General features: G+C 40.0%; 1 protein-coding gene and 1 pseudogene across 1 annotated transcript; both read right to left on the bottom strand.

Moving 5' to 3' along the window:
• Positions 1-52,390: 52,390 nt before the first annotated feature.
• On the bottom strand, positions 52,391-52,862 carry LOC138902865 (NADH dehydrogenase [ubiquinone] flavoprotein 1, mitochondrial-like). Its single transcript, XM_070190766.1, has 2 exons — positions 52,681-52,862; positions 52,391-52,577 (listed from the first exon to the last, which is right to left on the bottom strand). The coding sequence occupies exons 1-2, from the start codon at positions 52,860-52,862 to the stop codon at positions 52,391-52,393; spliced, it is 369 nt and encodes a 122-aa protein (XP_070046867.1).
• LOC104108507 (NADH dehydrogenase [ubiquinone] flavoprotein 1, mitochondrial-like) lies at positions 52,856-53,817 on the bottom strand (annotated as a pseudogene).
• Between the last annotated feature and the right edge of the window lie 18,272 nt (positions 53,818-72,089).

The following is a 72,089-nucleotide window of genomic DNA, read 5'->3' as shown; positions in this document are numbered from 1 at the left end:
GCATTTGCGAGCAACTCATCGCATTTACGAAGAGTAGCTGGGGCACCTCAAGTTCGCATTTGTGTACAAAACTTCGCAATTGCGAAGTGGTCAAGGGGGTATAATGATCGCAATAGCGATCAAATGGTCACAATTTCGGAAGGCCGAAGTTCGCATTTGCGAACAAACCATCGCAAATGCGATGTTAGCAGATATGGGGGAGCCTTCGCATTTGCGAAGCAATTCTCGCATTTGCGGGGTTCGCAATTGCGAACCCCAGGTCGCAAATGCGACATCTGCAACTGATCAAAATGGGACTTAGACAGGATTTTGGTTCATTCTCTCAAACTTTCAAAACAAGAAACCCTAGAGGCGATTTTTCAAAGAACCTTTCTTCCCCAAATCAATGGTAAGTGATTTTAAACTAGTTTCTTTCAATCTTTCACTACATTTCCTAAGATTTCAACCATAAATCTTGTGTTTTCATGGTGGAAATTAGGGGTTTTGGGTAGAATTAGGGATTTTTGTAAAATGAGGATTTATACCTCAAATTGAGGTTGGATTCCAAAATAAATTACATAACCGGGCTCGGGGTGAATGTGTAATCGGGTTTTGGTCCGAATTTTGGGTTTGGAACAAGCGGGCCCGGGAGTTAACTTTTGTTCACTTTATCAATAATGACCTAAATTGAATTCTTTGCAATCGTGGGTAGTTCCTAAGACTTAATTTGAATCGTTTGGTTGGTAATTTGCTAATTGTTCGGAGGCTTGTTTGAAAGACAAAGCTGTGATTGAGGTTTGAGTGGACCTTTGGAGCAAGGTAATTGTCGTGGTTAACCTTGACTTGAGGTATTAGGACTTGTTTGTCTATTTGCTACATGTTTAGATGTTGGGTATAACGTATATGTGAGGTGACAAGTACTTATGCGTTGTTGTCGGGTTAAAGCATGCGGGTGGGGACTTGTTCCTTGTAGTTTATTGCTTACTTTGATCTTGTTATCCATGCTTAGACTAGTTACTTATTAAATTGATCGTTCTTATCGTGTTTACGGGCTTTTGTGATAATTTAGTATTGATTCCAAAGTTGAGATTGGTATTGTGGAACCATTGTTGAAGTAAGGCCTGTTCTTGTTGATTCTATCTCCCTGCTATTTCTTGTTCATTGTTATGTGGTAAGGGAGAGTGTTAATGCACAAAGGGTGATTCCGTGCCATATTGTGAGGGTTAATGCACGAAGGGTGATGCCGTGCCATATTGTGAGTGTTAATGTATAAAGGGTGATGATGTGCCATATTGTGAGTATTAATGCACAAAGGGTGATGTTGTGCCATAGTATGAGAGTTAATGTACGAAGGGTGATGCCGTGCCATAGTATGAGAGTTAATGCACGAAGGGTGATGCCGTGCCGTTTCTATTGATTTATATTGAGAGTGAGAGTAAAAGCACGAAGGGTGATGCCGTGCAGTATCATTGTTTCATTGTGAGGTTGAGAGTAAAAACACGAAGGGTGATGCCATGCAATTTTCTTCATTGTGTTTAGTTGTTTTCACTGGTTAAAAGCATGTTGACTGTTCTGGTTATCATTTCTGTTGTATCTCTTATATCTTGTGCCCTTTAGCATGTCCCCCTCCCAATAGTACATGTTTAAATGTTATTATTGTTTTCTTGTACATATACTGTTGTCTGCATATGTTTATTATGTGGGTGTCTTGTCATAGCCTCGTCACTACTTCATCAAGGTTATGCTCGACACTTACGAGTACATGGGGTCGGTTGTACTTATATTACACTCTACACTTCTTGTGCAGATTTTGGTATTGGCCCTAGCTGATCGTGAGACTCGGCAGTCCGGACTTGATTATCAAAGACTCAAGGTAGATCTGCTGGCGTCTGCAGACCTTGGAGTCCCTTCCTAGTTTCCTTATTTTACTATTTCTTTTCATTCAGAACAGTTGTATTTTCTTTCAGACTCTGTTTGTAGTAAATTTTAGAAGCTCGTGAGTTGTGACTCTAGATCCGTATTGTATCAAACATGATGGGCTTTATGTTATTCCGCATTTAAGTTTTAGCATCTATTTAGCTTAATTGATTCTGCTATTGAAATTGACTAAAAATTGGTTTAAAGAATCCTCTAACGTTGGCTTGCCTAGCAAGTGAAATGTTAGGCGCCATCACGGTCCAGAAGGTGGGAATTCGGGGTCGTGACATTATGGGTTACCTGACGGACTGAGGGGTATTTTTAAAATTTTGATGATGGTAGGGGTAAATTTGGCTGTATAGTATAACGGTAGGGGCAAATTTGTCCGGATAGTATAACGGAGGTTAAATGTAGACAATATCCAAAAATAGAGAGATATATTTGACCTTTTTCCCTTGATTTATTTATTTCATATCTTAATAGGATTTGTAGTTAGAATTAATATAGGAATAGACTTTCATGTTTCTAGTTGAAATAGATTTCGTATTATTATAAATAGGAGTATTAGTAACTTTATAGGGAAAAATACGACATGGCACGTGGCCGCTTAATGTAAGGACACATAGAATACAAGATGGGGATGGCCACCGAACATAGCTATTACGCTTGTCACTGGAAGGAATAACGATCATAAAAGGAGTATTAAATGCTTTGCGCCCGGTAACATTTAATACAAAATATTTTGCAGCATTAAGGATGATGGCCCGTGACAAGGAATTTGGCATTTATGTCTAACGTTACATCTTCATCAATTGCCCTCATAATTGACATTAAAGAAGGGCATATTCCTAGGACTTCCTTCCCTAGACATAGCTATAAATAGAGAGCTCAGTTATCATTGTAAAGGACATGAATTATCTGGCTAACTTACACTACATTCTATACAGCATATTAATACAATTTTATTTTCCCGCTTTTGATCTCATCATTGTTGTGCCCGGAAACCCTGTTCCCGGACTCATCAGCTATGTCATTCCATCTATATTCTAAGGCTAAGTATTTTATATTTCATCAGTTATTTCATTATCTTTTAGATCAAATGAATTCACTTGTCTAGAAACCATGAACAAATTTACTTGTACCGTTTTACGGGTAAATAGTTTGGCGCCCACCGTGGGGCCTAGACAGCCGTGCGATTAAATTGATCCTTGCCTTTTTTACTAACGTGTTTGATTATTTTGTCTTAGCAAAAATCACAAAAGAAATGACAGGTAACACTGTTAACGACACACACAACCCTGAGATTCAAGGGGAGCAGCCTCATTTCGAGGATTCAATCAGTGACACTCGCAATGAGGGGAATGACGCCACACCAGTGCATGACGGGCGATACCCTCGACAGGTTCGGGAGACGACTCCTGATAATGCTGATGAGGAGCATGTAGCGGATGCAGTGAAGGTCCTGCACGAGAAGCAAGCAATCATTCTAGGCCATCTCACACGACAGGATCAAGTTATGATGGAACAAAAGCAAGCGCTATCAGGTGCTTCAAATAATACGAACAGGCGAGATCTAATTCCTCCCGATGTTCCCGCAAACCAAACGATGTAGAGTCGACAATGACACTCCCAGGGACGAAGTTGGCTCCGACGGGGCCGGGGGGAGTAGATCCGACCTCAACAACAGTAACGATCCGTTCAAGGAGGAACTTTTGCAGTTCATGAAGGAAGTAAACGACCGCATGGATCAAATCCCGGGTGCGCCACCAGTATTGAAAGGCCAAACTCGAAGAAGTATATTTAATTACTGTACAAACCGAGTGCGGCCCCAGAATTAATCCCGAAGCGGTTCAAAATGCCTGAAGTGCCGAAGTATGATGGTACATCAGATCAACAGGAGCACATTACCACCTACACAACAACAGAGAAAGGAAATGATTTGGCTCCTCACGAAATTGAGTCCGTGTTGCTGAAAATATTTGGTGAGACTCTCACGAGGGGAGCTTTAACGTGGTATTAATTATTTCCCGAGCATTCCATAGATTCCTTTGAGATGCTCGCGGATTCTTTCTTCAAATCTCATGTCAGTGTCAGAAAGGTACAAGCCCGAAAGGCCGACATATTCAGGATCACGCAGGGAGAATCCGAATTATTACGAGAGTTCGTTACCCGGTTCCTGAAGGAAAGTATGTTACTACCGCCAGTCCTGGATGAATGGGCGGCTAAAGCGTTCACCAAAGGTTTAAATCTGAGAAGTTCGGACGCTTCCCGGAAGTTGAAGGAAAGTCTGCTCGAGTTTCAAGTGACGACTTGGGCGGATGTCCACAACCGGTACGAGTAGAAAATAAGGATCGAAGACGATCAGGTTGGCTTTCCATTGTCGACCAAAGGACGGGAGAAGAATAGAGAAAATACAAAAGATGATATTGACACAGATAGATGGACTTCGAGGGGTCAGTTTTTTCCCTACGAGCGGACAGAAGGTCATGGCAGGAGCTTCCAGACAACAAACAAGTTCACCATTGATAGAAGGACTAATCGTGGCCAGAACAACAGATCGCTACAGGATAGAGAAATCTCGGGGTCGCGAGATTCTTCTTACCTAAAGTTGTCGGAATATAACTTCAATGTCAGTGTTGTGGAGTTGGTATCAGTCATGAGAAATATCAAAGAGGCACAATTCCCAAGACATATAAAATCTGATCCCAGCCAGAGGGATCCCTATTTATGGTGTGAATACCATGGCACTAACGGCCACCGGACTGGGGGCTGCTGACACTTCCGGGAAGAAGTGGCAACACTGTTAAAGAATGGTCACCTCAGAGAATTCTTTAGTGCCGAGCTAAAACCAATTATGGTCGGCACAGGGGCGACGCAGAAACCTCGAAAGCAGGAGAAGAACCCCCACGCCAAACGATCAACATGATCTTAGGAGGAAATAAAATTAATGGGGTCACCTTTTCGGCAGCGAAGAAGACAAAAGTATCGATAACTCATAGTAAAAGGCTCCGGGAAGACGATATCACATTTATAGACAAAGATGCAGACTGATTACTGCTACCACACAATGACGCACTGGTAATTTCTTTAAATGTGTTAGATTTTAAAATTAAACATGTTTTAGTGGATCCAGGAAGTTTAGCTAATATCGTATAATGGAGAGTATTGGAGCAAGCTAAACTCACTGGAAGTATTATCCCCATAACGAAACTCGTCACCGGATTCAACCTCGCAAGCATGACAACCCGGGGAGAAATTTTTCTACTCACGAACGCTGAGGGAGTAATGAAGACAACTCTCTTCGAAGTGGTAGATATAGACATGGGGTATAACATCATCTTGGGAAGACCATGGCTGCACGAGATGAAAGTTGTGCCTTCAACATATCACCAAATGTTAAAGTTTCCGACACCCGATGGGATCAAACAGATAAGGGGTGATCAACCGGCAGCAAGGGAGATGAATGCAATTTCGGTCTCCAGTAGCAAAGGAAAGGAACATGCGGCATAGCAATTACCGAAACTAGCACCTTCCCCCAAACTAGATGAAGTTAGCTTAGGGACAGAAGAGTCGAAACAATACCAGGTACCAAGGTATTTTCAAGTACCAGAAGAGACGGACGTGACGAAGTCCACGGCAGAATAACTGGAGCAAGTTGCGTTGTTCGAAGAATTCCTAGAAAGGAAATTCCATTTGGGAACAGGACTGCACCCGGAACTCAGGTCTGCTTTTATCGAATTCCTTAAAATTAACGCTGATTAGTTTGCATGGTCGCACGAGGATATGACAGGAATCCTGACGGAGAGAGCCGCACAAAAGTTAAGCTTGGATCCCAACATACCTCCGGTAAGGCAGAAGAAGCGCCCTATTGCCGAAGCAAGGAATAAATTCATCAAAGAAGAGGTAACCTGTTTGCTTAAGATTGGTTCAATCCGAGAGGTAAGATATCCGGACTGGCTAGCCAATGTAGTAGTAGTTTCTAAGAAAAATAATAAATTTTGCATGTGCGTAGATTATAAGGATCTTAATAAGTTGTGCCTGAAAGACTCATTCCCATTGCCAAATATCGATCATATGATTGATGCCACAGCCGGGCACAAGTTAATGAGTTTCCTTGATGCTTATTCTGGGTACAATCAAATCAAGATGAACCCAGAAGATCAGGAAAAGACTTCATTTATAATGAATTTTGGCATATATTGTTACAATGTGATGCCCTCTGGGTTAAAGAACGTCGGAGCCACTTATCAACGGCTCGTGAATAATATGTTCGAAAAACAAATAGGAAAGAATATGGAAGTATACATAGATGATATGCTCGTTAAGTCTTTGAATGCAAGTGATCAACTGAAGCATTTGCAAGAAACATTCGACATCCTAAGGGAGAACAATATGAAACTTAACCCTAAAAAGTGTGCGTTCGGAGTCAGTTCGGGTAAGTTCCTAGGATTCCTAGTCTCACAAAGGGGAATTGAGGTAAGTCCCGACAAAATCAAGGCCATAGAGGACATCCCAGATCAATTGTCTAACGTAAAAGAAGTCCAGAGGCTCACATGGAGATTGGCAGCTTTGAACAGGTTCATTTCCTATTCATCAGAAAAATGTCATCGCTTCTTCGCACTACTCAAAAAGAAAAACAATTTTGAATGGACACCGGAGTGTCAGCAAGCCTTGAAGGAGTTGAAGAAATATTTGTCAAGCCCTCCGTTGCTCTCAAAGTCAAAAGAAGGTGAAATGTTGCTAGTCTACCTCGCGGTTTCAGAAGTTACGATAAGTGTAGTTTTAGTCCGGGAGGAGGAAGGTACGCAATCTCCCATTTATTATGTTAGTAAAATTTTAACGAGAGTAGAAACTCGCTACCCACATCTGAAAAAGCTGGACTTAGCTCTCGTAGTCGCTACTCGGAAGCTGAGGCCCTACTTCCAATGCCACCCGATAGCTGTGGTGACTACTTTTCCTCTGAGGAATATCCTCCATAAACCCGAGCTCTCGGGTAGATTGGTCAAATGGGCCGTCTAAATGAGCCAGTTCGATATAGAATATAAACAAATGACTGCAATTAAGTCGCAAGTCTTGGCTGACTTCGTGGCCGATTTCAGTCCGGGACTATTGCCTCTGGTGGCCAAGGAGGCAATAATGGTTACCCGATCGTTCATGATCATAAACCACTAGAGGACTATTAGGTATTCTTTCGCTCGATAACATGGGTTCCTAAGGGGAAACAAGATATGTTGCCGAGTGAAGGATTACCTAGCGATTCATTGGTGGAATCTTTGAAGATACAAGATTTCCAGTGTTCCAATTCGCATTCTTCGCATTCGAACACTAGGGGAGGAATGATATGAGAATACGGCAACATTAAATGCCACATTAACCGGGGAACAAAAAATCCGGGAACAGAATACATCATCGGGACCAGGGACTGCACAACCAGTCCCGTAGATTCAAGTTGTACAAGATAGCCACAAGTCATGGAAATTTCTTTTCTGCATAGCGAAATGCTTATGTACCTTCGAAAATAGAAGGAATTAAATTAAAAGAATTCCTTTTGTTTTTATCTTGTTTCTTGTCTGAATGATGAGTTAATTTTGCCATTTGAAAGTTAAACAATTACTTAAAATGTTAGTGCCGTAATGAACAGGAGACGTCCTCTTCAAGAGCACCATAAACATAAGAGGGCCCTCTCTTATAAAAACCCTCTCGTTAAAGGGTTGGTTTCGGAAGAATCAATGCTCGGAATCTAGAATGCCATCGGGAAAAAACATACCCGAAGCCGCATACGAAAAAGACGCAAAAAGCAAACTTGCGCAAATACTCGTGGAAACCCTCACGAAAAAGGGATAATATTCGGAACCAAGATGCTTCGAAGAAAAAGCATCTGAGATTACATATAATAAAGCGCGAACAAAACAACATGCACAGAATACTTGAGCAAGTACGAAAGTTAAAGACTTTCATGAATATTCAAACGAAAGTAAGACTCAAACGATACTTGAGCAAAAAATATGTTTTTATTTACAAGGACATGTCAAAATGATAAAGGTACAAATTAGAAAAAGAAACAAAAAGCTAAACTGCAGCGTCTCCGGAATCAGGAGGAAGAGAAGTATCCGCATCCCCGGGAGTAGTAGATGGTTCCACCGATGGCTTAACATTTTGCCTAGCTTGGTCTTTGTCATCATCGCCTTCTGATCCTTCTTCAGTTTCCAAACTCAGAACCAGAATCAGAAGAACCTGGAGCATCAGACTGCGCCGGGGGTCCATTTTTTGCAGCCAACTCAAGCTCTCGGGTTTTTTGTCCTCATGCTACCAGTCTTGGCCTCTTCCAAGGTTTTTCTCCTCATGCTAATAAATGTTTTCAACAATGAGGAAAGCCGCTCAGTGCTTGAGTTCTTCTTTGAGTTGAGTAACTTCGGTGGAAAGGTTTTCCCGGGCGGACCTAGTAGGTTTGAGACTGACATCGAGCTCACGGACAGTTGAACTAAAGAGCCTATTATACTCGATAGTTTTCCTGTACTTCTCTTCGAGCTGGGCATGCTTCGCCACCACATCAGCAAGCTCTCCACTTTTGGAGTTTAAGGATGCTTCCAAATTAATCACTCTTTCAGCGGAGGTAGCCTCACGATCGGTTGCAGCAAGAACGACGTTATGGACTTCTGCCCATTTAGCTTTGGCTTCATCAAATCTAATCCTCATCGGCCCAATTTCTTGGCTAAGGGTTACCACTTCTTACTCGCTCTGCTGCAAACGGGCCTCCAAACACAACGGCCTCAGTAGCCTTGGTTTCTAGTTCCGAGAGGTGGAGAACAGTCTGGTCCCGCTCCGCCAAAAGCTGATCCCGTTCAGAAGTAAGTTCTTCCTTCTCACGAATCAGCCTTTGAAGGCCCTCATAAGCAAGAAAGTTGTCCTATAAAACAAGAGAAGGCATTTCCTAGTCTTTTTCTGAAGCCAAAGGCTTCGGGTAATTAGCAAGCTCCACCGACCGAGATAGCAGGTTGCACCCAGTAGAGACCGAAAGAGTATTATTCCTCCTCCTTTATGGATCTTCAGAAGGGACAACATAATTTTGCCCCAAATGCCCATGAACCAGGGACTGTGGAGGAGGAATACCTTCTTCATGGTCAGGTGCGGTCGATGGAGATGATGTAGCAACCGCTGTTGGAAGAGTGGATGAAGATGGAAATGATGTAGCAGTTGCTGGTGGTGGTGAAGGTGGAGATGAAGCTGATGGAGTTAAAGAGTGAGAAGCAGCTGCATCAAATGCAGTGCTGGTTGTTTGATGCTCATCAACCAAAGATGGCACGGACCCGATACTTAGCCCCGCGGTACCGATTACAGCAATTGGGGCTCAGAAGCGGGAGTTAGCATATTCAACTAAATCAGATTCTCCCCAAAGTGTTGAGACGTCATCGTCAGTTGGTGCAGTTGTCTCAACATGTCGAGCATCCTGTTGAGATGATGAGGATCGTATCCTTCTATGTAAAGAATCTCCCTCATAACTAACTTAACTTCTTCATCATCATCGATCATCACAGTGTCTATGATCGGCCCGGAAGGAGGACCAGTCGTCATCGTCGCCGGAGATGACTCAGGGGCATCAACCTTTGCCCTCTTATTCTTTTCCCCGGCTGCAGAGGAACGTCTTCTCTTTGGTTGCTTGTTCTCTAACCGGGGACTCCATGAAGAAATGTTTGCGCCCGAAGCAAGCCCGGAGATGCCTGTTTGAATAAGTGCCTCCTGGAGCAGCCTCGCCACATCAGCAGGGTCAGCCAAAACATCCTCCTCGGGGACATCAACTGAGCCCGCAGGTAGACCTAATTTCATGAACAAGTCAGAAGGGTTCAACCAAGTTCTTCATATACAAAAAGTTGAAACAAGGTAAAATAAAGTTACCATGATTTTTGGCCTTCCACCCGTATTTAAGGGACAACTCTTTCCACAAACGAGTTTCGGTCGTTGTGATGTCCAAGATCTTCTGAACCCATCGGTCCAAGCCTTCTATCGCCAGTGGGGTCCATCGAGTCACTGTAACATACAAAGGTTGAAGGATCAATAAATGCATGAAAGAATATTTAGTAAGAGAAAGTGTATTAAAAGGGAACTTACGAGAACGGTTCCAAGCAACCGGAAAAGATGAAGCCGTTGTTGGAATAATGTCACTGGTGGCAACTGCAATGAACCTTTCCATCCACCCACGGTCGTTGTCATCATCCATGCTAGTCAACAAATCATGGTGGCCATGTTTACAGAGATTTATCATACCTCCCCGAAAAATCTTGGGGGAATAAAGGTTCATCATACGTGCTAATGATAGATCTTCCCTAGTTTCCTAACACAGGCGTCGAAGGCAGGCAACCGTCCTCCATATTGAAGGGCTCACCTATGCCAAGCACACTTGGTAGCGAAGGCAAAATTCCACAATCATGGGATCGAGCTATGCGCTCAAAGAAAATGCACCCAAAGTAAAGGGATACGTGAAAAAATATGTAAAACTTTCCTTGGGAAGGGTCACTCACTCCGATAAATCAGGAGAAATAATATCTCACTCAGGGCAGCGACAGTCCTCCTTCACAACAAGAATACTTGAAGGACGAATAGAAGACGGATACCTACTAACAACCCATGTGCGAGGGTTAGCAGTAGGAAATTTCTTTTCAAAATTCTTCGAAGTACTAAGCCTTCGTGGGATGATGGAACCCATTGTTGGAGGAACGAAATCCTCGGTTTTGTTCTTGCCCTTTGAAGAACTAGCACGTTTTGAAGATGAGGCCATTGGAATAGAAGGAAAGAAAATTTCTGGTTAGAAGAAGATCAGAGAAAAGTTGGGAAATAGAGATGCCAGTTAGAAGTTTGAGAAATTATGAAGTACATAAGAAGAGGATGATGCGTATAAGTAAAAGTTTGACAGCTAAATTCATGGCCATGATTACCTCGATAATCGGCAAAACCTGTGCTGAATCGTGGGATGACGCGTGTTCAGGACATTAAATGCGGAGAGACGTGTGTCTAATCAATTGTCAGAAAACTTCAAAGGGAGTTATAGTAATTCCCGCCAAAAAGGTGCTTTCTACCAACTTCCCGGTAACTCAAGATTGTATCATCGGAAAGCAGGGGGACTATCTGTATAGGAAAAAATACGACATGACACTTGGCCGCTTAAAGGAAGGACACGTGGAACACAAGTTGGGGATGGCCACCGAACATAGCTATTCCGCTTGTCACCGGAAGGAACAACTATCATAAAAGGAGTATTAAGTGCTTTGCGCCCGGTAATATTTAATACAGAATATTTTGCAGCATTAAGGATGATGGCCCGTTACAAGGAATTTGACATTTATGTCTAACGTTACATCTTCATCAATGGCCCTCACAATTGACATTAAAGAAGGGCATGATCCTAGTACTTCCTTCCCTAGACATAGCTATAAATAGAGAGCTCAGTTATCATTGTAAATGACATAAAATGTTTGGCTAACTTACACTACATTCTATACAACATTTTAATACAATTTTATTTTCTCGCTTTTGATCTCATCATTGTTGTTTCGGGAAACCCTGTTCCCGGACTCAGCAACTTTGTCATTCCATCTACATTCTAAGGCTAAGTATTTTATATTTCATCAGTTATTTCATTATCTTTTGGATCAAATTAATTCACTTGTCTAGAAACTACGAACAAATTCAACTGTATCGTTTTATGGGTAAACAGTAAATTATTTTATGTGTGGAGATTTGTGATAGTTGTAGAGAGCTTTCAAAGATTAATAATAATATATTTTCCTTCATTGTTGATGGGGAAGACCTTTAATGTATTCTTCTTCTACTTGTTTTTGGATTCTTTGGTCTTAGAAAACAGTCTTCCCTTGATCAGATTGGGTTCTGGTACTGTCTTGAGGTTTGTTCTTATCATCAATTTCATGTTTCAATTGCTTGAACTGGTCCTCTTTATCTATTTCCTTGTGCTTGCTTTCTTCCATGGGCAATATTATTATTAGTATTAATCAAAACAAGCTTCTTTAATACATATTGAACATAGCTCTGCCATTAGAGTCCCACGTATTGCGACATTTGAGACATGCTAGTGTCCATCTTTGCCACGTGGATCCTGCGGGATGCTACTCCTAAGACATTTTCTTCAAAGGAGTTTAAAATATTACATCAACAGAATAATCCCTTTTTCCTAGAAATTTATTCAGATTACATGCGGAATATTAATTTTATCTTTTTGTTATACTTTGAAGTGTCTACATCTATCTATCTATCTATCTATCTATCTATCTATCTATCTATCTATCTATCTATCTATCTATCTATCTATCTATCTATACTATATTAAAAGCACGAAGGCCCTTAGCGAAATATCGTTCGCCTTTTTTACCCTTTAAAAATAGAGTTCATATTGAACAAAATTGTAATTTAATTATTTTACCTACTATTTAGGATGCTAAAATCAACAAAAAATTTTTTGTTAAAACTTATTTAAATCCTACTTTTGTACTTTAAGTTTCCTAGAAGTCGAAGATCTTTGTGAATATGCCACGCCTATTCCTAATTATGTAAAAACTTATAAGAATCTTACTCTTCTACTTTAAGTTTTCTAGGTTTAATGATCTTTATAATTAATTAGGAATCGTAGAAGGCATCTATGTGTAACGACTCGATCGGTCGTTTTGAGCTCTAGCGCGTCGTTTAGCGGTTTGAGGCCTTGAATAGTTTCACTTCAGGTATTATGACTTGTACGTATGGTCGGAGTTGATTTCGGAAAGTTCGGAGTTGATTTGGAAAGAAATATTCTAATTTCGGAAGCTTTAAGTTGGAAGAATAGACTAAGGTTTAACTTTTGAGTAAACGACTTTGGAATCAGGATTTGAAGGTTCCAATAGGTTCGTAGGATGATTTCGGACTAGGGCGTAGGTTCGGGTTGAGTATCGGATCACCCGGGAGCATTTCGGAACTTATTGTGGAAAGTTGGCATTTGGAAGGTTTTAGAATTTCCTAAGTTTGGTTTGAGGTGGACTTTGGTGTTATCGATGTCCGTTTGGGTTTCCGAGCCTTGGAATAGGTTCGTATTGTGATTTATGACTTGTGCACAAAGTTTGGCGTCATTCCTGAATGTTTTGAATCAGACGCGTTCGTCGAAGTTTGAAAGTTTGAAGAAAGGTTTCGATCGTTGATTCGCAACTTTGATGTTGTTTGGTGTGATTGGAGACCTCGAGTAGGTTCGTGTCGTGTTTTGGGATGTGTTGGAATGTTTGGATGGGGTCCCGTGGGCCTTGGGTTTGAAACGGATTGAAATCAGATTGAAATTTGGATTTGAGGTAATGCTGGAAACTGCTGAAATCTAGTGTCACCGCACCTGTGGTAGTTTGGTCGCAAGTGTGGACACACAGGTGCGATGGTGGTCATCGCAGAAGCGGAGAAAACCGGCCAGGAGAAGGGCCGCAGGTGCGGAGCTTTGGCCGTATATGCGCAAGCACAATAGTGAAACCCTGGATGCAGATACGGGTGAAGGCGCAGGAGCGGAATAATCTCCCACCTACAATGCCGCAGAAGCATGGAATGTTTCCGCAGGTGCGAGGCTTCATGTTGGGGGATTTTTTGCAGAAGCGGTGGAGTAGTCGCAAAAGCGACGCCGCAGAAGCGGACTTGGCTGGGCTTAGTGGAAACCGCACATGCGATGGGAATTTTCGCAAGTGCAGAGCCGCAGAAGCGGCTAATGGACCGCAAGTGCGAAGGTAGGGCTGGGCAGTGTGTTCTTTTAAAACGGGGGTTTGGCTCAATTCCACTTCATTTCGTCCAAGGGAGCCGATTTTGGAGCAATTTTGAAGTGCCATCTTCATCATCTATTATGGGGTAAGTGATTTCTTCACATTGTGAGTTAAATATATGGTTTATATATAGATTTAAGTATGAGAATTTATAGAAATTTGGGATTTTGGTGGAAACCCTAGAAATTGGTATTTTGGATTTTAGCCACGATTTTGGACATGGAATTGGAAATAGATTATATATTTGGGTTCGTAATGTTATGGGTAAAGTTTATCTTCGAGAAATTTTGGAATCCGGGCACGTGGGCCTGAGGGTTGATTTTATTAACTTTTCGAACGAAGTTGAGAATTGTTATAAATTGATTAATTATGGATAATAGAGTATATATTTATGGATTTCCACATTGTTTGACTAGTTTTGGATCGACGGGCATCTGTTTGAGGTTGTGTAGAGGCTTTGGAGACGCTTATGGAACTTCGGAGCGAGGTAAGTCTCCTGTCTAACCTTGTGAGGGGGAAACTACCCCTAGGCGATATTTATTGTTATGTGCAACTAGTTGTGGTTGCTACGTACGCACGAGGTGACGAGAGTCCGTACGTAGCTAAAGCATGTTTATGTCCTGGTAGACTTAGGACTTTATCATGTTATAATTGAATAATACGAACTCGTTCTGCTGGCTTAATTAATTAAAGTTATAACTGAATTTGATTTAGAAATAAATATATGTATAATTGGCTGAGCCTTAACACTTTGAATTGTGGCCAAGTTATTTGAGAAACGGTAAAGATTATATTCGTTCTGTGCTCATGTACTGTATTGTAAACACATGTCTCATAATTCGATAACTTCCTTCCTTTCTTTGGAGCGGGCTGAATGCATCGGTAGTATAATAGATGCATCTATGGTTTGTGCCGCTCGACTCTCGGTAGTGTACACATTATTCTAGATCGGGCGAACGACCTCGGCAGAACCATGCGTTATATCACTAGTAGTCCGAATATTCACGAGATAAACCTTCCACTTATGCCCGACATTTTTATGGTATTCCTTAGTTATTTGATATTGACTCTTGGCATTTCTTGAGCTATTAAAGTAGAATACAAGATCGAGAAATTTATACATTAAAAGAAATATTTGGAAGATTATGAAATTTACAGATTTACCCCACTATCGTTGTGCACTTTATATCTGTTATGAATTATTATATTATTTTATTAGACCTCTAGTAAGTGTCGATGTCGACCCCTCATCACTACTTCTCCGGGGTTAGGCTAGATACTTACTGGGTACGCATTGATTTACGTACTGATGCTGCACTTCTGCACTAAATGTGCAGGATATGACAGGTTCATTTGGTGATCATCTTGGCGCATAGGCGCATCTGCTGAGGAGACTTTATGTGAGCTACAATTCAGGCTATGCATCGCAGTCTACCAAGTCTCCACCATACTATTTATTTTATCCTGTATTATTTATATTCTGGACAAATGTGGTATTACTATTGTACTCCTTAGAAAATGCTCATGCACTTGTGACACCGGGTTTTGGGGTTATACTAGTTGATGCTTAGGGTTTCGTATATTATTATCGCCTTTCGTTTTTTTTATAAATTACAAATGTTGTACGTTCCCGTGACTTGGAAGTGTAAATCTCTTTTTATTATTAAAATTTGTGATTTTGAAAGTAATAAAATTAGCAATCAAATTGGTAAATCACCGTTGGCTTGCCTGACGACGGCGTTATACGCCATCATGACCTATAGTTTATTTTGGGTCATGACAGCTTGGTATCAGAGGGTTAGGTTCACTTAGGTCTCACGAGTCATGAGCAAGTCTAGTAGAGTATTGCGGATTGGTACGGAGACTCCTGTACTTATCTTTGAGAGGCTACAGGGCTGTTAGAGCACTTCCCTTCTTAATTTCCCCATCGTGCGATTTGATTCCTTTGAGGCTTATACCTTTATTTCCTTCCTACTCAATCTTATGCGATGTAGGGAACTTATTATCAATTGGGCATCGAGGATTTGTAGTGGTACTGCAGACGTGGTGCATGATGTTTTTCCCTGCGTGTTCGGGCATGCTATTATCGTCTCCTTGCAAAAGGATGTTCTTTTGTTCCAGCTCAGTATCTGTATTTTCTATGGTTTCGAGACTGTGCACGGATTGCTATGATATCCATGCGTTGTTATCGCACAATGTTGGTGTAATGGTAATGTGCTTGTTTATGTGTCGAGGCAGTGAATGACTTGAATGGAGGATTTCTCAGTGCATGATTTAGAGGTTCAACATTTAATTGCAACAAAGGAAAGGCAATCAGACTATAGATGTTCAGGCCTTGGTCGACGAAGCGACGAGACTTGATATTTTTGAGTGTGGTTGAATTATCATTCGTGATATGGTGTCGTCGTCCTTGTTGGAATGCATTAGGTTCGCCGATGTTATGGTCTTCTTCGAGTTGCCTTCGGGACAGGATGTTGGGAAGTGGCGCCTAAGAAGCGGTTTTCTGAGATAGCAGTGGGTAGCAGTTCAGAATTGAATTGGTATTTCTAATATTGATGGCTCGAGAAAGATGATCTTCTAGGAGGTTTAGAGTTGGTATAAATTCATTAGTTCCGGTGCTACAGGTATGGATTTGATTTGAGGCAACATTTGGGAAGCAAAGTATGAGAAAGGACAAGGCGGGAAGTGTTTCGTGGTGGTTGAAGTACTAGCAGGTCAAGTATGAAAAGTAGAGGCCGAGAAGTTGCTTAAAGGAGATGGTTTAACCGAAGTAAGAGTGGCAGATTAGCATATGGATTATGTCGTAGGATAGCTGCGTGCCTTGAGAAAGTTTAGAACGGTTTGGGAATCATGGTGGAAAAGTGACTAGGTCTACGAATTTTAGTTGGGATGGTGGCTATTGTATTGAGGAACATTGAATATGGCAGAAAGGAGTTTGCTTGAAATGAAGAGGGGTGTGAAAACTTGATTATCATTGGGATGCAACAAGACTTTGAGTTTGGAATGTGTTGTCACACTTTTAGTTGATGTTAATGGGAAATGAACAGACTTGTACAACTGGTGGGCGAGCATGGGCTCAGGAGAGTTAACTGATTTCGTGGTAGTTGTACCCAGTGCATCATCGTTGGAAGATGTCGGTAAGGAATTCCACATGAGGGTGATCTCCTGTGAGCAGATTAGCTGTTGCGTGATTCTGATGAAGTTTCTATGAAGAGTTCTACTTACTACCCGACAAAAGGTTGAATATGCGATTATGGCTGATAATTTGGGATGTCCATGAAAAGTTTAATAAGAAATTACAAGAAATTTGGCGGTTTAAATGTGAGAGATCATGGTAATTGAGGAGGAGGAATCTTGGTGGGTTCTAGGTTTATATAATGGTAGCTTAAAGCTAAGTGGGGGAGCCCCACCGTTTACGATTGGATCGCGTGTTTGTCTGCTTGTGCGATTTTTGGTTATCGGTGTATTGGTGGATTAACTAAGGAAAGAAAAGGTCAGGGGTAATTCGAGCAAAGAAATTGATAAATGTGCACTATATTCCGCCTTATCGATTCATGTGCAGGTTTTGGGAAGATTAAGAGTTTATGCTTCTTGTGGATGTGATGTACAAGGAAAAGAATTCAGCCGGTTGCTTCTTTGAGAGGGTGTTCATGTGATAGCAGAGTATTGAAGTTTGGTTATATTCGGGATCAGGTCAGAGTGTGTGACTCTCAACAACGGTCCTAGTGGGTTCAAGAATTAAAGTGCAGTGCCTAAGGATTTCGGGTCCGTTGTGTGTTTAAGGATCGATTTTTCATACTGGATTACGAATGAGACTTGGAATGTTCTATATTATCGTCAGGTATACGGTGTAGTATTAGAGGAAAGGGTGAAACAACTTTGGATTCGTGGAAGGTCTTGCAGAATGGGTGCACCAATTGGAGATGCTATTGTGCGCATAGGGAGAGTATGAGATAGTTCATGAGTATTGAGATGATGTGGTCTCGTGATGCGGGTCACTCGGGATAATTGCGGATTTGGTTCGTTACGTTTTTTGAATGGAGCTATTACTATTTCTAAGGCAAGTCGAGAGTAAATTAGAAGAAGTCGGGTCGATTAGTAATGGCTAAATCAACATGATTGTGGCAAAGATCAGTTCCTTCAGCGTGTGAAGTCATGCATGTGGTTTGTGGTTGTACGCGCGGGCTTGACAACCACCACAACTTGATTCATTTGGGAGGTATTTGATTCAAATGGCCTTGTGGTGTAAATGGATTCCGGAAGAGTCATGGCAGTTTAGATCACGACTTGAGCTTTATATTTTCTACGGCATGGGAATTTGAAAGTTGAGGATCAAAGTTGCGGTTTGGTGTTGACAAGAATGTCACGAGCTCGGATGAACCGGGAAGAATTAAGATGTTCAGAGTAAGCTGACATTATCCTAGTGTTGCCTGGGAACAGTGTTCTGTGGAAGGAGCATTATGTATTGATTTGTGGGTTCTTGAATTGCTTTATAGATTAGTACGATTGGTGGTATGGAGGTGCGGACTTTGCTACCCGGTGCGGAAGGTCGTGAGAGCGTACCCCACAGGGAAATTTGTATGAATGTGACATGTTAGTCACCTGATTGTTAAAGATTGAAACTAAGTACGAAAAGTTTTGTACTATCGTTAATGTGAGAGTTTATGCCTAGAAGGCGCTCTATTCCCTTGGTTGTCAACTGTGGGAGTTGGCCCGGAGTGGACGGCTGCTCGTGTGTGTCATGAATAGGGCCATTGTGGATCCTTGGAAGGTTGTTGGCCCAGTATGGTATGATCAGAATCGGTTTGAGGTCCGTTGGTGGGTCTAATGTGAAGGTGTTCTCTACATCAGGTCGGATGTGTTCATTCGTCATATCATTTCTTACGGAGGAGTCATCGGGGATTGGATGTTATTCCCGTCATCAGGTATTCCATGTAAATCTCTATTGTGCCATGTGGGTTGTGAGACAGCTTGATTATTTACACGTGTGTTGAGGTCCCGTGTAGCTTGTGGTATTATATGAGCAGGGTGGCTCTTGTGATGCAGGTCATATATCGCACCTTAGTTGTTCTTGGGTTTTGTAGCATATGGCGCTATCCATCTCCCCAGGATTTGCATTATGCACTTGGCGTGCTTGTGGTTGATATTCGGGCATTTTGTAAGTATAAGCGTTACTGCTTGATGTGTGTGTTTTCTTCTTGACTGTTATGTGCAGATCGGGTGGCACGCCGCCACAAGTATATTATTTGGATCGGGTGGCATGCCGCCACAGCCATGTTGTGTGGATCGGGTTACACGCCGCAGCAGTGTCATATTGGATCGGGTTGCACGCCGCAACAGTGAGATGTTGATCATAGTTCCTTACACTTATTTTGTGTGCCTTGTTTTTCATCCTTGAGGTAGGTTCATAGCATCTATTCGGCCATTTTATTAGTTACGCAGGCTGGGTAATTCCCTGTTAGAGTTCGTTCTTCCTTATGAGTTATATTCGAGTGGTGTTTTGTTAGCACTTTGATGGTGCTGCATAAGATCTTGGTCACTGTTTGAGGTGACTTATTGCCTGAGTAGTTTGTACTGAGTGAGACGAGATTATTGGACCTGAAATTAGTGCAATCAGATTTATATAAGGTACATTAAAGAGAATATTTCGTTATTCAGTTCAAAATGAGGTAATGGTTCTTGTTAGGAGGAGAGACTTCATGATTTATTGATTCGGCAGGTGGTTATGAGTTTCTACACGTCTCTTTTGTCGTGGAACAAGAATTGGAACATGGCTCACATGTGTTATGAGGCGTGTTGCGGGCATCAGATTCATGACATTTCAGTTGTTATGGTCAGAGGATGTATTATGGGCATATGAATTATGCGGTGCATGGTGTGAATTCAGAAAAGGTGTACGATCATGTTTTGGTACAGCATGTAGTGATTGATACGGTGTTCGTATGTTAGAATCGGGGTTTGTAGAGAAATTCGGAGGTTAGAATTTGGTTCTAAAGCTTTTCGACTAAATAAAAGGGAGAATCTTCAGTCTGGCTTGGTCTAATGTGTTCAACTGGGATTTGGTACAGTGTGTAGTGATTGATAATGTGTTATACAATGATTTTGGACAACTCCGGAGCAGGACTTAGCACATTCGAGGACGAACGTATATTTAAGTGGGGGAGAATGTAATGACCCGACCAGTTGTTTTGAGCTCTAGCACGTCATTCAGCGGTTTGAGGCCTTGAGTAGCTTCACTTCAGGTATTATGACTTGTATGTGTGGTTGGAGTTGAGTTTTGGGAAGTTCGGAGTTGATTTGGAAAGAATAAATCTAATTTTGGAAGCTTTAAGTTGGAAGAATTGACTAATATTTGACTTTTGAGTAAATGACTTCGGAATTAAGATTTGAAGGTTCCAATAGATTCGTATGATGATTTCGGACTTGAGCGTAGGTTCGGGTTGAGTATCGGATCACCCGGGAGCATTTTGGCGCTTATTGTAGAAAGTTGGCATTTAGAAGGCTTTAGAATTTCCTAAGTTTGGTTTGAGGTGGACTTTGGTGTTGTCGATGTCCGTTTGGGATTCCGAGCCTTGGAATAGGTTCGTATTGTGATTTATGACTTGTGCACAAAGTTTGGCGTCATTCCGGAATGTTTTGATATGAATCGAACGCGTTCGTCGAAGTTTGAAAGTTTAAAGAAAGGTTTCGATCGTCGATTCACAACTTTGATGTTGTTTGGTGTGATTTGAGACCCCGAGTAGGTTCGTGTCGTGTTTTGGGATGTGTTGGAATGTTTGGATGGGGTCCCGGGGGCATCGGGTTTGAAACAAATTGAAATCGGATAGAAATTTGGATTTGAGGTAATGCTGGAAACTACTGAAATCTGGTGTCACCGTGCCTGCGGTGGTTTGGTCGCAGGTGCTGACATGCATGTGCGATGGGGGTCATCACAAAAACGGAGAAAGCCGGCCAGGAGAAGGGCCACTGGTGCGGAGCTTTGGCCGCATCTGCGCAAGCGTATAAGCGAAACCCTGGGCGCAGAAGCGGGTAAAGGCACATGAGCGCAAGAATCTCGCACTGGCGATGCCGCAGAAGTGGGGAATGTTTCCGCAGGTGCAAGGCTTCATGTTGGTGGATTTTCTGAAGAAGCGGAGGAGTAGTCGCAAAAGCGATGCCGCAGGTGCGGCATTTTGTCCCTAGAAGCAGACTTGGCTGGTCTTAGTGGGAACCGCACCTGCGATGGGAATTTCCGCAGGTGCGGAGCCACAGAAGCGGCTAATGGACCGCAAGTAGGAAGGTCGGGCTGGGCAGTGTGTTCTTTTAAAACGGGGGTTTGGCTCAATTCCACTTCATCCATGGGAGCCGATTTTGGAGCAATTTTGGAGTGTCATCTTCATCATCGATTATGGGGTAAGTGATTTCTTCACATTGTGAGTTAAATACATTGTTTATATATGGATTTAAGCATGAGAATTTATAGAAATTTGGGATTTTGGTGCAAAACCTAGAAATTGATATTTTTGGATTTTGACCATGATTTGGGACATGGAATAGGAAATAAGTCATATATTTGGGTTCGTAATGTTATGGGTAAAGTTTATCTTCGAGATATTTTGGAATTCGGGAACGTGGGCCCGAGGGTTGATTTTATTGACTTTTCGAATAAAGTTGGAAATTATTATAAATTGATTAGTTATGGTAATCGAGTATATATTTATGGATTTGCACATTGCTTGACTAGTTTTGGATCGACGGGCATCGGTTTGAGGTGCTGTAGAGGCTTTGGAGCCAGTTATGGAACTTCGGAGCGAGGTAAGTCTCCTTTCTAACCTCGTGAGTGGGAAACTACCCCTTAGGTGATATTTATTGTTATGTGCAACTAGTTGTGGGTGCTACGTACGCACGAGGTGATGAGAGTCCGTACGTAGCTAAAGCATGTTTATGTACGGGTAGACTTAGGACTTTATCATGTAATAATTAAATTATTTGAACTCGTTCTGCTAGCTTAATTAATCAAAGTTATAACTGAATTTTATTTAGAAATAAATCCATGTATAATTGGCTGAGCCTTAACACTTTGAGTTGTGGGCGAGTTATTTGAGAAACGGTAAAGATTATACTCGTTCTGTGCTCATGTACTATATTGTAAACACATGTCTCGTAATTCAGTAACTTTTTTCCTTTCTTGTGGAGCGGGCCGAACGCCTCGGTAGTATAATAGATGCATCTATGGTTTGTACCGCTCGACCCTCGGCAGTGTACACATTATTCTGGATCGGGTGAACGACCTCGGCAGAACCGTGCGTTATATCGCTAGTAGTCCAAATATTCATGAGATAAACCTTCCACTGATGCCCGACATTTTTATGGTATTCCTTAGTTATTTGATATTGACACTTGGCATTTCCTGAGCTATTAAGGTAGAATACAAGATCGAGAACTTTATATATTAAAATAAATATTTGGAAGATTATGAAATTTACAGATTTACCCCACTATCGCTGTGCACTTTATATCTGTTATGAATTATTATATTATTTTATTGGACCTCTAGTAAGTGTCGATATTGACCCTTCGTCACTACTTCTCCTGAGTTAGGCTAGATACTTACTGGATGCGCATTGATTTACGTACTCATGCTGCACTTCTGCACTAAATTTGCAGGATATGACAGGTTCATTTGGTGATCATCTTGGCGCGTAGGCGCATCTGTTGAGGAGATTTATGTGAGCTGCAATTCAGGCTACGCATCGCAGTCTACCGAATCTCCATCGTACTATTTATTTTATCCTATCTTATTTACATTCTGGACAGATGTTGTATTACTATTGTACTCCTTAGAAAATGCTCATGCACTTGTGACACCGGGTTTTGGGGTTATACTAGTTGATGCTTAGGGTTTCGTACATTATTATCGCCTTTCGTTTCTTTTATAAATTATAAATGTTGTACGTTCCTGTGACTTGGAAGTGTAAATCTCCTTTTCTTATTAAAATTTGTGATTTCAAAAGTAATAAAATTAGCAATCGAATTGGTAAATCACTGTTGGCTTGCCTGACGGCGGCGTTAGACGCCATCACGGCCTATAGTGGATTTTGGGTCGTGACACTATGTCTATGTTTTAGTCCTTTTTTTTGTTATAATTATTTTAATCTATGTAAACTAAATTAGATAAAAATAAAGTTAAATTTCAACCACGCATATTTGTGTAAAGATCCAAACTTTTACCGCAAATTGAGTTTCCCCCTAAACCTTAGGATTTTTTAAATCAACTAAATACTATGTATTAAATGCTTTCTTATTTGAATGATTTAGAAAGTTTTAATAATAAATATCTTATATAAATTCTTTTCATATTTGTTTTGTATAACATATTAGTTTGTAAAAGACAATTGATATCAAAACTGGAAAATTAAAGAGATTCAATAGCAAAGTAACGATGTGGTTGTTAATTAAAGTTGCTTTTTCTATCAAAATAAGGTGGCATTTGTTCTAACAGTAGGAGAAAATAAGAATCTGTGACTTTTTTTAAAGTTCTACATAAACTGATAATTCTTTATTTTTTTTAAATATCAACCATGGACAATAATTTTTCAATATTCGGAAAGCAACTTAAGACATGTTTATCAATTTTTACAAAGACTAACTTTTTTCTTTTGGAAGATTTTACGAGAAAAAAGTTCAACACATTTGTTCGATAAAAAATTTGAAGGATTTAAACTTAGTCCTTTAAATTTAGAGCATCTATCTGATGAAGATAGGAGCCTACGAGGCTATTATGAGATAAATAAAATCTCAGAAAAGTTTGCTCGAAAACCGGTCCAAAGGATGTTCTATTATCGTAGGCCAACTCCTCAAGATGTACTCATAGAGGAGCCTGATTGTAACGACTCGACCGGTTGTTTTGAGCTCTAGCGCTTCGTTTGACAGTTTGAGGCCTTGAGTAGTTTCACTTAAGGTATTATAACTTGTACGTATGGTCGGAGTTGAATTTTGGGAAGTTTGGAGTTGATTTGGAAAGAAAATTCTAATTTCGGAAGCTTTAAGTTGGAAGAATTGACTAAGGTTTGACTTTTGAGCAAAAGACCTCAGAATTAGGATTTGAAGGTTCCGATGGGTTCGTATGAAGATTTCGGACTTGGGCGTATGTTCGGGTTGGGTATCGGATCACCCGGGAGCATTTTCGCACTTATTATGGAAAGTTAATATTTTTAAAGTTTAAGAATTTCCTAAGTTTGGTTTGGAGTGGGTTTTGATGTTATCGATATCCGTTTGGGATTTCGAGCCTTGGAATAGGTTCGTATTGTTATTCATGATCTGTGCACAAAGTTTGGCGTCATTCCGGAATATTTTGATATGAATCGGACGCATTCGTTAAAGTTTGAAAGTTCGAAAGTTAAAGAAGGATTTCGATCGTCGATTCATAGTTTTGATGTTGTTTGACGTGATTCGAGGTTTCGACTAATCCGTATGGTATTGTGGGATGTGTTGGTATGTTTGGACGGGGTCCGGGGGGCCTCGGGTGTGAGTCGGGTTGGAAACGGGTCGAGTTTTGACTTGGAAGAATTGCTGAACCTTAAGGCTTCTGGTGCGATCACACCTGCGAGGTTATGGCCGCAGGTGCGCGACCGCAAAAGTGGCCCAGGAGCCGCAGAAGCGGTAGGGAGTGAGCTGGATGGGATTTGCAGGTGCGAGAAATTTGCCGCACCAGCGGAACCACAGATGCGGGCGGAGGAGCACAGAAGCGGAAGTGGCCTGGGCTGGTTGATCGCAGGTGCGAGTGCTGTAGTGTACCTACGGAGCCGCAGGTGCAGTCCTAGGCGCGTAGGTGCAGAGTGGTGCTCGAGCTGGGGAGTCCGCAGGTGTGGAGGTTTTCTGCAGAAGCGGAAGCACACCTGTGGTTGATTGGCCGCAGAAGCGAAAAAGGCTGGCCTTGGGGGAAGCCGCACCTGCAAGGAAGTTTCCGCAGAAGCTGCTACTGTTCTGCAGATGCGAAAATTTCGCTGGGCAGAGTTGTTTTAAGAATGAGATTTGGCCCTTCTTCTTTCATTTTTCACTTGGGTTGGCCGAATTTGGAGAGCCATTTTGAGGGGATTTTCAGCAAGCAACACAAGGTAAGTGATTCCCACCTATTACAAGTTAAATACATGATTTATATGTGGATTAGAATATGGGAATTAGTAAAAATTTGGGATTTTGGTGGAAAACCTAGAAAATTGGTATTTTAGATTTTTACCACAATTTTGGAAATAGAATTAGGAATAAATTATATATTTGAGTTCGTGGTGTTATGGGTAAAGTTTATCTTTGACAATTTTGGAAATCCGGACACGTGGGCCCGAGGGTTGACTTTGTTGGCTTTGAGCGAAATTGGGAATCATTATAAATTATTAAATTATACGTATTGGGGTATATTTTGATTGGTTTGCACGTTGTTTGACTAGTTTTGAAGAGACGGGCATCGAGTTGAGGTGTTTGAGTGGCGTTGGAGCCGGTTATGGAACTTCAGAGCGAGGTAAGTCTCCTGTCTAACCTTGTGAGGGGGAAACTGCCCGCTAGGTAATATTTATTATTATGTGCAACTAGTTGTGGGTGCTACGTATGCACGTGGTGACGAGAGTCCGTACGTAGCTATAGCATGTTTATGTTCGGGTAGACTTAGGACTTTATCATGTAATAATTGAATTATTTGAACTCGTTCTGCTGGCTTAATTTATTAGAGTTATAACTGAATTTGATTTAGAAATAAATATATGTATAATAGGCTAAGCCTTAACACTTTGAATTGTGGGAGAGTTGTTTGAGAAATGGTAGAGATTATATTCGTTTTGTGCTCATGTGCTGTATTGTAAATACGTGTCTCGTAATTTGGTAACTTCCTTCCTTTCTTGTGGAGCGGGCCGAATGCCTCGGCAGTATATAGATGCATCTATGGTTCATGCCGCACGATGCTCGGCAGTGTACACATTATTCTGGATTGGGCCGAACGACCTTAGCGGAATCGTGTGTTATATCGCTATTAGTCCGAATCTTTACGAGATAAACCTTTCACTGATGCCCGAAATTTTATGGTATTCCTTATTTATTTGATATTTACACTTGGCACTTTTTGAGATATTAAGGTAGAATACAAGATCGATAAATTTATACTTTAAAAGAAATAATTGGAAAATTACGAAATTTATAGATTTACTCCACTATTGCTGTGCACTTCATATCTGTTATGAATTATCATATTATTTAATCTGACCTCTAGTAAGTGTCGATGTCGACCCATCGTCACTTCTTCTCCGGGGTTAGGCTAGATACTTACTGGGTACGCGTTGATTTACGTACTCATGCTGCACTTCTGTACTAAATGTGAAGGATATGATAGGTTCATCTGGTGATCATCTTGGCGCATAGGTGCATCTGATGAAGAGACTTTATGTGAGCTGCAACTCAGGCTACGCATCGCAGTCCACCGAGTCTCCATCGTACTATTTATCTTATCTTGTCTTATTTACCTTATGGACAAATGTATTATTTTATTGTATTCCTTAGAAAATGCTCATGTACTTGTGACACCGAGTTTTGGGGGTTCCTACGGGTTGTTCATAATTGTAGTTGTGTAAGTAATATCATTTATTCTGTAAATTCCATTTCATACTATTTTATTAATGAAAAATTATGATTTCAAATACTAAAATGAGTAATTAAGTTGATCAATCACCATTTGCTTGCCTGACAGCGGTGTTAGGCGCCATCACGACCTACAGTGGATTTTGGGTCGTGACACTTATGCTAGTCATTTTTCCTAGAGTTATAATGGCATAGAAATCTATGAATGGAACATAGATGGTTTTACTGACCGTCAGATTTATACTCAAGTACATAGAATGCTTATGTACAACATTATCTGCAAGGTTAATAAGAATTCTGAGAAAACTATTGCTGACATGATAGTGGCAGGTTTTACTAGCCAATTGAAAGGCTGGTGGGACAATTATTTGACGGATGAACATCGCACCAAAATAATGAATGTGATAAAAGTAGAAGAAGGACAGAATGTTCATCATTGTGTCTATTCTTTAGTTTTTAATATTATAGAATATTTATTTGAAAGATGGTCCGACAATAGTGAGACCTTAAGGACTATGCTACAAAATCTTAGATGTAATACTTTGACAAATTTTAGATGGTATAAGGATGTTTTCTTATCCAGCGTGATGGAATTACCAGAGTGTAATAGCACTCATTGGAAGTCCAAATTTATTGATGGACTCCCAACATTCTTTGCTGAAAGGGTTAGAAAAACTCTTCGCGGAACAACAATGAGTATAAATTATAATAGTTATTCCTATGGAAAGCTTATTAGTGTATGTACACAAGAAGGCTTAGCTCTATGCAATGAAATTAAGTTAAGCCAGGAAATTAAGAAACATTGTCTTAATGAAAGGCAACAGTTAGGGGAGTTCTGTGAACAATTCGCCATAGATATCCCTAGGAATAAATGGAGTCTCATAGACATAAGAAAGAACCTTATAGGTATAAAAAGAAGAAGAGAAGATCTTTTGATAAAAGATTTGAGCGAAAGGAAAAAAGAAGAAAGGCTTATAAGCATAGAAAGGATTTTATAAAATTCAATAAGCCTGATGCTTGTTATAAATGTGGCAGAGTAGGACATTATGCTAGAGATTGCAAAGTCAAGCATAAGATTAAAGACCTTAATATTGATGATAGTATTAAAGATTCTTTATATAAGATTTTTTTAAATTTCTCTCCTAATAATACTGACCAAGAGAGTAATTACAGAGATTCATCAACTGATGAAGATCTAAGGGTTCTACAAGAGGAACAATATATTTCCTCAGAAGATGAATGTGGACTTTTCAAACAGAATCAGAATTAGTGTTGTAATAACAATACAAATGATGAACGTTTTAATATTTATTCTCAATTTAAGGATCTAGATGTCAATGTCATGATTAGAGCAAATCTCATGTGCTTTCTTAGTATCTCATAGAAATAATCCTCGACATTAACGGAAAAGAAGTCCTAGACATTAGGTATAACATTTCTTCAAAGAAATACAATTTAGATCATACTAATTATTATTTTCTAATCCAATTTAATTCTTATTGGATAAAAAGTAATTACGGTAAATATTTAAAATAAAAGATGAGCTAACAATAGGAACTTGAATAAAAAAAATTATTTTCTTCAACATTGAGAACAAATAATTAACCGTTTGAATTAATTAATTAGCATAAGAATTCAATTTAATTGTTTTCAAATTTTAAAATATATTATATAAGTAAAATTATTTTTCACGAAACTCTTAGGATATATATACATTTTTTCCAGATTTTCAAAAGGAAGAAACAATATATTTATTTTTATATTTAACATGAAAGATATTATAGTTACGTTACATAGTTCAAATAAGATAAGAATTTGTATTAGGTAAACTTTTAATTGATTTTAAGGTTCTACATATTGGAAATACTACATGGTTCATATTTAGTGAGTATATTTAATAAGGAAAAATTTATTTAATTTTCAAGTACTAAATATTAAATAAAAATTAAATAATAATTTTATAGTGAAATCTATTTTTAAAAAATAATGTCACGGCCCCAATTTCTCTCCGTCGGATGTCGTGATGACCTAGTCTCTAAGACTAGGTAAGCCTAACAAATTACGGAAAAACTGAATATAAAACTAAACTCAATCTCAACACATGATATATATATATATATATATATATATATATATATATATATATATAAAAATTGCGATTCAAATAATTACAACTCCCAAAACCCTGTAGAAATAAGTCACAAGCTTCTAAAAGAAAATACTAAGTGTCTCTATACATCAGAGTCTAAAGAGAATAAGGAAAAATACAAAATAAGGATAGAGGGGGACTGCGAGGTCTGCAGACGCTGGAAAATATACCTTGAAGTCTCCATGTACGGTCCATCTCACTGGTATTTGGCCGGGTAGGAAGAACCTGGATCTGCACAAAAAGATGTGCAGATGTGTAGTATGAGTACACAACAACGGTACCCAATAAGTGCCAAGCCTAACTGTCACGACCCAAAATCCACCTAGTCATGATGGAACCTAACCCAACCCGTCAGGTAAGCCAATTAACAACTATCCAATTCAATTAATATTTAACTAACTCTAATACACTCCCCAAGGACGGGTAGTACAAATCATGAGCTTCTAAGATTAGAATTTACAAAGTTGGTATGAAATAAATACATCATCTGATCAAAACGTACATAAGCAGATTTTTTATAAATCTAAGGCTACCATGAACAAGAGGCAGCTACAACGGGAATACAGGTGCATCTTCAAATTCAGCTCCCGTCGATCACAGCAACATCAACATCCAATAACTGCACACAAGGTGCAGAAGTGTAGTATGAGTACAACCGACCCCATGTACTCAATAAGTAACAAACCTAACCTTAGGTTGAAAGTAGTGACGAGCTGGAACAAAGGTAGGGTGCAACACCAATAGCCAACAACAGTCCATAACAACGCAAAGCAAGTAATAAAAGAAGTAACTCAGAGATAAAACACTCAGCTTAATCATGATTTTTGAAAATAGCTCTACCTTTCAAGTGTATCAGTGAAAACTCAAGTCTTTTACCGAAGTTGCCAAAAATATGAGCAAGTTTGAAAACAGTAATTTTTTCCAAAATTCTTTTCAACAATAAATAAGATGTTTCATTTTCTTTCCACATAGCCAGTGGAAAATGCATCACTATGCCCATATGCCAATATGTGTGAGAAGTCATGAATGACGTGATACTGTACATCATGAGGAAAATGCATCTCTATATCTGTATGCCAAGTGTGCATGTCAATGTGATGCAACTCAGTGAAAAAACCATATACATACTCTTAGAGTATCAATTCACTCAGTCCTCCTAATCACTCAGTCCTCCTAATCACTCAGTCCTCCTAATCACTCAGTCCTCCTAATCACTCAGTCCTCCCAATCGCTCGGCACTCGCACTCGGTAGGTACCTGCACTCACTGGGGGTGTGTATAGACTCCAGAGGGGCTCCTTCAGTCCAAGCGCTATAATAAGCCAATAATGGCATAAATCAGTCAACCATGCCGCGACGTGCAGCCCGATCCCTTAAATAATAATATATATATATAAAGCCAAGATGGCCTGCTGCGGCGTGCAGCCCGATCCCTTAATCATCCTCACAATGAGGCCCTCGACCTCACTCAATCATCAATATTTCCAGTCTCTCGGGCTCACAATGTCATGAAAATCAGCCCAAAATGATGATATGACGAATCAATAGCAACAGAGACTAAGAGATGATATGAAATGAATGAACATGACTGAGTATGAAGTTACAATTTAAATAAATAATTAGACAGCAGAAATGACCTCAGTGGGTCCCAATAAGGCAATAATACCAACATTTGCTTAATATGATTTCTAATATGAGTCACAGCTCAGTTTCTCTAACACATAAGAATACATGTAGAAATATGAGTTAATTGATTATAAAGCTCTACGGAATCAACAGAGTCTCAATTTCTACGGTGCACGCCCACACGCCCGTCACCTAGCATGTGCGTCACCTCCAAACAATTCACATAACACGTATAATCAGGGTTCATACCCTCAGCTCCAAGATTAGAAGAGTTACTTACCTCAATCCGAGAAAATTCTTTATTCCAATAAACCTTTTCCTCATGATTCGGCCTCCGAACGCCTCGAATCTTAGTCAAAATAATTCTATACAATCAACACGAGGTATAGGAATCAATTCCATATGAAAATGCTCAATTTTACAATAAAAATCCAAAATTAATTCAAAAATCAACAGTGGGACCCACGTATCGAATCCCGTAAGAACTCACGAAATCCGACCACCCGTTTCGATACGACTTCAACCATATAAAAATTATCGAATTTCGACATGAGATTGACCATCAAATCTTCATTTTATATTTTTGGAAGATTTTATAAGAATCTGATTTTTCTTCCGTAAATTCACGGATTCATGATGTAAATGAATATGAAATCATGAAATATAATCAATATAGGATAAGGAACACTTACCCCAATGTTTACCAGTGAAAATCGCCCAAAAATCGCCTAAATCGAGCTCCCCAACTCTATTTTTGTCAAAAAGGGCAAAAACCTACCGTTTATAGGGATTTTTAGTGTTCGGGCGCCACAGGTGGCGTGGGGCGTTGCTTGTGGCTCAGTTTCCCGTATCCCAAAAATTTCCGGTGCCAAGGCTAGAGCTCCACGCTACCCTGGACGCTGGTGGCGACATAAAATCATTCCCGACACCAAAATGGGCATAACGCTCTCATACGATGTCTGAATTCGACGATGCTTTTTGATATGCCTCCGTAATTTCAATACGGATCTAATGCTTTAATCAAAACTGAATTTCGAGTTCATTTGCTTAATGTGATACCACTTATTCTTGAAGAAATGACGTCGGAACATTCTACATTCGATGCCGAAACATAGCAAATCAAGTCCGATTGACTTCAAATTTTGCACATAAGTCATAAATGACATAATGGACCGATTCCAATTTTCAGAATCGGATTCCGACCCCGATATCAAAAAGTCAACTCCCCGGTTAAACTTCCAAACTTAAATTTTCATCTTTGAGACTAAGTGTCTCAATTCATTCCGAAACCTCACCGGACCCGAACCAATTACCCCAGAAAGTCACATAACAACTGTAAAGAACAAATTGAGCAATAAATGGGGGAATGCGGCTGAAATACTCAAAACGACCGGTTGGGTCGTTACATTCTCCCCCACTTAAACATACGTTCGTCTTCGAACGTGCCAAGAGTTATTTCCAAGCCATCACATCACTATTCCATCTTACCACGCACATACCCGGGGGTGATCCCACGTCACCCTATACCATATAGGCCTGACAACACCACATAATAGAAAATCACTAATTTAGCCTTAGCCCATTAAACTTGGAATCCAATTTCCAACATCCAAAAATTTCTTTTCAAGGTCCGAATCTCATATCTACACATTGTATGAGTCTTAATAAGATGTATTAGGCCTTAACCATACCCCAAATATAATCATATAACATATTACACAACTCGCATACTCGCAACACCATTTCTGATCACAGTAACTACTCAAAACCGACCCGGTACTAGTATTAAACCTCATATCAAACAAAAACTCATTCCCAAAACCTTCGTACACTGCTGATAATTACAGAAACAAGTGGAATCTCATAACCACTTATCAGATCAACTAGTCATGGAGCTCTCTCGCCCCAACCAGAACCATAATCACTTTCTAAGACGACTTTCGATATCATCCTCCCAAATATACCATTATCAAATCCGATAGTACACATTCTAGGTCCGATGACCTTATATTATCAAACTCAACTATTCCACATACACGCCACACCAATATATCTCAAGCCAAAAACTGTGCAATCTGTGCACCCAAAAATGGAAAATATCTCAAAGAAGAGAACCGTTTCGCAAGTTCAGCTAGCACCACCACAACCTAATATTTACAACAAACTCCTCAAATTTCGTGAAGAGGATAACTGTAGGTGCATGTACACAATTCCTCAAATACGCTGCTCATGTAATTTTTATTGTAGAGGAAGGAAATCATAATATACAACACGTTCTCCATATCGGTAGAAAATATCCGATTATAACCATGGTAGAAACCATCAAGAACACTTTGAAATCCATTTGTACATAACCAAGCTATTAGAGCTGAATCTCCCTAACTCTACCAAGCCACGCAGGTCACCAAACCCAAGAATATTGCCACCAAAACATCTGTAAAGTCTTACCATATCATAATTAACCCCCATAAATACCACAACTGAAACACCCACTCTGAAAATACCTCATTTGAGTCTAAGGCCATTTCCTTCACCTTCCTGATACCGAAATATAAAATCCATAATGATAAAAAATAATGCCACAAGTCTCGACACCTTCCAACTTAAATCTCAAATTCTAGCCATATACAAATCCGCCAAAAATTCTCAGTTTCTACATATTAATCTTGAATCCATTAGAACTTTCTCGAGAGTCATCCACTATGCTCAAATCTCAATTGCACTGCCCAACCATGCCGAACTACCTATGCTCAATTAGCACAACACCACCCCAAAGAAGTAACCATGCCTTAATACAACCGAGCAAATTCATACACCGTGCACACTACATCTGTCACGAATAACAACTCAACTCATTTCGTAATTTTCATATACTCATAAAGTGCAATATAACCCATATCCAGGAATTTCCTTACTCGACTCATCCTCCATCTCAACCTCTGCAAGTCATAACTAATCCACAAGTATACCTCAGGCCAAAACCAATATAACACATAACCGTGCAATCAAATCGGTGATAACAGACTCCCCCACTTGCCTCAAAGCCATAGAACAAAACATTCCATAACTCAACAATATACATACTCTATTACTGCCATAATACCGCAATCAATTCAACGAAAAATCTTCTCAAGCTCATGCAACACTAACCATAAAATACCTCAATCATCTGCTAAGCTCACATTTATTCTCTTGACAGTCAAGTAAACTTTCTCAACCAGATTAAAATTCAGATCTCAACACATGCACCCACTGGTAGAAAAGAAACTCTCCGTTCAACATTATAAGGAGCACACCTCCGTAGATTACTCCGCATGAGATAACCAACATGCTTTGCCTAAAATTGGCATCTTGATATACCCTTTCGCAGCCGCAATCACTACGTGATCACTTAATCTCCCTAAGTCTGAACTCATCAGCAAGACATGAAATTCTACTTTACTCCACAATTAATCAGCATGAAAAATCCTTCAACACATTCATACTCGAGACTATACGTCAAATGAAGACAGACACCAAGCACCCAATGGCCCTCTTTTTTTTACATATCAAGCAAACTATTCTTGTCACAATCAAACCATCTGAACACATTCCGCAGTCACATCATGCTCATCATATAGCTATTCAACCGCTCATCGAGCCATAAATTCCACACATAGGGACACTACTGGACATATGAGTCCAAATGTACAAGTTCACACAATTGAAACTACCGAGCCTAAGCTGCGGTCTAAACCTGACCTCAAGTCCTCCAGACTGGCCCATCACCACAACACAAAATACCTATCTCGAACCTCGTTCATAGAATCACAAGCCGACAATGCATATATGATACTGAGTGCTCATATACGCACACGAATGCGTGGAAGGAATTCAAAGAGTTATGTTTCAAGCTGAATCAATTTCGCAAGGTAAGGAAAGAAAGATGGAAATTATCCTAAATGCCCTGTAGCCTCTCGAAGATATGTATGGACGTCATCATACCGATCTGCAAGACTCTACTAGACACTTGCTCATGACTTGTAGAACCTATGAACTTAGAGCTCTGATACCAACTTGTCACGACCCAAAATCCATCTAGTCGTGATGACACCTAACCCAACCTGTCAAGTAAGACAATTAATAATTATCCAATTCAATTAATAATTAACTGACTCTAATACATTCCCTAAGGACTGGTAGTACAATCATGAGCTTCTAAGATTAGAATAGACAAAGTTGGTTTGAAATAAATACATCATCTGTTCGAAACGTACATAAACATATTTCTTTATAAATCTAAGGCTACCATGAACAGAGGCAACTACAACCGTAACACAGATACATCTTCAAATTCAGCTCCCGTTGATCACAGCAACATCAGTATCCAATATCTGCACGCAAGGTATAGAAGTGTAGTATGAGTACAATCGACCCCATGTACTCAATAAGTAACAAACCTAACCTTAGGTTGAAAGTAGTGACGAGCTGGAACAAAGGTCGGGTCCAACACCAATAGCCAACAACAGTCCATAACAACGTAAAGCAAGTAATAAAAGAAGTAACTCAAGAGATAAAATGCTCAGCTTAATCACGATTTCTAAAAATAGCTCTGCCTTTTAAGTGTATCAGTGAGAACTCAAGTCTTTTACCAAAGTTGCCAAAAATATGAGTAAGTTTGAAAATAGTAATTTTTCCCAAAATTCCTTTCAACAATAAATAAGATGTTTCATTCTCTTTCCACACTGCCAGTGGAAAATGAATCACTATGCCCATATGCCAATATGTGTGAGAATCATGAATGACGTGATACCGTACATCATGAGGAAAATACATCTTTATGCCTGTATGTCAAGTGTGCATGTCATTGCGATGCAACTCAGTGATAAAACCATATGCATACTCTCAGAGTATCATTTCACTCAGTCCTCCCAGTCACTCAGTCCTCCCAGTCACTCAATCCTCCCAGTCACTCAATCCTCCTAATTGCTTGGCACTCGACACTCACACTCAGTAGGTACCTGAGTTCACTGGGGGTATGTACAGACTCCGGAGGGGTTCCTTCTCTCAAGTTCTATAACAAGCCAATCATGGCATAATTCAGTCAACCATGCTGTGGTGTGCAGCCCGATCCCATAAATAATAATATATATAAAGCCAATATGGCCTGCTGCGGCGTGCAGCCCGATCCCATAATCATCCTCACAATCAGGCCCTCGGCCTCACTCAATCATCAATCTCTCCAGTCTCTCGGGCTCACAATGTCATGAAAATCAACCCAAAATAATGATATGATGAATCAATAAATAGCAACAGAGACTGAGAAATGATATGAAATGAATGAACATGACTGAGTATGAAGTTACAATTTAAACAAATAATTCGACATCATAAATGACCTCAGTGGGGATAAGAAAATAATACCAACATTTGCCTAAGCCTGATTTCTAAAATGAGTCACAGCTCAGTTTCTCTAACACATAAGAATGCATGGAGAAATACGAGTTAATTGACTATAAATCTCTACCGAATCAACCGAGCCTCAATTTCTATGGTGCACACCCACACGTCCGTCACCTAGCATGTGCGTCACCTCCAAACAATTCACATAACACGTATAATCAGGGTGCATACCCTCAGCTCCAAGATTAGAAGAGTTACTTACCTCAATCCGAGCAAATTCTTTATTCCAATAAACCTTTTACTCGTGATTCTCCTCCGAACGCCTCAAATCTTAGTCAAAATAATTCGATACAATCAACACGAGGTATAGGAATCAATTCCATATGAAAATGCTAAATTTCACAATAAAAATCCAAAATTAATTCAAAAATCAATAGTGGGACCCACGTCTCGAATCCCAAAAAAACTCACGAAATCCGAACTCCTATTCCGATACGATTTCAACCATACAAAAATTATCGAATTCCGACATCGGATTGACCTTCAAATCTTCATTTTATATTTTTGGAAGATTTTATAAAAATCTGATTTTTCTTCCATAAATTCACGAATTCATGATGTAAATGAATATGGAATCACGAAATATAATCAATACAGGATAAGTAACACTTACCCCAATGTTTACCCATGAAAATCGCCTAAATCGAGCTCCCCAACTCTATTTTTGTCAAAAATGGCAAAAACCTCCCGTTTATAGGGATGCTTAGTGTTCGGGCGCCACAGGTGGCGTGGGGCGCTGCCTGTGGCGCAATTTCCAGTATCCCAAAAATTTACAGCGCCAGGGCTAGCGCCCCACGCTACCCTAGGCACTGGAGTCGACGGAAAATCATTCTCGAGACGGAAATGGGCAACTCTCTCATACTCGAGACTATACGTCAAATGAAGGTAGACACCAAGCACCCAATGGCCCTCTTTTTTTACATCTCAAGCAAACTATTCTCGTCACAATCAAACCATCTGAACACATTCCACAGTCACATTATGCTCATCATATAGCTATTCAACCGCTCATCGAGCCACAAATTCCACACATAGGGACACTACTGGACATATTAGTCCAAATGCACAAGTTCACACAACTGAAACTACCGAGCCTATGCTGCAGTCCAAACCTGGCCTCAAGTCCTCCAGACTGGCCCATCACCAAAACACAGAATACCCATCTCGAACTTCGTTCATAGAATCACAAGCCGGCGATGCATATCTGATACCGAGCACTCACATGCGCACACGAATGCGTGGAAGGAATTTAAAGAGTTATGTTTCAAGCTGGATCAATTTTGCACGATAAGGAAAAAAAGATGGAAATTATACTAAATTCCCTGTAGCCTCTCAAAGATAAGTATGGACGTCATCATACCGATCTGCAAGACTGTACTAGACATTTGCTCATGACTTGTAGAACCTATGAACCTAGAGCTCTGATACCAACTTGTCACGACCCAAAATCTACCTAGTCATGATGAAACCTAACCCAACCCGTCAGGTAAGCCAATTAACAATTATCCACTTCAATTAATATTTAATCGACTCTAATACACTCCCCAAGGACTGGTAGTACAAATCATGAGCTTCTAAGATTAGAATTTACAAAGTTGGTATGAAATAAATACATCATCTATTCGAAACGTACATAAACATATTTCTTTATAAATCTAAGGCTACCATGAACAGAGGCAACTACAACCGGAACACAGGTACATCTTCATATTCAGCTCCCGTCGATCACAGCAACATCAGTATCCAATATCTGCACGCAAGGTGTAGAAGTTTAGTATGAGTACAACCGACCCTATGTACTCAATAAGTAACAAACCTAACCTTAGGTTGAAAGTAGTGACGAGCTGGAACAAAGGTTGGGTCCAACACCAATAGCCAACAACAGTCCATAACAACGTAAAGCAAGTAATGAAAGAAATAACTCAGCGATAAAATGCTCAGCTTAATCATGATTTTTGAAAATAGCTCTGCCTTTCAAGTGTATCAGTGAAAACTCAAGACTTTTATCGAAGTTTCCATCTGCGCAAGCACGTCCTCTTCTGCGGACATGCCCCCCAAGCACTTGTCCGCTTCTGCGATCAATATTCCACAGAAGCAACTCCGTCTCTGCGATCAATCTTCCGCAGAAGCGACTCCGCTTCTGCGGCCTTCACGTCGCACCTACGACCACTTGACATCCTCACCATCCTTGCATTTGCGATTGCTCGCTCTCTTCTGCAAGCTCGCACCTGCGGTCAATCTTGCGCAGGTGCGATTGCATCTGAACTGGTGCTTTCGGCCATTCTCACAAGTACGAATTAGTTTGTTAACCTCCTGTAATCCACCCGAGGCCCCTGAGACCTCAATCAAATATACCAACCAGTCCTAAAATATCATACAAACCTAGTCGAGCCCTTAAATCACATCAAACAATGCTGAAAACACAATTGACCTCAAATTTTGCACACAAGTCATAATTGACATTACAAACTTACTCCTACTTCCGGAATCGGAAACCGAACCCGATATCAAAAGGTCCACTCCCGGTTAAACTTTCCCAAAAATCATCCAATTATCCAACTTTCGCAAATTGACGCTAAAATGACCTACGGACCTCCAATTCAACATACGAACATGCTCCTAAGACAAAAATCACCCTACGGAGCTATTGGAACCACCGAAACTCCATTCCGAGGTCGTCTTTACACAGTTCGAACTACAGTTAATTTCTAGAACTTAAACTCCCAGTTTAGGGACTATGTGTCCCATTTTACTCCGAAACCAAAAATAAATCCTTCCGGCAAGTCACAAAACCCAAAAATGAAATATAGGGAGCAATAAATAGGGGTTCGGGGCTAATACTCTCAAAATGACCTGCCAGGTCGTTACATCCTCTCCCTCTTGAAACAAACGTTCGTGCTCGAACGAGTATAAAGACATACCTAAAGTGGTGAAAAGATGAGGATAACGGCTTTGCATATCATGCTCGGTCTCCCAAGTCACCTCCTCGACTAGATGACCCCTCCATTGTACCTTCACTGACACGATGTTCTTTGACCTCAACTTTCGGACATGCCTATCTAAGATGGCCACTGACTCCTCAACATAAGATAGATCCTTGTCCAATTGGATTGAGGTAAAGTCTAACATATGAGACAGATCATTGTGATACTTACGGAGCATGGAAACATGGAATACTGTATGAACTGTAGAGAGACTAGGTGGTAGTGCAAGTCTGTAGGCCACTTGTAATGACCCGGCCGATCATTTTGAGTGTATTAGCCTCGATCCCCTATTTACGATTTTTCCCGTATCTATTTTTGCTTAAGTGACTTGTCGAGAAGTCTTGTTTTTGGTTTCGAAGTGTTTTGGGACGCTTAGTCCCTAAAACAGAAGCTTAAGTCTCAGGATTTTGACCGTAGTCGGAAGTATGTGAAGATGACTTCAGAATGGAGTTCCGTCAGTTCTGTTAGCTCCGTTGGGCGATTTTGGACTTGCGAGCGTGTCTGGACTGTGAATTTGAGGTCTGTAGCTAATTTAGACTTGAAATGGCGAAAGTCGAATTTTGAAAAGTTTGATCGGGGGGTTGACTTTTTGATATCGGGGTCACATTCTAATTCCGGAAGTTGGAGTAGATCCGTAATGTCAAATATGAATTTTCTGCAAAATTTGGGGTTAATCGGACATGGTTTGATAGGTTTCGGCATCAGTTGTAGAAATTGGAAGTTTCAAGTTCATTAAGTTTGAATCGGAGGGTGATTCGTGTTTTTGATATTATTTGAGGTGGTTTGAGGATTCGACTAAGTTCGTATAGTATTTTGGGACTTGATGGTATGTTTGGTTGAGGTCCCAGGGGCCTCAGGTGAGTTTTGGGTGGTTAACGGATCATTTTTGGCCTTGGTGAGATAGCTGATATTTACTGCTGCATTTTTCTGGTTTCCTCTTACGCGTTCGCGAGAGGAGCCTCACGTTCGCGAAGAGTGTTTCTGAGTTGGTGAGATTTTGCTCTATGCGTCCGCGAAGGAGAGGACGCAAATGTGAACGTGAACGCGAAGGTATGGCAGTGTGTGCATTGCAAACACGTGAGTGGCATCGCGTTTGCGAAGGGAAGTGAGGTAGTTGGGGACCCCCAGTCTTTTGTTCTATGCGTTAGCAAGGTGAGGGAAGCGTTCACGAAGGTCTAAATTTGCAAATATTCATGTTCGCAAAGCGTAGGTCGTGTTCGCAAAGAGTTAAGTGGAGAGGCAGTTTGAGTTGGTCGACGCGAACGCGAGAGGACGGTCGCGTTCGCGAAGAAGGAAATCTGGGTAGGCAGTATTAATTTAAAAATGAGGGTTTGAGCCCATTTTTGCATATTTTGAGCTAGAGACCACGGAATTGGGCGATGCTTGAAGAGATTTTTGAGGAGTTGATTGGGGTAAGTGATTCCTACTTAGTTTAGGTTAAAACCCATGATTATATCTTTAATTTTATCATTTAATTTGTGATTTGGGGTGAAATATTGGGGAAGAAGATGAAGTGGTCTTGAGTTAGATTTTTGGGGTTTTGAATGGGATTTTGTTATCGGATTGGAGTAAATTTGGTATGGTTAGACTCGTGAGTGAATGGGCTTTCGGGTTTTATGACTTTTGTCAGATTTTGAGATGTTGGCCCCGGGGGGGAGGGGGTGGGTGGGGCCAATTTCGGATTTTTGGCTTATAATTTCGTGTTTTTCGTGTGGGATTGATTCTTTTGGCTTATATTAATTATCTCGTACTACTTGTAGATAGATTCGGAGCATTTGGAGACCTATTCGAGGGGCAAAGGCATTGCGGAGTAGGATTTTTCGCGGTTTGAGGTAAGTAACAGTTTTAAATCTAGTTTTGAGGGTATGAAACCCCGAGGATTGATGTGATGTGAGTGTTTGGAGGTGACACACATGCTAGGTGACGGGCGTGTGAGCGTGCACCATGAGGGATTGTGACTTGGTTCGTCTCGTGAGACTGTAAAGTCGAATAGCCATTATTATTACTTGTTTTTCATTGCCTTTGAGCAATTGACTGCCTTTTATGTTAGAAACCATGCTTAGGCCTTATGATATCACTGTTGGGACACGCAGCAGTCGTATACTTGTTGAATTGACTGCTAATTGCTATCTTGTACTCAGTCATAGTCTTACTTGTGTATTATATCTCTGTTCCCTCTCAGTTCTTGTTGATACTTGTATTCTCTGTTTGGGCCGATTATCATGATATTCTGTGAGCCTGAGGGGCTAGAGAGGCTAGTGACTGAGATAGGGCCTGAGTGCCGAGCTGTGAACTACGTGAGGGTATATGGATCGAGTTGCACGCCGCAACGAGCCTTATGGCTATTTATGGACTGTGGATCGGGTTGCACGCCGCAACGAGCCTTATGGCTACTTATATGATAGGGTCGGGCTTCACGCCGCAACGATATAATGCTTAGGCTGGAAGGAGCCCCTCCAGAGTCTGTACACCCCCAGTGAGCGCTGGTACCTATTGAGAGTGTGTATTGAGGGCTGAGAGCCGAGAGTATGAGCTAATGAGATGAGTTGAGTGACTACTGCCTTGAGAGGCTATACTTGCTTTTATTTATTGTTGCACTTAGTTGCTATCCGATGTTGTTGTGAAATTTCTGAAAGATTCATATCTGTTTTACTTGGGCTCAAATTGATTTGACTTATACCACTGGATTTGAAAGCATATTCACTCTTTACTGAATTTTTTGATATGAACTGTATTTTTTATAGCTCGTTACTGCTTCTCAGTTCCTTATTTAATTCTGTTACTTGCTGAGTTGGTTGTACTCATGCTACACCCTGCACTTCATGTGCAGATCTAGGTGTGTACGGTTCTGGAGGTCGCTGCGTTCATGCGCGGGGGCTGATTATCAGAGACTTACGAGGTAGCTGCCGGCGTCCGCAATCCTTGTTTCTCCTTTCTTATTATCGTTTCTCTCTTGTATTGGCATTTGGCACAGAGTGTAGTAGACTGTGTTTCTAGATTGGTTATTAGATGCTCATGACTTAGTGACACCCCGATGTCGGGCTATGTTTTTCCGCACTTATGTTTTACTTTGGTTTTACCCCCGTTTTTATGAAAAACTCAGGTTATTTTTAAATGTCTTAATTCATTTCTTTTAAATTTTGAAAGTGTTTTGGAAAGGTCGGCTTGCCTAGTATCACGATAGGCGCCATCACGACGGGTTAGGTTTTGGGTCATGACAAGTTGGTATCATAGTCTAGGTTACATAGGTCTCACGAGTCATGAGCAGGTTTAGTAGAGTCTTGCGGATCGGTACGGAGACGTCTGTACTTATCTCCGAGAGGCTGCAGAACCCTTAGGAAACTCTACATTCTTGAATTCTTATCGTGTGAATCTGTTGATTCTAGTAACTAAACATCTGTTGTTTTATCCTCTCACATATGGTGAGAACTCATACTACTGGGCAGGATGGACAACCACCAGTACTACCACCAGGGCCGCAAGAGGCCGAGGCCGCGGTAGAGGCCGCAGTAGGGGCAGAGGTGCAGCCTGCGCAGCAGCTGAGGCAGTACCTGCAGATCCACCAATTGCCCCAGATCAGGACCAGATTCCAGTTGTTGAGGGAGACTGAATATATACATCAAACGAATGGGAGAATATATACATACCAAAGAGAAAATAAAGATAAAGGAAAAATAGTATGAGAGTTATTACAGGCCACATGTCAATGTCAATCAATCAAAATAGACCACCCTCCGAATAAAAATAAGCATTGTCCCCAATGCTTAACAAAAATAAGAACAGGGAAGGGTAGAGAGTTAAGATAACTCCCTATATGGTCTCAGTCTGCATGGGATCTGCAACACCCTCTGTCTCCTCTAGCTATATCTTATCATCACCTGACTGAGGGACAACAGAGTTGCTGAGCATCTGGATCATCTCCTCAGCGGTGTGGGCAGTCGCAACCGGCTCCTTAGATTGGCCGACTGCTATATGTGATGCCTCTGGTACTGCTGGTGCTGAAGGTGCTCCCTCCATAAGTAAGTCCAGTGGTAGATCTCCGGCAGATGCAATTTTGGCAACCACTTTCCTTAACTTGTCCATTGACCTCTTTGATGCCTAAGACTTCCGCAGCTTCTTTGTTTGCTTTCCTAACTCCTCAATGACCTCCCCATGCACCACTAGAGTCTCCATAATGGTCTTCTGGTTGTCCAGAATCTTTTTCAATGTTTCCTCCACTGACAGAGGTACCTGTGGTGCTGCTGACTGTGCTGCAACAACACTGGATATGTCAGACAGCTTTGAAGTAGCTGTCTGCATCCAGTTGTTGAGACTCACCAATGTTTAGGAGACTCGCAGCGCAGTCTGTGGATAAGTGGATAAAGCTGGCACTGATAATGAAGCTGGTGGTCTAGAAGATGATAGTGGTGGCATGGCTGCTGTCCCGGTGGAAGGACCGGCTGCTGTGGAAGTCTCATCAGCTGAATCAATAACTACTACCGCTGGCTCCTCAGACTGGCTAGCGGAGGTAGTTGCCTTACCCTTGAACTTCGGGTTGTCAGCACCCTGCAGGTGGTACAATGAGAAAGGCTTCTTGGCCTTTACTTCTGTATCATATTGCCTTGGCTCCACCTTTTGATCTTTGAAGTATTCTATGAGGAAGTTCAGGTATGGGTATGATCTCTCATCTTTCTAGACAGCTAATGTGATGTTGGTGGACATGATGGCACCAACATTAATCAGATACCCAGCCATAATCGAAGCCACTGGGACTGCACGGGGAAGTGGGAGGTTGTTCTTATTTAGGCACGGATCAATGCGGCTGTACACAAATGTTTGCCACCCTTTTACTTCGAAATTTAGGGTGGCACGAACTATGGGAACCCCTACTGTAAGCCACAGAGGTGTTGATCCTCGAATAGCCAAAATCGCAGCTAGCCACGGGCGAGCTGCATCACCCATAGCCAGCTTTTCCAAGTATTGGGCTACCTCCACTTCTTCAAATCCCACATAATAGTTCAAAGCACAGGAGTCGAATCGGATTTTCAGATTTTGCACTTTTGTCACCTTGGTACCCTTCTTAATGTGAGCCACATTGGCATAAAATTCTTTAACCAAGTGCTCATTTGCATCGAGGGCGCTTTGGGTGAACCATTTCCATCCTTTTCTCTCCTGGAACTGTCTGAGGACATTTGGGTTGTGCTTGTCCAAATCCTTCATCAAGAATTGTCGCTCAAGAGTGAGCGATCTCTAGGGCCACCACTCTCTAAATCTGTTGAAGGCAGTTAAGCTGACAAATCTGTCTTCCCACATCTCCCTTTTCCTCGACCTCTCTAAACCCCCCACTGTAGCATCACCCCCTCTACCATTGTCTAGGACATCATCATCATCATCAACATTGATTGGTGCAGCTGGGGCATGTGATGAAGAGGTCTCAGAATCTGGGCTACCCTCTTCCGAACCTTCAGAAGAACTAGCAGCGGAAAATGACTCATCTACTAAGTGGAATCTACCCGGGACTTGTTGTGATTGAGCTTCCGGTTGTGCTTGCATGGAGTTACCCTCAGAAGCTTCCCCGGATGGGAGATACTCACTGGTCTCGGAGGGTTCAGGAACTTTGTTGGCGGTTTGTTTCTTGCCTATGGTCCTCTGAATGGCAAGTGGTAGGTTACTCTTGCCGCGGTCTCGGCCTCAGGAGGGTTCTGCCTCCCTTTTGATGTATCTCCTCCACCACGTGATCTAACCATCGTCTGCAATTCATAACAATAAGAATCAGTTAGAGTTCAGGTTCATAGGACATAGATATATGCATGACAGTTGCATGCCAGTTGTGGAAAAATAGAAGAGGCAGTGCGGACCTCACAAAAGAGAGTGCGGTCGTACAACCAAAAGTGCAGATCGCACAATTTTGAGTGCGGCCGCACAACCAAAATTGCGGACCGCACAATTTTGAGTGCGACCGCACAACCCCAGGTTCAGAATACTGGGCTCTCTGATCATTCATCAGTGCGAACCGCACAATTTTGCTGCGGACCGCACAATTTTGAGTGCGGTCCGCACAATTCAAGCGCACAGAAGCCCTAAGTTAAAGGACTGTGGACCGCACAAAAATGTGTGCGGCCACACAATTTGAATTTTCACGGGCAATAAACTAGGGTCATGCAATATTTTCACAATTTAGACATGGTTTGCAAAAATTGACAAGCTTAGTGGTCTACCCAGTCCCTAATTAACACATACGAGGCTACCCACATGATTTTGAAGCACATATTAAGCACATTTGACATTTATAGGCCTAAAAATAACTAAACTAATCAAAGAAAATAAGAACACAAATTAAGAAAAAAGAATAAAAATTTAACATGGATTGAACATACCAGTAGTGAATGATGCAGGTGAGAATCTAACTTGATGAAATGAGGGAAGATTTAGAGTTAATGGGGTATGCACTGTGCTTGCTTAGGGCTTGAGCTTTCAGAGAGTGTAAAGTGTGAAAAGTTTTGAAAAGCCCTATTTATAGGTTGACCCGTCGGGCCCAGGAGTTACCTGAGTGCGGCTGCACAATTTTGAGTGCGGTCCGCACTCCTTACCTGTACCTAGGAAGACTTTCTGTGATCCGCACAAGAATGAGTGGCCGCAAAATTTGTGCGGACCGCATAATTTTGTGTGCGGCCGCAATTTGTTAAGGAAATTTGACAGGCCAAACTTTAAAGACCATGCATTTTTGATCTTCCAGTTGTGTGAACGCACACAGAATTGTGCGGCCGCAGAGTGATTGTGCGGTCCGCACTACTGTGACACTTAGCCAATTTTTCTTGCACAGACCCTGCAATGCATACCCATTCCTGCATACACTTCAAAACTAGTTAGCACAAAGCAAAGCTATCTAACAAAGAAGAAAAAAAGAAAAAAGAAAAAGATGCATGGGTTGCCTCCCAAGAAGCGCCTGATTTAACATCGCGACACGACGCAGATTACCAATCATTTGAAATGAAGAACCGCCAAAATGTGGCCATCATCAAACTTGCCAAGATAATGTTTAACCCGGTGCCCATTGACTCTAAACACCTCATCATTCTTATTTTTCAAATCTAGAGCACCAAAAGGGGTTACATTCACCACTTCAAAGGGGCCACTCCATTTTGACTTCAACTTGCCCGGAAACATCCGTAATCGGGAATTGAACCATAGCACAAGATTACCCTCTTTAAATTTCTTGTTGTGGATGTACTTGTCATGGAGGTACTTCATCTTCTCCTTGTAAAGAGACGAGCTTGTGTAGGCATGATACCGGAATTCATCAAGCTCATTCAATTGTGACATCCTTAGATTTGCCACGACATCCCATTCAAGGTTCAACTTCTTCAAAGCCCACATGGCCTTATGCTCAATTTCTACCAGAAGATGGCATGCCTTCCCGAACACTAACCGGTATGGAGACATCCCGATCGATGTTTTGTAGGCCATTCTATAAGCCCAAAGAGCATCATCAAGTTTTTTTGACCAATCCGTCTGTTTGGCATTGACTGTCTTTGACAAAATACTCTTTATCTCCCGGTTGGAGACTTCAACTTATCCGCTTGGTTGAGGATGGTAGGGGGTTGATACTTTGTGAGTGACACCATACTTTGTGATTAAGGTATCAAAAGCCTTGTTGCAAAAATGCGAACCCCCATCACTAATAATGGCTCTTGGGGTACCAAACCTCATGAAGATGTTCTTTTTCAAGAATGCCACCACACTCCTTGCTTCATTGTTGGGAAAGGCAATGGCCTCAACCTATTTAGATACATGATACACCGCAACTAGAATGTAGGTGTTCCCACAAGAGCTAACAAACGGACCTATAAAATCAATACCCCACACATCGAAGATATCTATCTCCAAAATGGTGGTGAGAGGCATTTCATTCTTCTTTGAGATCTCACCGGCCCTTTGGCATTCATCACACCGCTTGACAAGCTCACTAGCATCCTTGTATAGAGTAGGCCAATAGAATCCACAACTCAAAACTTTTGCCGCCATTCTTGCTCCACCATGATGACCACTATACGGTGAAGAGTGGCAAGCCTCTAGAATACCCATTTGTTCTTCCTCCGGCACACATCGTCGGATCATACCATCGGTATATATTCGAAAAAGATATGGCTCATCCCAATAATAGTCAAGGCAATCCCGTTTGAGCTTCTTCCTTTGGTTTGAAGAGAACTCATTCGGTACAATGCCACTCACAAAGTATCAACCCCCTACCATTCGGGAATTCCTTCGCACCTGTGGCCTCTTCCTAGATCCCTTCAAGCTGCTTCTACGGTCCACTGCCTCGCTTTTGCGAGGCCGCTTCTGCGATGAAGCTTTCGCAGAAGTGGTTGCACCAGCAACCAGAACCTCTAGCTTTTCCTTAAGTCCAAAATTCGATCTATTAACCATCCGGAATCCACCCGAGGCCCCTGGGACCTTGATCAAATATATCAACACGTCCCAAAATACAATATGAACTTAGTCAAGACTTCAAATCACATTAAACAATGCTAAAACCACGAATCACACCCCAATCCAAGCTTAATGAACTTTAGAACTTCAAACTTCTACATTCGATGCCAAAACCTATCAAATCAAGTCCGATTGACCTCAAATTTTGCACATAAGTCATAATTGACATTACGGACGTACTCTCACTTCCGGATTCGGAATTCGACCCGATATCAAAAAGTCCACTCCCGGTCAAACTTCCCAAAATCATCCAATTTTCAACTTTCACCAATAAACGCCGAAATGACCTACAGACCTCCAAATCGACATCCGGACACGCGCCTAAGACCAAAATCAACATACGAACCTGTTGGAACCTTCAAGTTCTGAGTCCAAAGTCACTTACTCAAAAGTCAAATCTTAGTCAATTATTACAACATAAAGCTTTCGAAATTAGAATTTTCTTTCCAAATCAACTCCGAACTTCCCGAAACTCAATTCCGACCACACGTACAATTCATAATACCTGAAGTGAAGCTACCCAATGCCTCAAACTGCTAAACGATGCGCTAGAGCTCAAAACGACCGGTCGGGTCGTTACAACATCGTTAGTGATCGCGATTCTCGCTTCACTAGCAACTTTTGGACTCAGCTCTTTAAGTGCCTCGGGTCCAAATTGAGCCACAGTTCAAGTTTTCATTCGCAATCTGATGGGTAGACGGAGCGGCTCAAGGGAATGTTGGAGGAATATCTCCGCCATTTTGTTACCGGATCGCAGAAGAATTGGGTGAAGCTTTTGGATGTTGCTCAACTGTGTTTCAATTCACAAAGGAGCTCTAGTACAAACAAAAGCTTTTGAAATTATTACCGAACAATAATCGCTACTCCTACATGCTGTGAATGCCCCAAACATGTCAAAATCTCCTCGAGATGCTAGCTTCTCGAAGGAATGAAAGCGAAATTTGGAGATAGTGCGGAGCTATCTTGTCAAAGACCAAAAGCGGATGAAGAGGCATGCTGATCAAAATCGTCGCTTTGTTGAATACCAAGTAGGAGACAAAGTGATGGTAAAAATCCCAAAGCGATACTTATTTGCAGGGGTCCATGGTCCTCGTCTATTGCAAAAATATATTGGACCCTTGTCCATTGAGAAGCGCATTGGGAAAGTTGCATACCGGGTGGATACCCCAGCCTGGTGAAAGATTCATCTCGTCTTCTATGTCAACCTTCTGAAACCTTTTCGGGAAGACATGGAGGATCCTTCACGGAGCCAACTCACAATACCTAGTATTCGAGGCCCTATATCAACCAGGAAAAGACTTGTAGAAGCTATTCTCGATGATCAAGTGGTTCAGAGGAGAATACTTGGGAGAGGGAAACAAACCTCAAAGCCTACAAGAGTCTAATCGATGATTATCTTGCAAGTAAGGCGCCGAGGACGTTGCCAACTCAGGTGGGAGAAAATGTCATGGGCGGATTTCCATCCATGCCCCATGACCCCTTGGATGCGCCCCATGGCATCCTGGCAAGCCTCCCAATGCCTAGCACCATGGACGGCCCTGTGGTCTTGGCTGCGCCAAGTGACAAGCGCGCTTGTGCCTATGTCGCCCCATCGATAGCCCTTTCCAGTGCCCAGCCGCAGGCAGATGCCAACATCGCCGCGCGCGCAGACTCTGATGCTAAAGATAAGGTTGCTGACAACGGACCTGTTTCTACTTTGTATGAATCTAAGTCCTTTTCATTATAAATATAGAGTAGTTTTATTTCATATATTTTCATTATGTCTCTCTAGCTTAGTTAGGTAAAGTTCTGTAACTTTGATTTATTTTTTTAAGAACTATTAGGGAGGATCAAGCAATCAAACTTTCTAGCAAGCAAACAATTTTCTGTACTGGTGTCTCTCCCCCTCGACACCGTGTTGCTTTTCTGTAATAGCTTTCATTAATGCAATCAAACTTTCTTTCATTCTCAATTCTCTTTTATGTTCTCTCAACTGCTCTTGACATTGATTTTCTTGTATGGCATTGACAATCTCGGCTAGCGTATGGAGGGGACCCTAGTTGGCGGATAGTAACTACACGGATATCGGTTGCTTAGCCTTACGTCGCCCTTCTAAGGAATCTCAGGAAGGCGTCGCATAAAAGTACCCATACCGATGAGTATAAAAATTTTTAAAAAATTACGTAAATATTATTAAGTTATGATTGAGTTATAAATAAAATTTAATAAAATTGCAAACTCTTAAAAATAATGAATATTGATCATATTTAGCTAATTTAATAAATAAATAAAAATTATATCATACTTAATGCCTTGTCAAAATTTCTCTCTCTCTCTCTCTCTCTCTCTCTCTCTCTCTCTCTCTATATATATATATATATATATATATATATATATATATATATATATATATATATATATATATATATATATATATATATGAGTTGTCCATTTGCCCAAAATATGTAAAATTTGAAAACTCACTTAGGAGCGGAGGTACGAGACAAAAAGGAAACTTTTCCTCGACTAAGCAGTTTTTACTAGACATTTGGCTAATAGTTTAGTTGTTCACGGAGGCAGCTAGAAAAAGAGGTAGGTAATTATTAAACTTGGTCAACAAAGCTATTAACCTTTGGATGCAAAAGATCAAGTACATAACAAGGGAATAGGGATGATGGTCAAAAATCATAATTCCACCCTGCAAAGTCAACTTAAAACCGTTAATTTAGGATACAATAATACGGAATTATAGGAGTACTATTTAGGTTATTACAGAAATGATATTTTGCAATCATTACTATGTACTCTGTTGCAAGTTTAGTGACGGGACCAATGAAACGGACGTGGACGTGAGGCTTGATACACACGTAATCCCTAAGAGAGATAGTTTTAAGTATCTTGGGTCTATTATCCAAGAAAATGAAGAGATTGACGTTACACACCGTATTAGAGCGGGGTAGGTGAAATGGAGGCTCGCATCCGGTATTTTATTTGATAAGAATGTGCCACCTAAACTCAAAGGTAAGCTCTACAGAGTGGTTGTTAGACCGACTATGTTGTATGGGGCAGATTGTTGGCCAGCTAAGAACTCTCATATCCAGAAGATGAAAGTAGCAGAGATGAAGATGCTGAGATGGATGTGTGGGCATACCATGATGGATTAGATTATGAAATGAAGACATTCGGGCTAAGGTGGGAGTGGCCCCGGTAGATGATGCAAGGATTAGATAGTTTGGGCACGTGAAGAGGAGAAGCACATATGCCCAGTATGGAGGTATGAGAGGTTGGCCGTGGTGGGTCTAAGAAGAGGTAGAGATAGGCCAAAGAAGTATTGGGGAGAGATGATTAGGCAGGATATGACGTAGCTTCAGCTTACCGAAGACATGACTATTGACAGGAAGGTGTAGAAGACGATAATTAAGGTAGAAGGCTAGTAAGTAGTCGAGAGTGTTTCTTTCTCATACCACTAACATTATTGTTAGTCTTGTAGCTTATATTGTTTGATTTCGATCACTACATGATGTTCCTTTCGCTTCATTATCTTATTATCTTGTTGTGGTTACTGCTTGTTACTACTACTTTCTTTTTATCTTTCCTTGAACCGAGAATCTATCGGGGAAACAATCTTTCTACCTTCAAGGTAGAGGTAAGGTGTGCGAACACATCACCCTACTTGTGGGAGTATGCTGGATTTGTTGTTGTTGTAGTACTACTATGTAGTCTGCAAATTAGTAATATTTTATTAAAAAGAAAACGAAAGTGTTATGGAAGGGGTAATCAGCAAATCAGACAACGTATTAAATTTAGAACTTTCTTCTAATACCATGGAGGTAGCATTTCATCCATTATCATACTGCAAAACAGAAAAGTGTATCATACTCGAACAATCAGTGACTAGACTAACTGGGGATAATATTACTAGTGAGTATTAGTCGAAAATTGATATAACGGCAAAGGTAACTACGAGTTGAGAATGTTTAGGTCAAACTGACATTGACCTGATAATACTGTTCAACTGTTTTGATAGTTCAAAGACCTACCAGTAGTTTACTTTAAAAGAAAAAAAATCAGTATTGGAATGCGAGAATCCAAATATAGCAAAATGGATACAAGTGATTCACATGACCAACCTCAACTGATTTTGGATGGTGATATATATAGTTCAAAGACTTAGAATATATAATAGAGTTATCAGCTTCATATAGAACGAGGGACGGATCTGACACCTCGATCGGTGGAGTAATTCACAACATTCCCTACAGTATTTGATCTAAAACTCCTCAAAGATGCGACATCTAAATAGGAATAAGACGAGAGAAGCAGATAATATCATTGAGCAACAAAAAGGCAGCTCGAGAGGAAAGCTTTGCTTCCTGCTTTCCCTCCGACTTCCATGTATCTGGTACTTCAAAATTTATTCCATGGTATCAAACAGCAAACTGAAAAAGGAGAAATGAAACCATTATGAAATAGCTATGACAAGAACATGTAATTTACCCAAACTGGTGCATATAATCATTATTTGACAGAGACATGATGCAAGCGGGAAGGCAGGGGAGTGGGGAACCAATTTGTTACTACAACGATATACCAACAACGATTGGAGTGGGTAAAGCGTGTATGGTTCAAAATTAGATATCAGTGCTTAAAATTGCCAAAGGCTAAGAGCTGGTTACAGGGACTCTGCAGCAATCTATGTTGCTCGGACTCTTCGAAAATATCGCCGGATGTATGTCGGATCCTCCAAAAGTACATTTTTGGAGGATCCGACACGGGTGCGGAAATATTTTGGAGAGCCCGTGCAACGGAGGAAGCAATACAATATAATGACTATTGACAACAGATATCCCTAACTTCCTACATGAAGATGAATGAAGATTTGGGTTCTGCTTAGATCATTTTGCTACATTCAATCCACAGGGTTGTCATGCAATCCACTAAAGTCCCCAGCGATATGACTGGGCAGCATTTGAAATCTGCTGCTTCTTCCCTCCCTTGTATTTATTTCTCTAATATCGGTCAAAAGAAGAGTTGCTTCTTATGGGTTGGGTAAAGGAAAGTTACATATGACAATGTCATTGAAGATTTGCATTGGTCAAGAAGAGATTAGTAATACTACAAAAGGAAAAATGAGACAACTTTCTGAGAGGTATACCTTGGAGAGTACTTTGTATTTTGTTGATAAAGTAATAAATTTCACTAAAAGAAGGGCAAAACATGTCCCCATATAAGTAGTACACCAAAAAACTTGCAGTACTTCGTCGTTTACATATGTTTTTAACAACCGAAATAACAAGAGCATCAAATTGACCCATTTGACCCCCAAAAAAGGACCGAGATATAAAGGAAAAGTATACTGAATACAGCACAACTTTTAGATGGATGTTTTAGAATAATTGTAACAGAAAGGCTTATTAACTTATCACACCCCCCCCCCCCCCAAAAAAAAAAAAATAGAACCAACCTTCTAGTAAAATCAAGCAGCAGCAGCAGCAGCCTGTTGTAGCTCCCTGTCTGCGTGCTCCCTAATCCTCCTTTCAAGCTCTGGTCTAAAGTGCCTAATGAGACCCTGCACTGGCCAAGCAGCAGCATCACCCCATGCACAAATAGTATGTCCTTCAATCTGTTTCGTCACTTCTTGGAGCATGTCAATTTTCTTCCAACTTTGCATTGCCAACCTTCATTCTTTCCATCATCATCCAAAGCCACCCTGTGCCTTCCCTACATGGTGTACATTGACCACAGCCCTCGTGCTTATAGAAGTACGAGAGCCTTGCAATTGCATCTACAATATCAGTTGACTTGTCCATGACAATTACAGCAGCAGTCCCCAACCCTGACTGCACAGCTTTGAGTGCATCAAAATCCATTAGTACATCCTCACATATGTTATTGGGAATCAACGGAACAGATGAACCTCCTGGTATAACAGCAAGTAATTGTCCCATCCTCCACGAACACCACCACAGTGCCTCTCTATCAGCTCCTTCAATGGAATACTCATTTCCTCTTCCACTGTACAGGGCTGTTTACATGGCCTGAGATGCAAAATAGCTTTGTCCCAGCATTATTCTTCCGGCCAAAACTAGCAAACCACTCTGGCCCACGCCTTAAGATGGTTGGTGAAACAGCAACTGTTTCAACATTTGTGACAGTTGTTGGACAACCATAAAGTCCTGCATTAGCTGGAAATGGAGGCTTCAGTCTTGGCTTGCCTTGTTTCCCCTCAAGGCTCTCCAGAAGAGCTGTCTCTTCACCACAAATATAGGCTCCGGCACCAAAATGAATATATACATCAAAATCATAACCAGTTCCACAAGCATTTTTCCCCAACAATCCAGCTTCATAGGCTTCTTTCCTAGCCTTCTCAAGGCTCTTCCTTTCGTTCACATACTCTCCCCTGATATAAATATAAGCAGCTCTAGCCCTCATCCCCACTACAGCAATCAGACAGCCTTCCAACAACTTGTGTGGATCGTGCCGCATGATTTCCCTGTCTTTACAGGTTCCGGGTTCACTTTCATCAGCATTGACAACCAGATGGAAAACTAGCACCACCGCGTCCTCGAAGACCAGATTTCTTCATTTCATTCACGATCCAGTCAGAACCCTTGAGGACAAGGTCTTTTGTTCGGTACCAATCACCTCGCTTCATGGCACCTTTCAGGTAAGGGTCATGCAGTCCGTAGAGATTTGTGAAAATACGATCCTCATCTTTAAGGCCACCAAAGGGAGTCTTCTCAGGAGGTGGAGTAGGTTGGGGGTGCTAGCAGTTGATGCAGCCTGAGTGCTAAATAACCTATCATACAGGCCCCATTTTTCACTAGAACGCTGCACTAATGCAGTCCTTTGCAGAGAACGAAGACCCTTTATAGGTGCCTGCGCGAAGAACATGACACACATCAGTAATTTTACCCTCATATCAGACAAGAGATTGAGCACGCATAAAAAGCAATATCAATGCTAAAAAACAGAAGCAACAGTCCGTCTTTTGCTGCAGTCATCCATATGTAAGGACTGAAACAAACAGTCGCAATCCTTTCAAGTGTTGCCTTTAGCCCTTGCCTATGCACTTCTTCTGTATTACGAAAGATGGAGGAAGTTGCTATCCTTTACAAACTTCTAATTTCCATCAACGCTCTGAGAAACACACATGCTGAAATATTTTATGAAAGCTCTGAGAAACGCAGATGCAATGATTATGCAAAGCTAGTTAGCAAGCCCATATCCCCAGGAAGAATAACAAGGGACATGATGTCTATCTGTACCACCTTACTAGTTATATCATCTCTCTTAGCTACCAAATCGGCGGCAAAAAAGCTATAAAAAAACAAAAAGACATTCTTCGGCAGAGCAGTAATAGAAGAAATGAAAGCAACTGATTGCTCGTATCACGGCTTTATGGCTTGGTACCTTGGTTTGGAATCAGTCTATTAGATGGATTTGGAATTTGCACATAAAGAAAACATGCTTCTTAATGCTGACTTCAATTATGGGTTAAAAAGGTGTAGGCCGGACCTCTCAAAAACTATATAGATCATACAGGTAGTAGAAGTTGCGAAGAGACCGAACTATCAGCATTAAGATAAACGTCCAAAACTAGAACATAGCAACCTGTAAATCTAGGTCCACTTATTATCACAAAGAAGATTGCACATATCTACTGAAGATAAAGTTGACAGGGGCAACGAGTTTTAGGGGGGGTCATTTTAGATATTGAAACTGTTAAGCAACATTAATCCCATACTGTTTCACCTTCCTTTTGACCAAATCTAAGTAGTAAGAGAAAGAAGATAACAAAACCAAATAGAGTGATTAATAGGGAGCCTTAAAAAACTAAGATTAAGGATTCAACCGATGGGGTCTGCAATCTGAATAGTATGTATCTCCCTGTCCCATTCTATTCTTTAGTATTCAGATGATTCATCTTAGTTAGCTATTCTCCTCCCTCTCAGAACTCTTTAATTACATTTAAGTTGGAAATACCATTCTATTCTTTAGTATTCAAATGTAATTTAGGGTTTTTCCTCATTCTTCAAACATCAACCTTAAACCCCATCCTTGAAATTATCAATTTGCAATCCAGAAAAACAAACAAACAAACAAACCAAGGAGGCATTTTTTAAACAAATTTTCATTTCGATCAAAGAGAGAAGTACCATGAATGTTGAAGGAGAAATGCCATGGAATCGGTGAAGTTCAGTGTAGCGAATCCCACAGTGGATTCGCCGTTGAAATGTGAAATAGAAATTAAGAGAAACAGAAAAGAAATTAAAAGATAAAAATTTAGATTTTCATTTAACACTCGTGACGTACAATGCTCTGTTTAGAGAATATATAATAGTGGTACTAATGAAACAGATTATAAAGTGGGGATAAACTGTAGTGGTAAAACTAATGAGGGTCAACCTATAAATAATAAAGCTTGACCAATAATCTCCTTTCGTTAGATTCTGCTGCTTCTCTAGCAGATATTGTGAATCGTGATGGTCCCTTGATTTCCAAATAAATTTAAAATAGCGGTGCACATTTGTTTGTTTATTTCAATTATATATATATATATATATATTTCCTCAAAATTCACAATATTAAGAATTTGAAACTAAAAATATATATATATTTTTTCCTTAAAGTCTACCATCTTATGAATTTTTTCTTACAATCTTTTAGTTACAATTGTGAATTGATGGACCAAATACTAATTATTATATCTAGGCCTTTTTTTTATGTGAATTGATATTGAATTAGGTGGGGTTTATAACGTGGATAATGCTTATTACTTATTTTATTTGTAAGCGTTATGGATGGCAATTGTGGCGGGACGGGCAGGGCAAATACTTAATGGGGCAGGGCAAGGGAACAATTAACTAGGGCGGGACAGGGCAGGGCAGGGCAAAACTTAATTTCTTAATTTCTGAAATTTTTTAATAGGGCAGGGCAGGTGGTAGGTCAACCTTTTATCCTAAAGCTGAATGCTACAACTACTACTTAACGTTTAGTATTCTGTAACTACTGCCACACCATTCTTCTCATTTTCTTACCACAAATTACGCTTATTAAACACGATTGACTATTGTTATATGTTACTTTTACATAGTATTTGATAAATATTTATTTTGAACTCGTTAGGTTTCATATCAACAACTCAACTTACCCACCAAATCTTTTTCTTCTTTCTTTTTGTTTTTTGATTTGTTATGCAATTTTCTTTACCTTTGGGATTTTAATTAACACCTCTAATGATGTGTGATTAAGGTTTTACTTCTTACATACTTTAAAATTTAATTAGATAATAGCATCATCATAAAAAAGATTAAACTGCAATATGTATATTATTACTATTCAAATTATCACCGCTTAACTGTGTTGTTCCCTCTAGGTGTATTTTGTGACTAAGGTAGCTTGAACACTAAATTATTTAGATATATTTAAAAAGAAGTTATACTACAGAGTATAGACAAATGGCCTACCATCTTTTTTATTTAAAACAAATACGTATAAATACTAACTAGTAGGAAAACAGAAATACCGTTGTTAAATGTACTCAATTCGTATTTAATTAAGTCACTGAACCTTTTCCAAAAAAAAAAGGACTTGAGAATAAAGGTGGTAAGAAAATGAGAAGATGGTATGGTAGTCGTTACATTATAAAAATAAAATTACAAGAGAACTTGAAGATGACGTTTAAAGGAATTAATTTAGAAGAAACATTCAAATTTGGATAATAAAAAAAAATGTAACTGTGAGGCTAAACGGGGCAGGGCTAAACGGGGCAGGCAGGGTTTGATCTAAATGAGGCAGTGAGTTAAACGGGACAGGGCAGGGCAAAACCTTAGTAGGGGAAGAGTTAACCCGCCCCACCCTGCCCCGCCCCGTCCCATTGCCAGCGTAATCAAAAGTGATATAAAATCAAAAAATGAAAGAAAACAAGGAGAAAATTAAATCAATTGTGTATGTGCGCCCGTGTAGGATAATTTCAGAGGATATAATTCGGCACGTAGATGAAGCAGAAAAACTAGAAGTGCACGGCCTGGTTGCAAGTGCATGGCGCACGTATGATCAATCTGAGAATTTTTAATTCAAAAATAGCTTTGAAATTTCTTTGGTTTTATCCTTTGATCTATGTAACGCTTGGGCTTGTCCTAAGTGAATTTTAAACAACTTTTAGAGAGCAAATCACAAGAGAACAAGAATTGATGGAAGCATTCGCTTAATTCTAACTAATACGAGAGTTTGAGTTTGATAGATAGATTGAAATATTCATATAGCCTACTTGTTTTGGTGTGCTTCTTATACATGGAGTTTTCTTATACGAAAGCTACATGAGAGGATATATTGATCGTTAGTTAAATTTATAACTTTTATTTTTGTGTTATGAATTTACCAATTGTTAGAGATTATTCATTACTTACTTTCATTTAAAACAAAAATTGTTTGATGAATAACTTCATATGATGTGGTTGGGTTCCCATTTCTAATTTCTTATAGTTAATCGAAAGAGAATAGCATATTAATGATTTTAACTTTCCTCAGAAAAATATTCGCAAGACGTATATTTTAAGGTACACATTTGCAATACTTGTTCATTGTCGTATTCGAGAGGAATCAGATTATTCGAAGATAGATACTCATTCATCTAAGATATAATAATTAAAAATTAAATTCGAAAATATCAGAAGTGAATGTTGGATAAGAGTTAAATTGCTGAATTAACGATCTTATATTTATTGTTGTCAGTCACCCTTATCTTTCTAATTGATAATTTTTTATCACTTTTAAGCTTGCAAATTTCATGTGATCATCATTGGTTTAAATTGAAGAACGTGGTTGCAAAAGAAAAAAAGGAGAAGAATTACAAAACCCTGAAATTTTGTGCTAAATGAAAGAAGGAAAGGGATCGAAAGGTTCGGGTGGGTTTAGTTAAAAAAAATTGAGTGTGGGTATCATGGGTGAGTTGGACAGTTACAGACGAGTAAACTTTCTATTCACATCGGATTATATGTGGCAGCCTTAGTGCAACATACCTCATTAAAAACTCCAATTTTACCTTATTTAGGGTCCGTCACTTTTAGAGGCAATTTTAGACCAAAAGAAACAGATGCGAGGTTTGATAAGTTAATAAGTTAACAAAGGTTTTTTTTTTTTTTTTTTTTGGAAAAATGTCTAAAATTGCCCCTCTATTATATTACATTATTTACTTCTGTCACCCGTTATATTATTTGTCCATTTTAGCCTCTACCGTTAATGAACATAAAATAGCTGCCCCTAATTTCCTAACGGATCTACACCATGGCAGCTGACTGTAACGACCAGACCGATCGTTTTGAGTATTTGCATTTCGTTCAGCCTTTGAAGTCTTGAGTAGCTTCATATGATGTATTATGATTTGTGTGTATCGTTGATTTTGGTTTTCAGGTGATTCAGAATTGATTTGGAAGAATGATTCTCAACTAGGAAGCTTTAAGTTGGAAGAGTTGACCAAGTTTGACTTTTGAGTATTTGACCTCAGATCGGAGTTTTGATGGGTCTGTTAGGTCTGTATGGTGATTTTGGACTTGGGCATATGCAAAGATTTGCATTTGAATATTTTTAGAAGGTTTCGACACTAATTGGCGAAAGTTGACAATTTAAAGGTTTGGAATGTTCATAAGTTTGACCGGGAGTTGACTTTGATGATATCGGGTCCGGATTGCCGTTCTGGGAATTGGAATAGTTTCGTTATGTCATTTGGGACTTGTGTGCAAAATTTGAGTTCATTCCGAGTTGATTTCGTAAGGTTAGGCACGAGTTTTGGAAGTTGAAAGATTCAAAGTTCATTAAGTTCGATTTGAGGCGTGATTCGTGGTTTTGATGTTGTTACGGGTGATTTGAGGCCACAAGTAGGTCTGTGTTATGTTTTGGGTTGTTGTCCTGTTCGGACGGGGCTCCGAGGGGCTCAGGCGTGTTTTGGATTAATTTCGGACCATTTTTCTTCATGTTTTCATTGCTGGTTGTTGCTGGTGTCTCATGCCTCAATGGTTCTTCGCGATCGCGTAGAGGGATTCTGGAATTGAGTAATTTTCTTATTCGCATTCACGTCTTCAGGAACGCGTTCGCATAGGGCTGTGTTGGTTACTGTTCGCGTTCGCATACGGGGCACAGCGATCGCGTAGAGCTGAGACGAGGAGCTGGAAGTTGGTGAGTTCTCTCCGCGTTTGCGTGAGTGAGTCCGCGTTCGCAGAGAGTTGGCATCTGTGGGCATCGCATTCGCATGAGTAGGCTCGCGAACGCGTAGAGTATTTCAGGGCCAGTGCATTTTCTGCTTCGCGATCGTGATGGTACTTCCGTAATCGCGATTCATTGATTCGTCCAGTGATTATAAGTACTCTATTTTCGGGGGTTTCGGCCATTTTTACATATTTCGAGCTATGGAGCTCGGATTTAGATGATTTTTGAGGCGATTTTCACCACATGAATTGGGTAAGTGTTCTCTACTCGGTTTTGATTATATTTCATGAACCTATCTTCGTTTTTGGCATTTGGATTATGAATTTCAAAGAGAAATTTTGGAGTTTTGTCTAAAATTTCATAATGTGAATTTTTGAGTTTTGAACATTGATTCGGAGTCAGATTTGAGTGAAACTAGTATGGTTGGACTCGTAATTGAATGGATTATCGGATTTTATAAGTTTTGTCGGGCTCCGAGGTACGAGCCCGAGTTAGACTTTTTGGTTGACTTTGGGCTTTTGATTAAAGATTCCACTTTTGTCAATTGGTTTGGTTTCCTTTGACATTATTTGATGTTCTTTCCACGCTAAAGATTAAACATTGACATGTAGGCATAGATATGTACTTTTCTCGTGCTATCTGATAATGGAGCATCTTATCTATTTTTGAAAGTTTTTGGGAAAAATTATAGTTTTTCTGACATACTCACATTTTGGTGACTTCGATGAAAGATTTGGGTTTTACTGTTATACCTGAAAAGCGTGCATATTTTTCGTAACTATGAACGAGTTGAGCATCATATCTTTGAGTATTACTTGTACAGTTTCATTATATTGTTACGAGTTGTTCTTGGTTGTTGGTGTTGGACTCTGACCGTTGGCCAAGCTCGTCACTGCTTTCAACTTAAGGCTAGGTTTGTTACTTATTGAGTATATGGGAAGATGTACCTGCATTCCGGTTGTAGCTGCATCTTATTCATGGTAGCTTTAGATTTATAAAAAATATTTATGTACATTTCAAACAGATGATGTATTTATTTCATACCAGCTTTGTAAAGCTCATGATTTGTATTACCAATCCTCGGGATTTTTGGTATAAAGTTCAGTTATTTCATCATTTATTTTCTCTGTAAATCTCGTTTGAGTCGGATTGTTGCTAATTAGCTTACCTAGCGGGTTGGGTTAGGTGCCATCACCACTAGTTGGATTTTGGATCGTCACTAGTTGGTATCCGAGCTCTAGGTTTATAGGTTCTACGAGCCATGAGCAAATATCCAGTAGAGTCTTGTGGATCGGTGTGATGATGTCCATACTTATCTTCGAGAGGCTACAGGGCATTTAGGATAAACTTCCCATCTTTCTTTCCTTATCGTGTGGCATTGATTCAGCTTGAAGCGTATCTCTTTGAATTCCTTCCACTCACTCATATGCGTACGTGAACGCTAGGTATCAGCTGTGCAGTGACATCTTGTGATTCCATCGACGAGGTGCAAGATGTGTTTTCTGTGTTTGGGTGATGGGCCAGTCTTGGGGACTTGAGGCCAGGATTAGCCCGCAGCTTGGGCTCGGTAGTTTCAGTTGTGTGAGCATGTGCTTGGAGACTTATATGTCTGGTAGTATCCCTAGGAGCGGAATTTTTGGCTTAGTGAATGATTGGATGATTACATGATGAGTATGATGCGACTGTGAGATATATTCAGATGGTTTGAATGTGACGGGAATAGTTTGCTTGAGATGTGAAAAGGACTATTGGATGCTCGATTTTTGTGGATGTGTCATACAATCTTGAGTTATGAAGGTTTTTGAGAGATTCTTTCATGATATTTCAATTGTGGAACAAGGTAGATTCTCATGTCTTGTTGATGAGTTCAGACTCGAGGAGATTAAGTAATTGCATAGTAGTTGTGGCTGTGAAAGGGTATAGAGAGATGTCAGTTTGAGGCTAAGAAGGTGGGTTGTCACCTGCTGGGTAATCTACGGATGTGTGATCATTATGATGTTGTGTGGAGGCTTTTTTTCTACCAGTGGGTTATATGTGTTGTGATTTGAGTTTGGATCGGTTGAGAAAGTTGACCTGACTGTCACGAGGATGAATGTGGGCTTAGCGGATGATTTGAGGTATTATATGGTTTGTGTTACATGAACTTATGAAGGATTTAGTTGAATCTCACTGCGGTATTATGGCAATAATAGAGTATGAGCATTGTGAGTTATCGAGTGTTTTGATCTATGGCTTTGAGCCAAGTGGGGGAGTCTGCTATCGACGATTTGATTGCATGGTTATGTGTTGTATTGCTTTCGGTCTGAGGCATACTTGTAAATCGGTTATGACTTGCAAAGGCTGGTTTTGAGGATGACTTAAGCAAGGAAATTCCTGGATGCATGGTGTATTACACTTTATGGGTATATGGTAATCATGAAATGATTGAGTTGTTATTCCTGAAGGATGTAGTGCACGTGAAGTGGGAATTTGCTCGGTTACGTTAAGGCGGGGTTACTTCTTTGGGTGTTGTCGTGCTAATGGGGCACAGGCAATTGAGACGTGAGTAGAGTGGATAACTCTCGAGAAGGTTCTAATGGATTCAAGATTTATATGTAGCAATTGAGAATTTTTCGGATTTATATATGGCTAGAATCTGAGATTTACTTTGGATGGTGTCGAGACTCGCGGTATTTCTATATCATTATGGGTTCTACATTTCAGTATCAGGAAGGTGAAGGAAACTGCTTTAGATTCACAGAAGGTCTCTTCAGAGTGGGTGTCTTGGTTGTGATACTTTTGGGGTGTTTAAGAGGGAATATAAAGGCTTATGGGCCTTAGGGCAGTGTGGTATTACGCTAGGGTCTCTTATGGTGTGCTTTGGGTAAGGACCGTGGTATTCTAGAAAGGAGAAGTGTAAACTTGAGGGTAATTCGGGAGGAACTCAGAGGAATAGGCCAGCTTGGTAGTATGTTGGATCAGCACAGTAATGGATATGATCGGTTCTTTGGGTACTTATGATGTGGTGAGTCTCTATAGGTGTTTTATGGCAATAATCTTGGGTTTGGCGACCTGTGTGGCCTAGTTGAGTTAGAGAGATTGAGTTCTGATGGCTTGGTTATGTGCAAATGGGTTTTGAAGAGTTCTCGATGGTTTCTACCACGGTTTGAGATGGATATTTTCCTACCGGCGTGAGGAGCATGTTGCGTATTGTGATTTTCTCTTGGATGGGATCAAATTGAAGGTTTCTGACTGATCGGGTATGTATTTTGCTGGTGACTTAGAGTTGATTATGAGATTCTAGTTCTTTTTATATGATGGCATGATAGATGCGGTGCATCTTGTGGGATTGAGATTTGCATATACAAGATAGCGGTTCAGTTTTGAAAGGAAGATCATGAATTCTTAGACAGCATGGATAGTTTCAGGTGATTAGATGAATGATATTACTACTTGGTATTGCCTAAGAAGAGGCGCACTGTGTTTTGACTTACGGATGCTTCATTGGTATTGCGGTACTCGCCTGGTTGATCGACTATTGATGTTCATATTTTGCTATGTGGCATGGAAGAATTATAGAAGTATTTCTCGTGGGGATGATTATGTATGAGAGATGTGTTAGTCATTTGAGTGGTGGAGTTGGGATCGGCTATGGTAATTCATGTGTTCTATGGATTTGGAGACTGGGAGTCCTCAGAAGCAGATTGTTTCATGGTTGCGGACTATGAAGATGTGTCCAAAGTTAGCTAGATGGCGATACGTATTATGGTTAGGTCATTGTGGACTTTTGGAGGGCTATTTATCTTTGGGGATGACCAGAGTTGGTTTGGGAGCCCATTGGTAGGCCCGATGAGGATGTGTATTCTATACCATATCGGATTTGTTAACTCATAACTGTTAGTATTGAGGGGTGTGGCATTCGGTTAGAGTTGAGCCTGTTCGTGTTCTGATATGTTCTATGTGTTACTCTTCCATGCTACGAAGGGTTGTGATTCATTGGTTATATGCACACATGGTGCGGTTCTGCTTGGGCCTTATAGCGGAATTCGAGCGAGATGGTGATTGGGGTGTGGAATAGTTGATTTCGCCTTGGTTATGGTCTTTCCAGGTTGTAGTATATTGTGTTATTTGCTTCTCCATGGTTATGGTCATGCACTTCGTGTACTTAAAGTCGAATTATGTGTGGTTGTTGATTTTGAGCAGTGTGGCTTGAGGTATTTCATATGGACCAGTGTTTGGATGGGGTCATGCATTGCAGCTGGGTTATATTGGGATATGATCCTTTGTGATAGATTCATGTGTCTTGGTTCTACTATGTGTGATGGATTCGTAGCATTGCTTTTGTGGTGGAACTTGTTGACTTTGTGGGACGGTTCTCTCATTTGAGTCATTTTTCATGATTGAGTATATTTGAATTGTTGCTTATTGGTGCACGGATTGCACGATTTGGGGCTTTAGGATGTGCTGGTGTGGCATGTCAATAGAATGGTTGTATTTGATGAGATTAGGTCATTGGACCTAGAATGGATACTATCGAATTTGATTACGGTATGTTTGGAAGAATAATATAGGAAGTCGGCTAAGAATTTGGCTTTGGTTCTAGTCGGACTAGTGAAAGAGCTCCATGACTTGGCGATTTTATGAGTGGTTATGAGTTTCTGTGTGTTTCTTCCATCATACGCAATGTATGAAGGTTTTGAACGAGGTTTTGTTTGATATGAGGTTTATTATTGGTATTAGGTTTGTTTTAGCAGTTACGGTGATTGGGAATTGTTGCTACGAGTATGCGAGTTATGTGGTATATCATGTGATTACATCTTGGGTTATGGATATGATTGATACAACATGTCCAGACTTATACAGTATGTAGGTGCAAAATTTCGGGTCGTGTAAGGAATTCTGGATGTTGGAAATTGGGTTCTAAGGCTAACAGACTAAGGTTAAAGTAATGATCTTCAGTTATGTTATGGTGTTAGGATTACATGGATTGGGGTGATGTGGGATCACCCCCGGGTATGTGCATAGTAAGGTTACACGACGATTTGATGGCTTTGGAATGACTCTAGGCACGTTTGAGGACGAACGTATGTTTAAGTGGGAGAGAATGTAAAAATCCGACCGGTCGTTTTGAGCTTTTGTATTCCGTTTAGCCGTTTGAAGTCTTGAGTAGCTTCATATGATGTATTATGATTTGTGTATATCTTCGATTTTGGTTTTCAGGTGATTCAGAATTGATTTTGAAGAATGATTCTCAACTAGGAAGCTTTAAGTTGGAAGAGTTGACCTAGTTTGACTTTTAAGTATTGGACCTCGGATCGGAGTTTTGATGCTTCCATTAGGTCAGGATGATGATTTTGGACTTGAGCGTATGCCCGGATATGCATTTATATATTTCTAGAAGGTTTCGGTACTAATTGGGAAGTTGGCAATTTGAAGATTTAGAATGTTCATAAGTTTGACCGGAAGTTGACTTTGATGATATCGGATTCGGATTGTGGTTTCGGGAATTGGAATAGCTTCGTTATGTCATTTTGGACTTGTGTGCAAAATTTGAGTTCATTCCGAGTTGATTTGACAATGTTCGATATGAGTTTTGGAAGTTGAAAGATTCAAAGTTTATTAAGTTCTATTTGAGGCGTGATTCATGATTTTGATGTTGTTACGGGTGATTTGAGGCCTCGAGTTGGTCCGTGTTATACTATGGGACTTATTGGCATGTTTGGACAGGTTTCCGAGAGGCCCGGGCGTGTTTCGGATTGATTTTAGACCATTTTGCTTCATGTTTTTATTGTTGGTTGTTGCTGGTGTCTGATGCCTCAATGGTTCTTCGCGATCGCGAAGATGGTGATGCGATCGCGTTGAAGAATTCTGGAGCTGAGTAATTTTCTTATTCGTGTTCGCGTCTTCAGGAACGCGTTCGCGTAGGGCTGTGTTAGTTACTGTTCGCGTTCGCATACGGGGCACCGTGATCGTGTAGAGCTGAGATGGGGAGCTGGGAGTTTGTGAGTTCTCCTCTGCGTTCGCGTGGGTGAGTCCGCGTTCGCAGATAGTTGGCATATGTGGGCATCGCGTTCGCATGAATAGGCTCGCAAACACGTAGTGTATTTCAGGGGCAATGCATTTTCTGCTTCGCGATCGCGATGGCATTTCTGCGATCGCGATTCATTGATTCGTCCAGTGATTATAAGTACTCTATTTTCGGGGGGTTTGGCCATTTTTACATATTTGTAGCTATGGAGTTCGGATTGAGATGATTTTTAGGCGATTTTTACCACATGGATTGGGATAAATGTTCTCTACTCGGTTTTGATTATATTTCATGAACCTATCTTCGTTTTTGGCATTTGGATTATGAACTTCAAAGAGAAATTTGGGGGTTTTGCCTAAAATTTCATTAAGTGAATATTTGAGTTTTGAATATCGATTCGGAGTCGGATTTGAGTGAAACTAGTATGATTGGATTCGTAATTGAATGGGTTGTTAGATTTTGTGAGTTTTGTCGGGTTCTGAGGTGCGGGTGGGGTTTTACTTTTTGGTTGATTTTGGGCTTTTGATTAAAGATTCCACCTTTATCGATTGGGTTTGTTTCTTTTGGAATTATTTGATGTTCTTGAGTTGCTTTTGGGTTTTGAGCCGTTCGGAGGTCGGTACGCGTGGGATGGCATTTCTAAAGTATTGTTTGGCTTGCTCGGTATTGGATTGTGCTTGTTCGAAGTAAGTAACACTTCTAAACTTAGTGCTGACGGTATGAACCCCTGAATATACGTGTTATGTGTTTGGTGTTGAGGTGACACACATGCTAGGTGACGGGCGTGTGGGCGTGTACCGTGTGAATTATGACTCGGTTGATTCTATGGTACTGTGTAGCTACCTAATCTTGTTTCTATCCATGAAATTTCTACGTGCTAGAGTAATTGAACTGTGATCCATGTTAGAAACTATGTTTAGGCTATATTCTTATCACGTTGGGACCCACTGAGGTCATTTCTGTCGTTGAGTTATTTCTTTAAATTACAATTATGTACTCAGTCACATTCATTATTTGCATATCATATCTCAGTCTTTGTTATCATTTATTGTTACATCATGCATCATTGTTTGGCCTGATTGGCATGAGATTTGTGAGCCCGAGAGACTGGAGAGATTGATGACTGAGTGAGGCCGAGAGCCTGATTATGATTAATATTTATGGGATCGGATTGCACGCCACAGCAGGCTTTATTGATTCATGACGGGATCGGGCTGCACGTCGGAGCATGCCATGTTGTCTTATATTAGCACTTGGGCAGGATCCATCCCTCCTGAATCTGACATACCAGCAGTGAGCGCAGGTACCGTTGAGTGCTGAGTGCGAGTTCCGAGTGATTGAGAGTGTTGAGTGATTTGGAGGTGCTGAGTGATTGAGAGTGTTGAGTGATTGGGAGGTGCTGAGTGATTGAGCGTGCTGAGTGGGGTTGAATAATCCGAGAGCATGAGCACATGAGTTTATCACTATAGTGCATTACATTTGACATGCATACTAGGCATGTAGGCATAGAGATGCATTTCCTCATGCTATACAGTATTGTGACATTTATGACTTCTCATACACATTGACATGTAGGCATAGAGATGTACTTTCCTCATGCTATCTGATAATGGAGCATCTTATCTGTTGTTGAAAATTTTTGGGAAAAATCACAGTTTTTCTGACATACTCACATTTTGGTGACTTCGGTGAAAGATCTGGGTTTTACTATTAGACCTGAAAAGCGTGCCTATTTTTCGTAAGTCTGAACGAGCTGAGCATCATATATTTGAGTATTACTTGTACTATTTCATTATTTTGTTACGAGTTGTTCTTAGCTGTTGGTGTTGGACTCTGACCGTTGGCCAAGCTCGTCACTGCTTTCAACATAAGGTTAGGTTTGTTACTTATTGAGTACATGGGGTCGGTTGTACTCATACTATACTTTTGCACCTTGCGTGTAGATTTTGGAGCTGATGTTGTTGTGTATGGCGGGAGCTGGCATTGAAGATGTACCTGTGTTCCGGTTGTAGCTGCCTCTTGTTCATGGTAGCTTTAGATTTATAAAAAAAAATCTGTTTATGTATATTTTAAACAGATGATGTATTTATTTTATATCAGCTTTGTAAACTCTAAATCTTAAAAGCTCATGATTTGTACTACCAATCCTTGGAATTTTCGGTATAAATGTTCAGCTATTTCATCATTTATTTTCTCTGTAAATCTCGTTTGAGTCAAATTGTTGCTAATTGGCTTACCTAGCAGGTTGGGTTAAGTGCCATCACGACTAGTTGGATTTTGGGTCGTGACACTGACCAACTCAATTTTTTCCATATCAGCTGCCAAGTCACACGACCCAACCAAATTAAAACCTCATAGACCACTTTACATGACCCGTGACTCGTAACCCATTTGTCCAGTAAATAAATAACTTAGACCTGTTTAAATTGACAAAGAAGGTCATTTTGTCTGCCTATGTTTGACAGAAATAAGAGAGAAGAGTGTGGAAGGTTAAAAAAGATCCTCCATTTTCAGTGGTTAATGCGGTCCAAGGTTAGATTTTCCCCTAAAATCTAAAGATTTCTGCTATTTTCATATGTTTATTGTTTATAAATGAAGCATTTTCGTCTTAGGGTTTCACATGTGTTTTCTGTTAAAGTTAGCATTTTTAGATTTGTGCTTTGTCGTTTAGGGATTTCACTTTTATGTGTTCAGATATGTGCTTTGTTGTTTAGGGTTTTACTTTGTCTGTGTTTTTGTCATTGTTTATGTTTGCATGTGACTTTATACTTTATACCTTAATTTTTTGTCTGTTTCTGTTAGTCAGTTAGGGTTTACTGGCGGAATTGATGATATCTGGTTTATTGTTCAGTTTTGAAAAAACTTCGTCTGGTTTAAGGTTTCAAGTTTGTGTGGTCCCTTTTTTATTAAAGAAGGGTCTCATATGGTTTGTATTTAACTGGAAAAAAAAGGTTTCAATTTCTCCGTTACTGGCTGAATTGTTGTTATTTGGTTCCTTATTTTACCTATATTTACTTTGAAGATGATGCTTATGTGGGTCTCATAGAGATATGTTGTCTGTTTTTTTTTATTGAGGTGAGACTCTTAGTTTGATACTTTATTGTGGGGTCCCCTATATGCATGCTTGTGTCTCTTTGTTTATCATAGTACCTAATTAAATTTTATTTCTTTACTCATCTATCTTTGTACCTTATATATTTTATTTGTCCCCACTATTTGTTTATTTAGGCTTTTCCTTCTACTTTTCATGTTTATTTATTATGTTGTACCTTTTTTCTTTTTTATTTCTTTATGTATTTACTATGGTCATGTAATAAATTTATTTATGGTTATTATGCAGCCTTTTAAAGATGGTGCTAGTTGACTTAGTCTTTCATCATGGTGGGAATTAGATTAATAAGCCACAAGTGTTGTATTCAGAGAAGGATGTGCACATTAAGAAAGGTTATGACCCTGACTTGCTCTCTTATGTTGATTTAGTTGATGAATATGATACCAAATTTGGGTATATAGGGGTGCAATAACTAATAGTAAAGGGTCCCTTTAGTAGATACTATGATATAGATGGGGATGTTGGGATTAGGACTTTGTTGGACTTTGTTAGTGACCAGTGTAATGTTATTAATTTATTTGTTGTAGAAGAATGTGAACCAGTAATTGAAGTGTCTAATATAGTCAATCGCATTGAGTCACACACAGTAGAAGTTGAAGCTGCTACTGACTGTAGTGATAATGAAAGTGAGAAAAATGATTCTGATTCTCCTGAATTTAGTTCTGATGGATTGGAGCAACTTTTTACACAAAAAAAGGGACATCAATGATAAGTTAACTGATTATAAAGAGTTAGATAGGTCAATGACATTTAAAGATATACCTGAAGCTAAGAAAATAATCAACATGTATTCTTTTGCAAATGGATATGTCTTGCAATAACTTAAAAGTGACCAAACAAGGTTTAAGTACATCTGTATTGGTGAGTGCCCCTTTGTTTGTCATATATATAAAGATTCTTTGGGGGTGAGGTTAAATTCAAGACTTTAAAGCCAGAGCACACATGGGAACCTGCATTTGAGAATCAAAGAGTTGATGCAAATATAATAGCTGCTAACTTTAAAAAAGGCTTGCAAGATATACCCAAAATAAAGGTTAAAGAGATGAGGGAAAGCTTGAAAGTTGCATTTAATGTAAATGTTTAGTGAATCTAGGTGTAATAGGGCAAAGAAAATAATTTTGGAGAAACTTGAAGGTATCAGATATGGGTGAAGGGATCACTTTTATATCATATATGCAGCAGGTATGAACTATTACTTTGTACTGTTATTTGCTACTATTTTCTTAGTTTTTTGTACTATTATTTGTAGGGGTTGATTGACTCAATCCAAACTGTTTTTCCTGAGGCACACTTCAGATTCTGTGTAAGACATATGGAAGCAAATTGATGCAGGAGATGGGGGTCTGGAGAGTACAAAAAATTCCTTTGGTGGGTTGCATGGAGTACTTATGAAGAGGACTTCCAAGATCATATAATGAGCATGTGTTAAGTAAATTATGATGGAAATGAAGCTGTTAAGGATTTTTTAAAGTATCCACCAAAATGTTGGAGTAGGGCATTCTTTGATACTGTTTGCAAGAACCAGATTGTGGACAATAACTTGACTGAGTCATTCAATGCATGGAACTTACAAGCATGGCATAAGCCAATCATTAAGATGCTTGAGGATATTAGAATCAAGGTGATGAACATACTTAATGAACTTGAAGCTGAGGTGATAATATGGGAAATGACTACAGTCCCAAAACCATGGAGTTGTACAACCAATTCATAAGGATTGCATTGAAGTGTCATGTTAATGGTAGTGCAGACAATGGATATGAGGTGACTAAAAGTAATGACATGCACTCTATGAATCGGAGGTTAAAGAAATGTACCTGTAGGGCATGTGATCTTTGTGGAATTCCATGTCCTCATACAATATGTGCATTATTGTACAAGAAAGTGGACCCTCTAAGTGAGATTCATTGATACCTTACCAAAGAGGCTTATCTCCTAACTTATTCACATAAGTAACAACCAGTAAGAGAAAAAAGTTCTGAAAAATAGACCCCTCACAATACATGGATCCACCTCATTTGGTAAAGATGGCTGGGAGACCAAAGGTTAAGAGAACAAGAGAAAAAATTGAGGAAATTTATAGGCAAGGGCAATGGTCTCAGTCAAGGAAAGGGGGGGTAATGACATGTAACAACTATGGTGAACCTGGACACAATGCTAGAGGATGTGCAAAGGTAATCAATAGTATAACCATGTTGATTCCATTATAATTCTTTTTCTATCAACATCTAATAATAGCTTTCTTTCTTACTAACAACACTCTAAAGGAAAGCAGCACATTGGAGGCAAAACAAAGGGAAAGCAGGAAAAAAAAAAGGAAAAGAACTTTACTTGATGAAGATACTGATTATGAACAACCCAATCTCCATCTCTTACACCAGTACCACAAGAAGCCACTGATGATGAAATTCCTTTATCAACCCCTCAACCAAGTCAGCCTAGTCAACCTACTCAGAAAAGTCAATCCAATAACTTCTTGGTTATGCCAACCCCTTCAGTGTAGAGGTAAGAACCAAACTTCAGTGCTTTTGCAGACTTTGACTACCCAGACTTTAATACTTAACCTGAAATAGCTATAAGGCCAAGAAGTATCTCTGAAGCAAAGACTAGACTATAATTGAGGCAATTACAAAGTAAAGTACATCAATTGGAATACGGACAATTGGATTTGTTTGTGATGTCAGTAGTGTGAGTGAGCCATCAAAACTTTTTTTCTCACCAAAAAAGTTGCAATGGTAGGGTAAAACTGCTATTACTGGTAATCAGCTTAACAAACAAAGATTAGCCAAGTTGAAAGCAAAGAAGGGTAATGGGAAGAAGCAGAATTAATGGGATCTGGTGTGCTGGAATAGGGAGCTAGTGAACTCTATTGTGGTTGTTTTATATTTTTGGTTGTGATGTAATTACTGCTAGGCCAGTAAACTTATTAAATTTTGGTTGTGTGACTGTTTAGTTAGTGCAACTTGGATGTCATGTTATCACTTGTGGTGATAATTTTTTTGGGTGATAATGTGACATCCCCTTGTCTTCATTAATGTAGTTTGACTATTTGTGAATGTTTGTGAATCAAACAACTATTAGTTTATGAATTGTCCAGTTTATAGATGATGCTTTCAATGTTATTCATTGTCCAGTTTATAGATGATGTCCAACCCCTTCATTGTCCAAGATTCGGAATCTGCAGGTTCATTTGTATAATATACTGTCCAAATTTTAACTGAAACAATTCCTTCAACACATTTAAAATTTTAAAGTGTAATTGCTATGTGAATCTGGTACATAGGCTTTAGATCTTACAATATTGGTGTCCTCGAATACATACCAAAAGATGATTATGAACATATACAACATCAACTAGTAAAAGAGCTTCAAACAAAATACATAAAACTAACATTAAATAAACTAATAATAAAGGTTCAAAACAAAATACATAACACCAACATTACATCTACAAAATGATAATTAAGATACACCTATTCAAACCAGAAAAAACTGAAAATAATACACACATATATTCACTTAAAAAATATCACAACAATAGTCATCGGCATAACTCACAAAAATTCACTTTATCATCAATGCCTCAACAAATCCAACAAAAAGTTCCCATAAAATCATAAGCATCATCCTCGTCTTCAAAACATTGTCTTCCAATTTCATTACTTTTGAAGCTTCAGCTTGGTGTAGAGCCTCCATGGCAACTAATTTTTCTTTTAGTTTATCCCTATTAATTTTCATCACTTCCAAAGATGATGTTAAATCTTTGGTTGTAACCAAATTACTGTTCAAGAAGATTTCATTTTCCTATTCAAAATAACCACAAGAACTAATCTGTCGAACACAAACAAA

This window comes from Nicotiana tomentosiformis, chromosome 12 (assembly GCF_000390325.3).
Source record: "Nicotiana tomentosiformis chromosome 12, ASM39032v3, whole genome shotgun sequence".
NCBI lineage: Eukaryota > Viridiplantae > Streptophyta > Magnoliopsida > Solanales > Solanaceae > Nicotiana > Nicotiana tomentosiformis.
This window is presented reverse-complemented; position numbering and strand designations above follow the sequence as displayed.

Excerpts from the sequence above, each read along its gene's own strand:
- LOC138902865 (XM_070190766.1), bottom strand. The coding sequence starts at position 52,862 with ATGGGACAATTACTTGCTGTTATACCAGGAGGTTCATCTGTTCCGTTG. Across the intron at positions 52,578-52,680 it reads GATGCAATTGCAAGGCTCTC|TTGGAAGAAAATTGACATGC; the intron begins GTACTTCTATAA and ends GGCAATGCAAAG.